Source organism: Capra hircus, chromosome 17, assembly GCF_001704415.2.
Source record: "Capra hircus breed San Clemente chromosome 17, ASM170441v1, whole genome shotgun sequence".
In the NCBI taxonomy this organism is placed as follows: domain Eukaryota; kingdom Metazoa; phylum Chordata; class Mammalia; order Artiodactyla; family Bovidae; genus Capra; species Capra hircus.
The window spans coordinates 2,784,951-2,855,885 of NC_030824.1; the positions used below are offsets into that span (position 1 = coordinate 2,784,951).

General features: G+C 47.6%; 3 protein-coding genes and 1 long non-coding RNA gene across 4 annotated transcripts in view; 2 read left to right on the plus strand and 2 right to left on the minus strand.

Annotated features, from left to right (window-relative positions):
- LOC102189423 lies at positions 915–5,944 on the plus strand. The gene is made up of 2 exons (XR_001919356.1): positions 915–2,972; positions 3,574–5,944. It is a non-coding gene; the product is annotated as an uncharacterized LOC102189423 (long non-coding RNA).
- Positions 4,523–58,881, minus strand: KREMEN1 (kringle containing transmembrane protein 1). Its single transcript, XM_018061042.1, has 9 exons — positions 58,761–58,881; positions 41,041–41,203; positions 36,623–36,714; positions 20,635–20,759; positions 14,184–14,337; positions 12,327–12,659; positions 11,391–11,549; positions 10,186–10,270; positions 4,523–8,334 (listed from the first exon to the last, which is right to left on the minus strand). Exons 1-9 carry the CDS (start codon positions 58,855–58,857, stop codon positions 8,166–8,168), a joined length of 1,377 nt encoding a protein of 458 aa, XP_017916531.1. The 5' UTR covers positions 58,858–58,881; the 3' UTR covers positions 4,523–8,165.
- C17H22orf31 (chromosome 17 C22orf31 homolog) lies at positions 63,374–69,854 on the plus strand. Its single transcript, XM_018061197.1, has 4 exons — positions 63,374–63,419; positions 65,930–65,967; positions 67,595–68,044; positions 69,338–69,854. The coding sequence occupies exons 1-4, from the start codon at positions 63,374–63,376 to the stop codon at positions 69,764–69,766; spliced, it is 963 nt and encodes a 320-aa protein (XP_017916686.1). The 3' UTR covers positions 69,767–69,854.
- ZNRF3 (zinc and ring finger 3) overlaps positions 70,708–70,935 on the minus strand; it is a 145,266-nt gene continuing 145,038 nt past the window's right edge. Inside the window, exon 9 of the mRNA XM_018061043.1 lies at positions 70,708–70,935. This exon is cut by the window's right edge and continues 2,960 nt beyond it. The gene's annotated coding sequence lies outside the window, so the exon portion shown is untranslated.

Sequence of the window (70,935 nt, forward strand, 5' to 3'; positions counted from 1 at the left end):
CTTTCGTCTAGTTGCAGAGTGGGGGCTTCTCACTGTGGCGGCGTCTCTTGTTGCAGGGCATGGGGTCTAGCGTGAGCGGGATTCAGTAGCTGTGGCTCCCCAGTTCTAGAGCACAGACACAGAAGCTGTGGCTCATGGCCTTAGCTGCCCTGCGGCATGTGGGATCTTTCCGACCCAGGGATGGAACCCGTGTCTCCTGCATTGGCAGGCGAATTCTTTACCACTGAGCCACCAGGGAAGCTCAAGAAGACATTTTTTTATCTTACAGGACAGTACCTTGAAAATTGTAGTAGTATAAGTACCATAGTTGGCATACAGGGGCTGGCATGTACATTTGCATCTTTGAAAGCTTGCAACTTGAAGGTTTGTGTGTAGGGGACTTTCTGTTTATTGTCTGTGGCTGTGAGGGGTGGGCCTTGGTGCCCGCCTCCCACTGCCAATTCCCCACCCCCTCACGGAGTCACCCAAGGCTTGAAGACTTGCAGTGCTGGGGGTCCTTGGGGTTCCCTGGGGATGGGCCGTGGTCCCAGCCCGTGGGGGATGCTGCCCCCAACCACTGCAGGTAGAGGTGAGATGTGACAGAGATCAGAGACTGTAGGAGCCAGGAAAGGTAAAATAGTTACTATTTAGCCATGCGGGAGACCTGGTTTGATCTCTGGGTTGAGACGATCCCCTGGAGAAGGGAATGCCTACCCACTCCAGTATTCTTGCCTGGAGAACTTCACAGACAGAGGAGCCTGGCAGGCCCCAGTCATGAGGTCGCAAAGAATCAGACATGACTAAGCGACTTTCATTTAGCCCTTTGCAGAAAAACTTGGTCAACTCCTGGCATGAGCACCCAACACTGGATGTGTGATCAGTAAGATGTATCCATATTATTCTCCTGGTCTAGTTTTAACTTTCAGGTACCCCTTGCTTTTGGCTTCACAGACAGACTATGAACCTGAAGTCCTTGGAAGGGTTTTGGGGGTGTCTCTGAATCTCCAGAGAATCTCTATTTTTCTGTAGGTGAGGTCTTTTGGGGAGGGGCTTCATGACATTCATCTGATTCCTGAAGGAGTCTGTGTTCTCAAACAGGTAAAGAAGCATAGGTTTGATGCCTTCCTTATTGCAGGCACTGATCTGTATTCTCTGGGCTGTTTGGAGGCAACATGGATGATATTTGGGGGAGATTTTGGAAGGCCGCAGGGCCTCCCTCACATACCCATGCCCCTGCCCAGGTGGGAGGGGCTTGCAGAGCACCAGGAACCAAAAGCCTTGGCTTTGCAGCCAGCAGACAGGGGTTCAATCCTGGCCTTGCCCTCCACTGGCCCGTCTGTCTCTCCGAGCCTCGGTTCCCAGGCTGGGTTGGCCCCAGGAGGACTTGGAGGGCTGACCACAGTGTCTGGTGCACAGGGTACCACGAAAAGGGTACCTGCTCTTACTGTTATCACCATCAGCATCCCTGGACATTCAGAAGCTTCCCTCAGCTCACCTGGAGCCCAAGAAAAGCTGCCCCATGTCTGGCTAACAGGAGGTTTGAATTCCCTCTGCTCTTGATTTGACTTTATCTTTGGTACCAGCAACTAAAGTGAGTTCATGAGACATATTCATACGGTCAGTCTGCTAAACAGCAGGCCCCCAATTCTGCTTTTTTAGAAGTTCAGTGGCTTCATTTGAACAGGGACAATAATAGACATTTCCTGAGAGTGAAATAAGAGATTGGAAGTGTCTCTGTTGCTTGGCTGTTTCAAATCCTCCTGTTTTTGTTTTTTTTCCCACCTGAGGAGTTACTCTGGACCTCGAGCTTGGATCTGTTTTCCCTCTAAAATGCTTCTCTCTGCAGCCTGGTTCCCTGGCCCAGTCATCCACAGCAGGCAGGTTCATTCCAGGGCCCGGTGACCACCTCTGAGAAGGCTGAGGGAATCTTCGGCGACAGGCCTGTCCTGGAGACAGGCCTCCGCACACAGGCTGGTCCACAGCCAGGCCGGCCCGGTGCAGTCTGCGGCCAGTTGCCGGGCGTGGTCCCATTCAGCAGGGGCCCAGTGGCTCCAGACAACAGCTGGAGACCAGGAAGGGAGACTTCCAGCTACAAGCAAATGTTGCTGCTTCTTGAGGTTGAAATGTTCTATCCCCAAAGTGCCCCTTTCAGCCAAGCAAAAACAATTCCCCACAGGGACCCGACCCTGCCACAGAGGAACAAAGGCGCCCCAGTTCTCTGTGTTCCAGAGACTGTCTGCAGTTTCAGGCACGCACAGCCCAGTTGGGGAGAGGGGATGGTCATGTGATCTTCAAGCTTGAAGACAAGGTCGTCCTTGTCCAGGCCTTTTGTCTCTGGAGGAAGGCCCTTGGTTGCCTGACAGAGGATGAGGCTGACGCTGCCCTGGTGCCAGCTCCCGGGCGGGCAGGTTTTAGTGTCCCATCCTGCAGGTTCAGAACAAGGAGACGAGGTCAAGGTCAGGGGTCCCCGGAGTCCACCCGGACTGGCCGGGAGGAGGGCGCCTCCTGGCCCTGCTTCAGGCCAGGTACCTGCCTTCTGGCTGCATGTGTTCACTTTTCTGTTGCAGGCGGATCCATCTCTAAGAAGTTCACCAGCAAGGCCGCTCCATCTGTTCTCCAACAGCCATTAAAAATATTAGTATTTTCTTCAGGGGCAGGCGAGAGCTTCTGGGGAAGAGAGAAGGAGAACTCAGAGAAGACCAATGCTCAAGTGACACCGGCCTCTGAGGTGCCAGCTGAGGTTGGGGCGGGGGTGGTGGTGGTGAAACCACCACGTCAAGGCAGCACCTTCCGGAGAAGCGTCTGGAATGACTGCTGTGCCCTGCCCTCTCTGTCCCTCGATGAATCTCTGGAGCAATATGGCCTTCTAAGTCGAGGAACCGGTACTCTGTGGACGGTGGAAGAAGTGGCCAGTGGAACTTAAGGCCGTTGTCTGTGAGTGGACAATTCATTTCAGAGGAGAAGGTGACTACTGACCAAGCTTCTCAAATGAGGTAAAAGGGTATTCAGATTCCAGTGAGCGCCAGCATCAGTCAGGGGCTTCCCGGGGATTCTAGGGGGGGTCTGTGGTGGGGCCCAGGAACCTGCATTTTGAACAAGCACATGAGGGGTCCTCAGGCCAGTGGTCCAGGCGGCAGTCCGAGAAGCACATCTGCATCTAAGGCGGCGGTGCCGGTGGCCTTGCCCGGCCAATCGCTTCCAGAGAATTTGGACCTGGGGGCTTACAGAGAGCCAGCGGCAGCCTGATCCAGGTGGGTCAGAAGCCTGGCTTCTGGGGCTGCCTGCTCTCCTGCCCGCTGGCCAGCCCCACTCCCAGCCCTGCCCCGGCTCCCCTCCACCTGCCTGAGTGTGTCCGTGACACTGTCCTCAGCTGCTCCTGCCCAGACACACCCTGGGATATCCGCTGTGCCTCTGCTTCCAAGGGCCGAAGCCCCCAGGCCTGACCCTCCCTGGGCCTCAGGCTGCCTGTCCAGGGTCTAACAGTGTGGCCTCCACGTTCCATGGGGACCTCCCTTGACTCAGCCCGACAGAGCTCAGCACGTTTCCTCTTTTCATGTCCTTTACCGCAAAGACGGGCCTCTCTCTCCTCGGCAGCCAGGTCAGGACACTTGGGCAGCACCATGTTCTTCACCTACCAGCTGGATTCCAGAACAACAAGGAGCAGCTACCGCTTATTGAAAACATACCACAGGTAACAACTCACCACAGCCAGGTGGCCTGAGTACTGTAACTGCCCTCACCTGGCAGGTGAGGAAATAGGCACCAGAGGAGCCACTCACCCAAGGTCATGTGGCAAGTGCGGGGACGGGGTGAGCGGGGCCCTGTGGAGGTGGTGGCTCTCTCAGCCCTCCCCTCCCACCACAGCACCGCTCTGGGGGCCCGGATAGGCTCTTGGCCTCTCTGACTGCACCCTTGGTTTAACCTCACTCCGACCTATTTCCCGAATGCAAGTGGGAAATGCTTCTCAACTGGGAACCTGACACCGCTCCTCCACGGAAATCCTTCACAGGCTCCCTGCTATATACCCCCAGCCTTGCAGCTGGGTCCCACAGGCTGACGCTCGGCTCCCTCAGGACCCGCTGAAAGGGGCTTTGGGGCGCACAGCCCTCACAGGAGAGGGCAACTCACACCCACGCTTCTTCCCTGTTATTAAAAAGGAAGGGGTGGGTGGGGGGAAGGGAAGAGGAAGTGCCGGCTGCTCAGAATGGCAGGGGGACCCATGTGGATGAGAGTCATGCAGCTCGCCAGCCTCCTCCACCTCCTGAGCCGGGGGAGCTGTGCATCTTACGGGAGCAGACACTGGACTGACCAGCCTGAGGCCACCTCAGACCCGGGGTCTGGTGCCCTCGCCCGTGGCCGCCCTGTGGGTGTGGGATCCCAACTCTTCAGAGCTGTCGGAGATCGGCTGCGGGTCAGAGGCACAGACGAGAGCTGAGCAACTGGGAGGCAGTGACCAGGGATGAGCCCACGGTCCCCTAGCACAGCAACGTCCCAGCCCATGGGCTTGGGAGCCTCCCATAAACACAACAACCCTGGGCCTGTCGCAGTTTCTACAACAATGAGAATATTTATTTTCTCCAGAGGGTAAAAATAACATTTTTCTCTCTTTTGTAAAAGTTAAGTACCATTACATTCCATTTTCTTAAATAACAAAATCCTAAAAATATATATTAAATTGTATACAGTGCATCACACTTCATCTTATATTTTAAAATACATGATGTTTCTATTTTATTCTCAAAGTTGCATATTAAGAGCATATTTACAGGTAAAGCCTTGTCATCCAGAGTCAGGAGCCCCTTGGGAAGGTGAGTCTGGGTGTGGGCGGTCCTGACGCCGTGAGGACCCCGTGGCAGCAGCCCCCACCCCCACCTGTGCTCCTGGCGACACGTCCTTTCCAAAGCAGCGGACTGACCTGGACTTTCCCCTACACCCCACTGCTGCCTCACTGAGTGTGTTCAACTCGGCAAGACGGGAACCTAGGAGATGGGCCCCCGGGGTCTGCAGGCTGAGAGTGAGGCCCCGTCCCCCTGAGCTGGCCAGCCTGAGGGGAGGCAGCTGCTGCGGCTGGAAGAGAAACACCCCACACCGGGGCGGCTAAGCTGAGAGCCCCAGCCAGGAGGTAGAACAGTGAGGAAGGTAAACGAGACACCAGAGAAACAATCAGAAGGTTAAACATTCCCAAGACGGCAGCAAAAGCAGACGTCAAACAGCAAGGGAGACTGGGAGCCAAGAGGCTGCGGGCCGGCCCGGCTCTACGGGAGGCCGGGTGCGGCCAGACCAGGGACCGACCTCAGAGGCCGCCCACCGGCAAGTGGGCAAGTGCTCGGGAAGATGAAGTGCCAGGACTCATAGGGGTGTGGCGACACTGGGGTCAGGACGACCTGGCTGGATACGGAGCAGGTCCGACCACTCCTGCCAGGGGCTGACAATGGGCAGGGCGGCGGGGGGCTGGGGGGGGGCGCCCCCTCCCCCCTGGGTTTGGCAGAAGGGCCAGGACAGCTGCGCCTGCAAGTGCTCTGATCTCTGTGGGTTTCTGGCTGACTGGAGTCTTGAGCCAGAGCCCACACTTCAGAAGTTACAGCAACCTGGTTACCTCACTCACGCCCAGAAAGGGGGGGCCTCAACCCTGTTCTGATGTGTGGGCACCTGGGTTCATTCCTCTTTCCTTCTCTGTTCTGTGTGCCCCTGGCCACTTGGGGAAGAACACGAGCCCCGTGAGCCTTCTCCAGGGGCCAAGAGGCCAGGCTCCCCAGCTGGCTGGAGTGGGGTGTGGGCTGAGGGGGGGCCTGGGTCCCGGCAGCACCCCATCACCCCAGGGCAGGGATGCTTTGCTCCACCGGGGTCCTCGGAGCCTCTACGCTTCCTCTTACCTAAGCCCGTGTGCTCTGTCGTGTGCTCTGCTCAGGGTCACCCTTTCCAGTCCCCTCCAACCCCGACTTTCTCGCCTCTGAAGTGGTTTCTTAGCAGATCAAGTGCTGCCCCTTGGGTGTTCCTAGATGTAGACGCCTCCCCTCTTCTGGGACAACTTGTGTCTCAAGTGTTTACTTAGGTGCAGGGGGCCCCTCTGGGCAGGTGGCTGACAGGTTCCAGCCAAGGTCATGGCCAGGTCAGGCTTAGAGACTTTGGCCTGGGACAATTTATGGCCCTCTCCCCCTGTGCCACCCTAAGGCTGGTGTGGGTTTTCAGGGCTGCTCCTGCGATGGTAAGTGGATCCTGGGTCACTGGGCTGCACCTGGGGTGGCAGGATGGATAGCACTGGGCTTCCAGCACCTTGGGGATCTCTGAGAAAGGGCTTCTCCGGCTGCTCAGATACACAGTGACCTGAAGTCACCAAGTGTGACGACAGCAGGTGGGGCCACGGGACGCACCAGGGCCAGTGATCAGAGGGAGCCCGCAGCTTTGAGCAACTGCTCCTGGTCGGGCAGAGCCCTCCCGGCCATGATCCCACATTCCCTCTGCGTTGCTCAGGGACCTAGTGACCACACACACCTGACACTTGTGTTTGAGAGGAGATTCCACAAAGGCCGGGAATAGCTTGGAGGGGAGACTGCACATGCCATACATCCCAGTGGTCCCTGCACGTGGCAGGCCTGTCTCCAGATCCCGGGGGCCGGCAGACAGCTGCTCCAGGGGAGCTGCCTTTCCAGATCAAAGCCTCCCCCAGGGCCTGGGGCAGTGCCCCCGCCCTCCTGTGAGCTTGCTGCGTCTCCCACTCTGACTCTCCCCCCATGCCAGCTCCCAGCGTCTCTCTGGCCACTGGGGTCACCTCCCTGCAGCCCCACGTGGCCTTCTGTCTTTCTGGGAGCCGGGTGCAGATGGCTGCCAGCATGGCAGACCCCCAGGGAAGGCCAAACAAGGAGTAGCCCAGGGGCTGGGGGAGGGGGGCAAAGTGCCCAAACAGGGAGCGGTGAGGCCCAAGGCCTATGTGCCCATAGGACAGCCTCACTCTGAGAAAAGCCAGGCCTGCCCACGGGGGCTGGGCCCTCCTCCCAGCTGCTGTGAGGGATGGCACCAACTCTACCACCCACGGCCACTGCAGCTGCAGCTCTCCATCTCCGGAGGCCTCTCCTGGAGGGGCTCCGGTTCCCACGCCCTCCCTCCTCACTCTGCACACCACTCTCTGCGGCTCCCCTCTGGGTCGGGGCAGGGGGGTGGTGGGACCAGAGACAAGAGCCCTCTCCTTCCCCGCCAAGCCATTCCAAAGCCCACCCTGTCCCCATAAGAAGGGGCATGGAGACCACCGAATGCCTAGGCCATGGGGAATTTTCATCCTCTTTAAAAAGGAGGGATAATTAAAGGAGGGACTGCTGGTGCCCGGGGTCACAAGACGCTGCCTGGATGCTCCGCCATATACACTGTTCTGAACAGAGAGGCAGCTTAGGAGTCACCAGACGGGGCTTGGCTTGGGCTCCACGGGACCTCAAGCTGCTCAGGGACGAGGCCAGCAAACCCAGTGAGGAGTTACTGAGCACCTAGAAAAGCTTTCGGTGAAGTCTGCTGCGTGAATAGACGGCTGGACATTTCTTATGACCATCCCTCAAACCTATCTGCTGGTCACCAAGCTGCACAAAGAAGCCATAGAAAGTAGCCGCGGGTGAAGGTGTCAGGTTTGACCTGACGGCCTTCCAGGCTGGAGGAGAACCATCCTTGCCCAGAGCCCAGAGCTAGCACAGAGCATGGGCCTACATCATGGGCAGGGCAGCTAACGCCCAGGAGTACCGGACCAGGCCACCCCTCGGAAGAGCCTCAGAACTCTCTCTGCCTGGCCTGTTCTAAAGCAGCAAGACCAGGAGAAAGCCATCTGTGCATGGACAAAACTGGGAAGAAGCACTACCTACCCACTACCTGACAGTCGTCTAGAATGTACCTGAGCCCCACGCCTGACGCAATCATCCCGTCACCTCAGGCCCCATTGTTCCAATCCCCCACTCCTAGATCAGAGTGAGATGCAGGGGGCACAGACCGGGGACCTTGAGTCTCTCTCCTGAGTGTGGTGATGAAGTAGGTTGAATCCAGGCCAAGCAGCCCACGTGTCAGGTGCCCGCCCAGTCGGAAGACTGCTGCCCCGGAGGAGGCCAAAGGTGAGGCAGGGAAGAGTCGGTGGAAGGAAACCATGGGAGAGGCAGTCCCCAGGGGCGTCGAGTACAGAGGGATGTTGTGTCCTGGGCATGGAGGGGGAGCTTTTAGTCACTCACAAGAGGATTACGGTCATCTGGTTGACTCTGACACTTGAGCTTCTTCTTAAAGATGGAAATTGAAGTAGAAGGCTCGTAAAAAATGCTCCAAATTTCCCCCGACGTCCCTGGTTGATGACAATCCCTAAGGTCGCCCGAGGCAGGAACGCGATGGGATCTGTCCAACAAAAATATCTTAATTTTTCAAGTAGAACAGAACTAAGCATCCAAAGCAACCTACCATTTCATGAGATACCTGCACCTATAAAATGGGATACTCGGTGAGGAGGCCTGGGGAAACCTAATAGTGCCTTTAGAGACTAGAGGGATCACCAGGCTGATCCAAATCCCATGGCATGGCAGTGCAGTGGGGCAGGTCCCAGCTCAGAGTAACGAAGAACCTTCTAGCTGGTAGGATTATTCCAATCTGGAAAGGGCTGGCCTGAGAGATCATGAGTTTTCAAAAATCTCTTTTTAAGCAGATGAACTTTTTTCGAATGACACTTATTCACAAGCTCACCTACCTAAACAGGATGAAGGCAAACCTGCTCTGCTGGGAGTGGGCCCTGCCTTTCTCCCCACCTGCCCTCCCTATGTCAGCCCCTCGGGCTGCTGGGTGGGGAAAGTGCAGAGGGACTGGGTGTCAGATGGGAGATGCACACGAGCTTTGGGGTCTCAGTGCATGGTGAGGTGCTGGGCCCCAGAGAGCACCCCATCCCCTCCCTGCCGTCGGGGACACACAGATGGGACTACGCCTGAGAGGCTTCCCTGGAGTATGTGAACTGTGACTCAAAAAAAAGAAAGAAAAACATATATGTATATGCATCCAAAGCAACCTACCATTTCATGAGATACCTGCACCTATAAAATGGGATACTCGGTGAGGAGGCCTGGGGAAACCTAATAGAGCCTTTAGAGACTGGAGGGATCAGTAAACAATAATAAGGACATTGTTTTCCCTGAAAAATGTACAGTGCAGGGTGGCAAGGCCTATGAGTAGTGCCAAAGTGGCCAAGGGCAGCCTTTACAGGGCAATAGAGGAGCCAGCATTTAATGTATAAAAGTCTGTGGCAGCCTCAGGGCAACTAAGCCCACGCATCATAACCACCGAGCCTGTGGGCTGGAGCCCTCGAGCTGCAGAGCTGAGCCCACGTGCCACAGGTACTGAAGCCCGCACACCTAGACCCTGTGCTCCGCAACGAGAGAAGCCACCGCAGTGAGAAGCCTGCGCACTGCAGCAAAGAGTAGCCCCCACTCAAAAACGCAGGACAACTGAGTCAGAGCACAAGCCAGAAAGTTGGGGAAAAGGTAGCTTTTACACCAACGCTCCTCCTTGAAATGGAGGAAACTTTATGTCAATTATCTCAATAAAACTGGGGGGAAAAGAGAAACGGAGAGAGCCTGGACTGGGAACCACAGGAAAGACAGAGCAGAGGTCCCGGAAGACGAGCAAGCCCTTCTGTAGGTGCACAGGCTCCTGTGCAGAACAACCGCCCCTTTCCTGAAAGGCAGAGCAGTTAAACCTGAAAAAGTGGAAGCAAGAGAAGGAATTTTTTCCCCAAATTGGTCGGAATTGAAGGGTGAAGCTATTATAAGCTTCCTAAATAACTGCTTTAAAATAATTATTAAACAATAGTTAATAAAACTTCTCTTCCTAAGACTGTCTCACAGATTCTAGACGGCATCAGGAAATATACCTGGTATTATCCTAGGAATCTTTGCTGTTACGTAAATCACAAATCAGCACAAACCAGAACAATGGAAATTGTCCTGTTTTATGCCCGGACTATTTTAGTCCTCGTGAAATGATATCCTCTAGACTGGGGAGCAAACACAATCCCTCAAACCTTAGTGAGATTTGTTCAGGTGGACAATTCACTCTACAGAGAATGAGGGATGTCTACGGCTGTTCACTGCCCCGTGTTGAGCACTTTGGAATTGTGTTCTGATGTTACAAGTGTTTTCAGACAACTGAAACGAAGTAGGAAATTATCTTCCCTTCCTGGGGCCGGGCAGCTCCCGTACTCACCTGAACGTGATGTGCAGAAGTATCTTTGCTACAATGGCTGTGACCGTGAGGATGAGGAGTGTTGCCAGGCCATACACTGTCCATCCTGCAAGTGTAAAACACAGGGGTGAGTTTGCACAAGGGGTGAATTTCGGACTGGGTGTGAGTTCAGTTTTCAGGAGGAGGTCTGTGTGGAGCCCTGAGGGAGCCCTGGCAGCTCGGGGTCGGGGGGCAGGCTGGCTGAGGGGTTCCTGGCAGGTGGGCATGGCCACAGGATGCAGCTGGAGCAGGGCTGGCATGGAGACCCAGTCCTCTGAGCACCTCGCCTGGTTCCTGACTCCCCTGTGGAGAGAGGCAGGCAGTGTGGTTCAAAGCACACTCAACTCAGAGTCAACAGGGGTGGTACACATTCCATCTCCACCGCTGGGACCACTGTGTGACTGCAGATGAGTTACATAACCTCTCTAGGCCTCGGTTTCCTCACCTGAGGAATGGGATGAGTCAACTGTGGAATGCTACAGATACGCAAAGGACAGGACACACAGGGAGGGGCTCTCCTGCCTGACTCCCTGATGCAAGTCCTGCAGGGGAAAACCTTTAGAGCGGGGAATCACTAATGGTATCTGCAGCTCTACCAGCTCCTAAAGACTGCAATTTCCTCGGCAGAAGAGGGAGCGACAGTCTGTGTCCAATCAAGTCACCAAGCTTAGACCACAAGACTACTGCTCCCTCTCTACCCTACTCCTGTGGGGGCTGCCTTCACAGCTCAGGTCACTATCTGACTTCTCATTTTGCTTCTTGTCTTTCTCCTCCCACTTACAAGTGGCAGGAGGGCAGGGATTTTGTGTGGTTCTCTGTACAGTCCAGCACCTACAACAGAGCCTAGCATCATTAAAGCATTTACAGATCTGTCCAATGACTGAGGAAAGAGCTCTGGCAACTGCCAATGCATTTAGCGAACTATAAGTTGGGGCTATGGAAAACACTGTATAAGCTTATTACATATCGTGTCCTAAAGGAGGTGAGCACTTTGCCTAAGGACTAAGGAATCAAGCCAGAGAGAAGATGTCCCTCCAAGGCCAGGACAAAGAGAGTCATGGAGCCAGGACCCCCAAGCCGCCTTGGAAAGGGAAACACCCAAGAGCACCCTGTTTCTGTAACTGCCTAGGGTGCTGCTGCCAAGCTCTGTGGCTCCCACCCCTTTGATGGTGTCTGGGAACGGCTACCTGGCACAGTCTGGCGTGGGTGGCTGGGGCTGGTGGTGATGACGTAGAGGACTTTGGAGGACCGGGCAGCGCTCACACTGAAGTTGGCCTGCTCCGTGATCACCTCGGCCAGCATCTGGTTGTCAGTGGGCTTTTCCTGTGGTGGGTCTTCCTTGATGGCTGGAAGATCAAAAGGAATTAGCTGGGGGAAAGCAGGTGGAGATGCCAAAAAGGAGCTGGCACTGGTTACAAAGAGGGGGCCATTTTCTCTGGTTCAGTCCTGGGGGCAATTCTCTTCCCTGGCCCCAAAGCAGAACCTGCCAGGCTCTGGCTCTGAAGGAGCCATCTGATGTCTCTGCGTGGACTCCCGGACATGCTTTAGGGTGGTCCTTCCCTTGTGCCTCTGCAGCTACGGTCCCTCAGCGTGAAAGGCCCTCTTGTTTCCTATCTGTCTGCCCCAATCCTACATGTCCTTCCAGCCTGTCCCACCTGTACACGGGAGCCACACACTGACTGAACTCTTCTCTAGGCTCCTGACATCCAGGGCAGAGACTAGGTCACGGATGCCTTCTGTGTACCCAGCACACGTATCCACAGTACAGGAGCATAGCTCCATGTTAGGATGGTCTGAGGACAGTGAACCAGGCTTTGGTGATTGGCAAGGGTATTCAGAGACAGGAGGATGAACCAAATGACCTCTTTGGAACCTTCTGATTCTACCAATCTCAGCTCTTTTAGTTATTTTAGCCTTTCCATAAAAACTGTCACGAGAATGACTAAAACAGCAAAACTCACAGGTGGCATCTCTTCCCTGTATCATGCAGCATGTACAAGTTATAAAACAGGAAGTGGGAAAACCTGCAGGCTGATTGGGCAGCTCCTGACATGCAAGAACCACCTGAAGTCCGCACATCATAACGAGGTGCAATGGGGGACCCGAGGAGGCCGGGGCCTTACCTTGGTATAAGACAGCAAATCCCTGGGCTTGATTGATGCGATCAGAGAAGAAATACAAAATGATGAAATCCAGAGAGATGTTAAAGGACGAAGGCGGGCGGTTTCTCCCATTGAAACGGACCAGGACGCGGTGGGTGTAGCCATCCAGCAGCTCCACCATGTCTGCGGAATCCCGGATGTCAAACAAAGTGAAGTTGAAGTGGATGTGCGCGGCTCCTGGGACCCGGATGGTCCAGTAGCAGACCCTCCCCGCGGCGTAGGCATCAGGAAAGTCAGGGGAATACACCACAGAGGTCATGGCCGAGTAATTCCCACCACAGGCGCCAACCAGAGCTGCAGGAGACAAAAGGACACCAGCCCTCAATCGGGGGCTTGGCCATGGGGTTTGCTTTCCAAAGTGTTACAAACCAAACTTCTGAGCTGATGGGATCCAGTCTAGTATGTTGCTTTTTGTCTGCAAAACCAGACCATCTTATGTTTCAGGATCGAATCACAGAATGAGTAGCTTAAACCCTGAACAAATGACTGGAAGCTTTTTTTTCTCCCAGGAGACCTCAGAGTGAGCACACAGCGTGGCAGTACAGCCAGGCGGGGGCCGGGCTGGAGTCAGAGAGTCTGGGTTCGGGACCAGCTGGGCCGTGTGATCCCAGGGGCTCACTTCACATCCAGACCTCTCACTTCTCTCGGCTTTGAGGGTGGAGAGACCACCACCTGCTCCTGTATTATATGAATGTGTGAGGACAGATGAGACAAAGCACATGAAAACACAGGCCTCTCTGCAGGGGGCACTCAGTGAAGTGAGGGCCTCCCGGGTACCTTAGGGGTGCAAGGCTCATGGGAGGGGCCACACTTGTTTTTGAAGTGGGACACTGTGGCACAAGAAATGACCTTCTGAAAACAGGAAGTTCCCTCATTACTCTGCACCAGCACATCTAATGTCTGGACCCCTGGTTCTGAGCAGCAGGTTCAGGGAAGGGGACACACCACTTCACAGTCTTATGTGGTGAGGTGAAGACAAGAGCCTAGAAATCAAAGTCCTCAAGAGGAAGGGCAGGCCCAGGATTTACAAAGCAGGCCAGGTTGTGGGGGCACCCACTTCCCTTTAGGATGTAGAAAGCTGCTTCCATCCTAACACTGAGAAGAAGCTCAGAACTTTTTCTTCAACCCATCAGAAAGCTGAGGTCTCAAGACAACCAAGGGATTTTAATTCTAAAAAGAAGCTCCTCTGAGGAGAGTCAGGCCACACAAAATGCTTCATCCTTGACAGAGCACAAGAAGGAGAGTGGGCCACCATGAAAGCAAGGAAGAAGAAAGCAGCTAAAATTTTAACTAATGTCTAAAGGCTGAATGTGGACCAGCCTCTCAGTCCAGGATGCCCGGAAGCCCCGGACACAACAGTCTGCACTCACTTGTACGCACTTCTGTGCAGGCCTCCATCCAGTGCCCATGAGAAGGACTGGGGTGGGGCAGGAGACCAAAGGGTCCCCATTGGTGGGACCAGTGGGCAGGAGGTGATGAGCTGCTGCTGGGGGACTGATACCCTGCTCTCTTCCAGAACCCTCCTGGAGCAAAAGCCTGAAGTTGAGAGGAAGGGGCCACACACCCTTCTGCTCCCAGGCCCCTGTCTGTCCCTGGGAGCTGCTGTTGCTCTTGTCAGAGTAACCAGGAGAAGATTCATTGCCTTTGGAGGAATAGCAGAGGCAAAAGGCACCTGCCCTTGGCCTGCAGCAGATGCTTAGTAAGTACTGCAGGTGAATGACTGCACAGCAGGGAGGCGAGGGCAGACAATGGGCGGGCTGGCTTCCCTGGCCCAGGGTCCCCAAGCCTTGGACAGCGCGGGGCCCGGGGCATACTCACTGTCGAAGATGATGACCCTGCCATCACCCCCACAGGGCTGGGTGTGGTCCCCAAAGCAGACGCTGCTGCACTCTGTACTGGCTGCCTCCCCGTCCTTCCAGTAATCAGGGTCGTTTCCACAGAAGCAAGCGTAGCCCGACTCTATCCCGGCAAACTGCCATGACAGAGAAGCAGCACTTGGTAAGCGTCAGTCAGGGTGCCAGGTGGCCTGGCCGGGTCAGCCCCTCGGCAAGCAAGCACCTTGTCCTCCCAGCCCACCTTCCCTGGATCCTCTACCTTGGTCCTGCCCCACTCTCACCGCACTTCACTACATGCTGGCTTGTAACTGCGTAATTGTCCACCACGGGTGCTTCCCCTCCTGAGCATTTCTTACTTATGTTTGCAATTCTACTGTATTTAACTCAGTTAAAGGCAGGGATCCCATTAACTTGAAACATTAATAACAGCTAAACATTTTATTGAATGTTTACTATGTGACAGGTGGTAAATGCTTTGAAGTTAGTGCTTATTGCAAACTTATTGTAGGCCTTATGAAATACATTTTTAAATTAACTGATTTATTTATGGCTACCCCAGATCTTTGTTCCTGTGCACAGGTCTCTCTAGTTGCGGTAAGCAGACTTCTCATTGCAGTGGCTTTGGAACGCAGCCTCTAAAGCGCACGGGCTCAGTTGCCCTGTGGCATGTGTAACCTTCCCGGACTAGAGATCAAACCTCTGTTCCCTGCATTGGCAGGTGGATTTTTTCTTTTGTTTTTCTTTGTTTGTTTGTTTTTTACTTTTCTTTTGGCAGGTAGATTTTTAAACCACTGGACCACCAGGGAAATCCCCTATTTAACATTTTTATTTTTATATTACCATACAATACAACTATTTGTATGGTGTACAGGCCTAAGGATTTTAACCCATGAATAAATTTGTACAACCACCACTACAAGCAGGACACGGAGCATGAGCAGTAACCTTTCTCGTACTGTTGCTCTATAGTTCCCCTCTGTGAGCCCTCAGTTCAGTCGCTCATTCGTGTCTGACTCCTTGTGACCCATGGACTGCAGCACACCAGGCTTCCCTGTCCATCACCAACTCCCAGAACTTGCTTATTAAACTCATGTACATTGAGTCAGTGATGCCATCAAACCATCTTATCCCCTGTCATCCCCTTCTCCTTCTGCCTTCAATCTTTCCCAGCATCAGGGTCTTTTCCAATGAGTCAGTTCTTCCCATCAGGTGGCCAAAGTCCTGGAGTTTCAGCTTCAGCATCAGTCCTTCCAATAAATATTTAGGGCTGATTTCCTTTAGGATTGACTAGTTTGATATTCCTGCTGTCCAAGGGACTCTCAAGAGTCTTCTCCAATACCATAGTTCAAAAGCATCAATTCCTCGGTGCTCAGCTTTCTTTATGGTCCAACTCTCACATCTATACAGGACTACTGGAAAAAACCATAGCTTTAACTAGATGGACATTTGTCAGCAAAGTAATGTCTCTGCTTTTTAATATGCTGTCTAGGTTGGTCATAGTTTTTCTTCCAAGGAGCAAGCGTCTTTTAATTTCATGGCTGCAGTCACCATCTGCAGTGATTTTGGAGCCCAAGAAAATAAAGTCTCTTACTGTTTCGATTTTTTTCCCCATCTATTTGCCATGAAGTGATGGGAATGGATGCCATGATCTTCATTTTTTGAATGTTGAGTTTTAAGACAGCTTTTTCACTCTCCTCTTTCATTTTCATCAAGAGGTTCTTCAGTTCTTCTTCACTTTCTGCCATAAGGGTGGTGTCATCTGCATATCTGAGGCTGTTGCTATTTCTCCCGGCAATCTTGATTCCAGGTTGTGCTTTATCCAGCCCTGCATTTCGCATGATGTACTCTGCACATAAGTTAAATAAACAGGGTGACAATATACAGCCTTGACTTACTCCTTTCCCAATGTGGAAGCAGTCCGTTGCTCCATGTACAGTTCTAACTGTTGCTTCTTGACCTGCATACAGATTTCTCAGGGGACAGGTAAGGTGGTCTGGTATTCCCATCTCTTTAAGAATTTTCCACAGTTTGTTGTGATCAACACAGTTTAAAGGCTTTGGCATAGTCAATAAAGCACAAGTAGATGTTTTTCTGGAACTCTCTTACTTTCTCTAGGATCCAATGATATTGGCAATTTGATCTCTGCTTCCTCTGCCTTTTCTAAATCCACCTTGAACATCTGAAAGTTCTTGGTTCCCATACTGTTGAAGGCTGGCTTGGAGAATTTTGAGCATTACTTTACTAGTGTGTGAGATGAGTGCAATTGTGCAGTAGTTTGAATTCTTCGGCATTGCCTTTCTTTGGGATTGGAATGAACACTGACCTTTTCCAGTCCTGTGGCCACTGCTGAGGTTTTCAAATTTGCTGGCATATTGAGTGCAGCACTTTCACAGCATCATCTTTCAGGATTTGAAATAGCTCTACTGGAATTCCATCACCTCCACTGGCTTTGTTCATAGTGATGCTTCCTAAGGCCCACTAGACTTTGCACTCCAGGATGTCTGGCTCTAGGTGAGTGATCACGCCATCACGGGTATCCGGGTCATTAAGATCTTTTTGTATAGCTCTTCTGTGTATTCTTGGTGCCTCTTGTTAACACCTCTGCTTCTGTTAGGGCCATACTGTCTCTGTCCTTTATTGTGCCCATCTTTGCATGACATGTTTCCTTGGCATCTCCAATTTTCTGGATGAGGTCTCTAGTCTTTCCCATTCTATTGTTCTCTGCTATTTCTTTGCACTGATCACTTAGGAAGGCTATCTTCTCTCTCCTTGGTGTTCTTTGGAACTCTGCATTCAGATGGGTATATCTTTTCTTTTCTCCTTTGCTTTTCACTTGTCTTCTTTCCTCAGCTACTTGTAAGCCTCCTCAGATAACCATTTTGCCATTTTGCATTTCTTTTTCTTGGGGATGATTTTGATCATAGCGTCCTGTACAATGTTACAAACCTCCATCCATAGTTCTTCAGGCACTCTGTCAGATCAAATCCCTTGAATCTATTTGTCACTTCCACTGTATAATCGTAAGGGATCTGATTGAGGTCATACACTAATTAGTTTTCATACTATAGTTTTAACTTTTTAAGACTGTCATATGCTAGAGACCAAATGTCCATGTCTGCCCTTCCCCTGCAAATTTATATGTTGAAAGCTAATTCCCAATGTGATGGTACCTAGTGGTGGAATCTTTGGGAAGTGATTCATGAGGGCTTGTGCTCATGAATGGGATTAGAGCCTTTATAAAAGAGACCCCCTTTCCCCTTCTGCCATGTGAGGACACAGTGAGGAGACAGCCATCTATGAAGCAGGAAACAAGCCATCACCAGACACCAAATCTGCCAAAGCCTTGATCTTGGACTTCACAGCCTTCAGGACTTTGAGAAATGAATTCTTGTTGTCTTTTATTTAATTGGAATAAAGTTGGTTTACAATGTTGCGTTAGTGAATGCTTGGTTTAGACCAAGTACTTTGCACACCAGTCAGAATAGACTCAGACACACTATACGCAGAATGGTATTCTGAGGCTGGCTCCTTTCCCTCAGCATAGTCTCTCTGAGGCTCCTCTGAACTGACCTAGAGTTTGCTGAGTGGCAGTTTATTGCATGAGTGTACCGCAGGTTGCTAATCCATTGAGTTGTTTTGTTTTTCATGATTATAAAACAGAGCTGCTATAAACATTTGTGTTTATTTCTGTGTGAACATAGGCTTTCCTTTCTCTAGGGTAAATATCTAGAAATGGGATTTCTGGGTTGTAATTTCTCTACCTTATTAATATTTGCTTTTGTCCTTAAAAAAAAAATCACAGCCATCCTAGATTAATTATTGTATGAAATGGTATCTCATTGATTTTGATTTGCATTTCCCTAAGACTAGTAATACTGAGCATCTTTACTGCACGAAGTGTAAAAAAATTTTTTTGATTGACCAACCTAGATAGAATATTGAAAAGCAGACATTTACTTTGCCAACAAAAGTCCGTCTAGTCAAGGCTATGGTTTTTCCAGTGGTCAGGTATGGATGTAGAGCTGGACTGTGAAGAAAGCTGAGTGCCGAAGAATTGATGCTTTTGAACTGTGGTGCTGGAGAAGACTCTTGAGAGTCCCTTGGACTGCAAGGAGATCCAACCAGTCCATCCTAAAGGAGATCAGACCTGGGTGTTCATTGGAAGAACTGATGTTGAAGCTGAAAGCCCAATACTTTGGCCACCTGATGCGAAGAGCTGACTCATTGGAAAAGACTCTGATGCTGGGAGGGATTGGGGGCAGGAGGAGAAGGGGACGACCGAGGATGAGATGGCTGGATGGCATCACGGACTTGATGGACATGAGTCTGAGTGAACTCCGGGAGTTGGTGATCAACAGGGAGGCCTGGCATGCTGCGATTCATGGGGTCGCAAAGAGTCGGATACGACTGAGCGACTGAACTGACTGAACTGAACATAGGGAGAATGTTGAGCACATTGTCATGTGCTTATTGGCCATTTGTACATCTTCTGTGAAGAAACATGTATTCAATCCTTTGCTCATTTTTTAATTGGGCTGTTTATCTTTCTATTGTCACACTGTTAGAGTTCTTTATATATTTTGGGCATTAGATCTTTATTCAGATATATGTTTTGCAAATATTTGCTCTGTGAGTTGCTGTTTCATTTTCTTAATAATGTCCTTGATACATAGAGATTTTAAATTCTGATGAAGTCCAATTTATTTTTTCTTTGATTGTCTGTGCTTTTGGTATCCTAACTGAAAAAATCATTGCCTCATCCAAGGTCATGTATATCTGTACCCATATTTCTTCCTAAACCTTTATAGTTTTAGCTGCTACATGTAGGTCTGTGATCCATTTTAAATTAATTTGCATATATGAGGTAGGGGTCCAGCTTCATTTTTTTCCATGTGGATATCCAGTTTTCCCAGCATTGTTTGCTGAAAACACTGTTTTTTTCCCATTGAATGATATGGCGCCCTTGACAAATATCAATCAGCCATAAATAATACTATCAGTCAAGCGAGTGGTTGCTTGCAAAAGATTGAGCATGTAAGTACATCTATGGAGGATAATGGGAACCAGGTTTATCACTATTAGAGAAGGGGCCCAGAGAAAACGGGAATGAAGCCTGCAGCGCTGGGCAGGGATTGACATTACTAGTACAGTGCATGGTTTCTGACATGTATAATAAATAACACATATTTATTATATACTATGTATACTACTACTATATCTTTATATATAAAGATATATAAATTATTATTGATTAATATAAATAATAATATGGCCATAAATAATGATGTCTGGACTCTAAATTCTATTTCCTTCAGCTTCTATGTCCATCTTTATGCCAGTACTGTAGCTCTTTTTTCAGTATGTCACTGCTCCCAGGCCCTCTTAGTGGAAAGAGCTGGGAAATACATATGTATATACAAACACACATACACACACTTTCATATTTATGTTTCTTTCCTTTTTGTTTTCTTTCGCCGCATCATGTGGCATGTGGGATATTATGTCCCCAACCAGGGATGAAACCTGTGCCTCCTGCAGCGGAGGTGTGGAATCTTAATTACTGGCAACTACCACAAGGCCTATATATTATTTCTGTATCTCTCTCTCTACATATATGTCAGGAACCACGCACTGTACTAATAACGTCAATCCCTGCCCAACTCTGCAGGCTTCACTCCAGTTTTCTCTGGGCCCCTTCTCTAATAGTGAGAAACCTGGTTCCCATTATCCTCCACAGATTTACCTAACATGCCCAATCTTTTGCAAGCAACCAATCACTTGATCATGTTGGGCCAACTGCCTTGCTCAGCCTCTGCCTCAGACAGGCCTTGAGCACTGCCAGTCTATTCTCCTTGCTTGGGCCTGATTAATGGCCTTTTGATGAAATTATTAAGGAAGGAATGAAGGATGGAAGCAAAGGAGGGAGGAAAAGACTTCTTTTTTTGATAAAACAAACAAAAGCATTATTGAACCTTAATGACTGACGAATGACTTTAAGATAGAAGAATGGACAGAATGGAAAGAAAATATTTTGGACTGGTATCCAGGCAAGGGCCCCTTAATGTATCCAAGTAGTAACCACTACCTTGGCTTATTCTCAGATCCACTCCCCTGGAGCCAGAGATGTCTCTGCTCATAACACACAGGGGCTGGAGGAAACACATGACTCTGCTGGAGGTCAAGCTGGATGCAGGTACTGGGGCGTTTCCTTTTTGCTCTCAGTCTTTGGACAGAGCGCTGCCTCACGCCGCAGAATCCCAAGCTCCACTCTTCCCCCAACTTCTCTTTGGCAGAAAAGTACAATTGTAATGGCTTCACAGGTTGTTGTTGTGTTTAACAATTTAAATAATTTAAATACATTTTAAATGATATCTCAGCAGAATGCATTTAGACCTTCATCTTTTTCCATAGATATAAAGCCACAGAGCCATTACCTTGAACCTTTGACTCCGACAAAAACTGATGCAGTTTTGTATGGTGAGTTTGTTAGACGTTTTACTGGTGCCAGTTAGAGGAGGTGGGTTTCCATGATCCTTGTAGCAGCCAAGGTTTCCAGGCACTGGAGAAAAAAGAAAAACAAAAGAATTTCACAACATCTGGCTGTGAAACACCAAGAAGGAAAAGCGTGTTGTGCCAGGTACTTTCATCTCAGCCCATATTTCCATTCCTAAAGTGCAAATAAATAGCAAGCAGCAAGTGTTAAAAATGGAAGTCTTGGTGCCCTCTGCTAACTGCTACATCTTTGTTTTATTTTGACAAGTATGTGAAGCCCATAAAACCGACCCTAAGATTTTTTTTACTTGTTGATAAATATTGATAGAATTTAGTATTGACAAGAACTAGGCATAGATTCTTAAAAACAGAGAAACTATAATATATAAATTATGTCTCAGAGTCACTGGAGGACAAAAAAAAAAGCTCTTGGAAGCTACCATCCTATGCCTTGTATCTCCCTAGTCCCCTCAAAAAGCCCCAGAAGTTGGTTTTACCAGGTCATTTCGTGAATTTAATAGTTTCCTATTGCTGCTGCAATAAATGACCACAAACCTAGTGGCTTAAAGTAGCATAAATTCATCATCTTACAGTTGCGGAGGTCAGAAGTACTAAATGGGTCTAAGGGGACTAAAATCAAGGTGTCAGCAGAACTCTGGCTCCTCCTGAGGCTCCAGGGCACAGCCTGCCCCTTGCTGTCTCCTGAAGAAGCTGCGCCCATTCCTCAGCTGTGGCTGCACCACTCCAGCCTCTGCCTTCCCCCTCTGCTTCTGTCATCACAGCACCTTCTCTGCCTCTCATCCCCCTGCCTCTCTGTTACACGCCCTGTGTGATGACACTGGCGCACCAGGTACTTCAGGAAAATCTCCCCATGTCAAAATTCTCATCTGCATCACGTGTGCCACTTAAGGTAACATGTCTGAAGATTCTGGGGGTGAGAACGTAGACTTTTGGGGAGGGGGATTATTCTGTTTACCACAGTGGACGTATTAGCGTTTCACAACTACAAAAGTCAGATGGTCTAGTCTAGTAGACAAAGCTGCAACTGAGAATAAAGAAACCTAAATATATGTGACCCCACCTCCTGGTGTTTGTGCCCCTGTGTGATTCCCTCCCCTGGAGTGTGGGCTGGACAAGGGATTTGTTTTTGCCCAACAGAATGTGGTAGAGTTGAGGGGAGTTACTTCTGCGACTGGACTACAAGAGCTCTGACTTTGGTCTTGCCAGTCGACTCTCTCTACTGCCTTCTTGGCTTATATATTCTAATAGAGCAATGTATCACATCAGAGGTCATAAGAATGGCCTTCAGCCAATAGCCAGCAAGAAGCTGAGACTTCCAGTTTCTGCAGACACTGAATCCCACCAAAAGCTATGCGTGCCTGAAGGAGATCCTCCCCAGCAGAACCTTCAGATGAGATCCCGGCCCTGGCAGATGCCTCACCGGAGACCTTGAGGCAGAGGACCTGGTCAACCATGTCCAGATCTCCTGACCTACAGAAAGTGTGAGTGACAAATGTGTGTGCTCACTGAATTTTAGAGTGATCTGTTACAGCAGTAGATGACTAACACACCTATATAACATGCATCTAAATATATGCTCACTGAGTAAAGGAATGTATTTTGAGCCACAGACAAATTATGGCTTCCTAGGTGGCTCAGCTAGGCTCACTAAAGAATCTGCCTGCCAAAGCAGGACACACAGTGTTGATCCCTGGGTCGGGAAGATCCCCTGGAGAAGGAAATGGCAATCCACTCCAGTATTCTCTCCTGGGAAATCCCATGGAGAGAGAAGCCTGGTGGGCTACAGTCCATGGGGTAACAAAGGGTTGGACACGACTTAGCGACTAAACGACAATGGACAAACGGACCTGTCTGCCCCTTTGTTTTTCATCTGTGTTATTAATTTATGGAATCACTCCACCATCAGATGAAGCCCTTTCCCTATAGTCTCTATCTGGCTCCTTACAGTTCACATCACTCAAGATAAAAGACACGAATGAGGTCTGGTCCTAGAAGCACTTCTAAGCCAGTCAGAGTTACATATTATCCAATTCCAAAGTGAGACATATAGATTCTTAGAAAGCACTTTTTGTTTAAGACTGGAAAGCAGCATGGTCCAATTGAGTAAACTTTACACCCATACTAGTTTTTGGCACATAAGAATACACACACGTGCACACACACACATACACTTTTCAATTTCTGCCACCATCTACATCTAACCAGCTCATTTTAAACTGGCAGGAAGCTAACCCAAAGAGTCACCCTCCCCCCGTCTAAGCAAAGTGGTTACCCTTCTCCCTTGCGTCACACATGGGTCAAATATAACAAATGTGGCTCACCACACAAATGTTAAAATGCATCTTTCGGAAACAAACCAAATCTCTATAGTAGCAAATGTAAACAGAAAAGATCTAGGCAGTAGGAGTTCAGCATTCAGTGGGGGCCTGGCTTGGGAAAGGCTGGGCTTTAGAGTTTAAACAAATGCAGTGAGCTAAGCATCTCTAGTTAGGGGTGTATCGTATAAGCTTGTTAAAGGGGCCTTACACATGGAAACCTGAAGCATGCGTTTAATGGTTTTTAATAAGAGCTACTTGATTGTGATCATCTTGGTCATTTACTCTGATTTCTGTCTCATTTATTCCATTCCATGCTCACAAATAGGCATGTTATTATGTATTTATTTATAGACAGCCCAAGGCACAGAATCATAAATGTTAACATTAGACATAAACAAGGTCATGGTTTGCGTGGATGCAGCTGGAACCTATCAGGTTTATTCACAACAATTCGGTAAGCAAATTCAGGGAGCTCATGTTCAGTTCCAGGAGGGCAGTGAGGCTCCAGAACACCCCAGGGAGACAGAACCTGGAAACCAGCCCACACCATGCTGCTGCTCCCTCCGTCTGGACAACAGTGGCCTTAGTATCATCCTTGACAACATGTCAACTGCCTGCCAGACACTGTCCTTTCTATCTCCTAAAATACTTCAGACACCTGTCCACCTCTCTATCCAGGCTGCTATTTCCCTGGTTTAGGCCACTGTCCCCTCCCATCCGGGGCTTCCCAGGTGGTGCTAGTGGTAAAGAATCTGCCTGCCAATACAGGAGACACAAGAGATGTGGGTTCAATCCTAGGGCCAGGAAGATTCCCTAAATAGGAAGTAGCAACCTACTCCAGTATTCTTGCCTGGAAAATTCAATGGACAGAGGAACCTGGTGGGCTACAATCCTTGGGGTTGCAAAGAGTCAGACATGACTGAGAACACACACCTCTCCCACTCAGACTATTCTATCAGCCTCCTGTTCCATCTCCCTGTTTCTAGGCTCACCCTACTCTAATCTAGTTAGTACACTGCAACCAGAATAACCTTTACAGTACATTCCAGGCAGAAAGAAGGCCAAGGGCAAAGGCCTAAGGCAAGAATGACCCTGGTTTTTTTAGGAACACAAGGAAGTGAGTGTGACCAGTGAAAGAGAGACGGGAAGGCACCAGGAGCTACAGAGGTATGCAGGGGCCCTGCCTGAAACCCTCAGAGCTCCTGGGTCATCCTCTAGGATCAAGTCCAAACTCACACATGGGACCCAAGGCCCTACCTGATCCATGCTGCTCCTCTATCCCACCCCCTCAGCATGACCCCTCTCTCTGTCCCTCGGCTCACATTCTATATGAAACCCAAGATACATTATAGTGTATCTGCAAGTTGCCCACATGCACATGGCTCTCTGGCCTCTGGCCTTTCTTACAAGCTGTTCCTTCTGCTTAGAACACTCTTCTCTGCCTAGGATGGCAGCCTGAGCATCATTCCCCTCGGGAAGCCCCACAGGCCTCCCGTCATCCTCCTATTCCACAGAGAACGTTGCACGCCCCTGTGGTGTGCTCCTGTAGCAGCCTGCGCGAAACCTGATTCTAAACACCTGTTTACGTCTCATTCGTCGATTAACCATGAACTTAAGGGCCAGACTGTATCTTCTGCACACCATTGTATTCCCAGGGCCTGGTATGGTCCCAGCCATACAGTGGGTGCCCTGAAACTGGGTGCTCAATGAACAGATGTGTCCCACGTTGCCAGCTAAACTTGTGGAGAGTGTGGGTTAAGGTACCTGTCAGGCAGCAGGGAGTCAAGAGTGCAGAGCAGAGACAGGAGAGCTGACCTGCATCTTGACGTCCACTTAGGTTTTGACTTCTGTCTTCTTTGGCTAGCTAGAAACACCACTCCAGATAACCAGGTTCTCCACTAGAGGTTAACTTTAAAAGGTAAAATTCTATCTTCATCATTTTGGATGAAACTTCTAAAATGCATTAGATAGTTAAAAAAAAACACAAACAACTTAGTTTAACCTACGTCCTTTGTTTCTGGGTGGCTTGAGGTCACCAGATGTATGTCACCAAATGGCCCCAGACTGTGTGCTTTCCTGTGTTCTTGTGTCTGACTCTAACAGTTAATCAGTCTCCATGGTTACAGCTGGGGCTGCTGAACCTTCAGAATATTAGCACTGGAAGGAGTCTTAGTGCTTACTTGCTACTGTCAGTGCCTGTGGTCTTGACTTAGCTTCTTAATTTGCTGCTTCTTAGGCTTAGGCTTATGAACTTCACTGGTGGCTCAGAAGGCAAAGGATCTGCCTGCAGTGCAGGAGACCCAGGTTTGATCCTGGGGTTCGATCCTCGGGAAGATCCCCTGGAGAAGGAAATGGTAACCCATTCCAGTATTCTTGTCTGGAGAGTTCTATGGACAGCAGAGCCTGGCAGGCTACAGTCCATGGGGTCGCAAAGAGTTGGACACAACTGAGCAATTAACACTAAAAACTAAGTAGGCTTACAACAAAACTATCGAGCTTATTAGAACTGTGTGGAAAAAAAGAACAGTTTCTGAAAGAGGGGAGGCCTCTACGTTTCCTTCTCGATTTCGGCTGTCCATACAGTAGCTCAGAGCTTTTGTTTGTTTGCCTACTTCCCAGTTCTTGGCAATGTTCTGAAGGGCGCTGGTGCTACCATCACCCATCCAGAAGCAACCAGCGTTTTGCAACAATCACAAATGTGGGCTTTTGACAGACAGACCCCAGGGTGAACTTGGGTCCCTCTGCCATGGCCCTTCTAAGCTCGGGTTCATCCACAGTGGATGGTACGGGCCTCAAACGGTTCTTGTGAGAATTAAAATTAGATAATGTAAATAAAGTATACACCACAAGGCCTGGCAATATAGTATGTGCTGAATAAACACTGTTTGCTATCATTACATACAAAAAGGCTTTCACCATTTCCCACACAAACCAGAATAACCTGCTGGGTTGATAGAAGAGTAAAGCAGCACTGAATTAAAAGATAAGATCAAAGGCAGTTATCTTGGAAAACTGGATTTGATTCCAGATATTAAAATGTTCACCTCTACATCTAGGTAGATCCAGTGCACTGCCATGCAAGCCTTTCCCATGAAACCCAGAGCCCTTTCAGTAAGGCAGACAGGAGATGAGTTTCCTAGGTGACCGAGAAGAAGCCACAGTTCGGCCAGGCTAAGGGCCCTGAGTGGGGGATACACGAGAGGCTGTTCTCCCTGGAGAGCAGAGGTCAGCTCCAGAGTGCTCACGCCACAGCTTTTCCCTTGGCGTCCCTCTCCTGATAAGGCCAGTCTGGGAGCTAAACGAAAGTGACTCCTTAAGATGAAGGGCTAAGTCTGCAGACACGTTAGTCCCTCGGCGCTCTGTGTACCGCAAGGCCAGCCTTTGAGGGCTGTCGCTGCTGCTGACTATCACTGGAAAGTGTGGCTCCAAGTCTCGCCAGAGAAGACACGTCATTGTCGTCTTCAAAAGCATGACTGGTCAGCTGAGTGGATTTCCAGACCATGTCCCACCCTGAGTTCTTCCCAGAAGCAGGGAGGGAAAGTCAATTTGTAAAAGGATATTTGTTCTCAAATTCCTTTTTTACTTTCAAGACCACTTTAAAGTCCTGTGGCTTGGTCATGCATTTTTTTTCTCTTACCAAAGAGGCTTCCACATTTTCAATTTTTAAAGATCATCTGAAAATATAAATGGACCCCTTGTTTACCACATTTGGTGCTTTAAAATGTGACAGTTAATTACCAACAACCTTTTCAGAGATTCAGGGTTCTTGACAGAGGTAAAAGTTTTAGAGGTAGCTGAGGGAAGATGGTTCTCTCTTCAGATTAACCCAGGAACTACTGTCTTCTCACTGCCATAAGCATGTTGGGAACCAACCATGCAGACTTGCTAAACAGCCTTTACAACTGGATATAACTGTGGTCTCACTTTGAAGGTGCACCTCACACCTCCACAGGGCCTCCATGGCCAACAGCCCTTCTCTGAGAACCATCGTCTTGGAGGACCTGCTGTTGGCTGGGGGCAGGCCTGCGAGCCCCATCCTTGGCCACTGCTGATCCCCACTGGGGTCATCAGACTCCCTCTCCCAGGAAGTTGGAATTAGGATTCTAGGTATTAAACTGCAGGCACAGGACTTGTGGGATTCGGTCAAGCCTGTATTAAGGCAACAAGCCACGTCTGGGCCACGTGACTGGATAAGTGAGCTGATTCTGTTGGTCCACAAAGAGGAAGAAGAATGGACTCTATACTGAGAGAGAGGCGCTGAGAGTGAGACCGTGCGGCCCCACAGACAGATGGTAAGTGTGGGCACCTCCTTCCCAGGTTCTAGGACACAGGGATTGGATTCTGTGATATTCTCCCAACACCCTTCCAATAAATCTCTTGCGCTCAAGTTAGCTTGAGTGAGTTCTATTCCTTGCAGACAATTCTTGACAAAGAAGAAAGCCTGCCCTTTATTGTAAAAGTTCAATCTGAATAAAATCTTCAGCTGGTAATTTGCATAAGAAGTCCTGATCCATCATTGTGTTGTCTACTGCCAAATCTGAGAGATCTGTTTAAGAAACCGGAAGCAAAGTTTCTCTCTTGCATTTTAGAAAACTCTGCCCTGGCTCTGGGGAACATCTTTTACATTATCTTACAAATAAAATCTGGCCCTTAGGAAACTATGCAGCGATTGCTTGTTTTACTTTTTTATACTAAAAAATAAAGATTTTTTATTAAGCACTGTAAGTTGCATTCAATAGCCTTCAGATACACCACACCACAACCCATCTACAATCAATCGAACCCAACAGCAGTTCATTCTCTCACAATCCATGAGTTAGGGTGAATCTTCCTTCAACTCACAGTCAGGTCCTACTCAGGTCTTGTGGGCAGGGACTGGGAAATTACATATCATTTCTGATCACTAATGTGTGATGAAATGCATCGGGAGAATTTTATGAAAATGAATAAATGATTCTGTTTACAATGTACACTGTTTGAAAGTATTAACAAAACACCAAAATGATATATGTATACTGGCTTCTACTAACTCCTCGACGGGAAAGTTCCAAGAACAAGCAAGTTTCCTGCTACAGAAGGCGGGGTGGGGCGGGGCGGGGGGTGGGGCAGGTGAAGCTGATTATTATAAACATCATAATGTCATTCACTACCTTCTGCCTTCACACTGGTGCCTCAGGAGCTGAATTCTCTCTTCTGGAGGAGAAGGGAATAAGGAACTAAGCATACATGAGATGATGCCATTGATAGTCCTATCAGATGACCAGTCATTTCAAAAACTTCCCTCAGAGCATCAATAGGTTAGGTGTGGATTATTCCATACTCTCAGCCCATGACCATGAGCACCCTGTATTCCATCCTGTCCAACTACAACTTCCTTTAAAAACCTGAGAGTTGCCAGCTTGGTCCAAGTCCTACCATAACATGGCCCCATTCTAACTCTGCAACTTTTCTTTTTTGGCCATGCCATGCAACCTGCAGGATCTTAGTTCTCTGACCAGGGATCCAAACCAAGCCCCATGCAAGTGACAGCACGGGGTCATAACCACTGGAGCTCAAGGGAAGTCCCTCTACCTCCGTAACTTTATTTCTAAATATCAGTTCTCATTTTCAGTCACTCTGATTCTTCTACTCATGTCTGAGTCTCATAGCGACTCACCCAAATAAGTAAGTAAACAAGGCCTTGTCTTCCCCTATGAAATTTTACCCTTGGGGAAGGCAGGAAAAGTTCCTAAGGGTTCTGACCCCCATAACGACCCTGATGTATCACAGAGACAGTTCTCCTCTGGCAGGAGTTCCTTCTTTGAAAGTGAATTTCTGGGGATAGAACATGGTAAACCGTCTCCAAAGGAGGCTCTAATAATTTCCTCCCTTCTCATACATGTGTGCGACTCCCCACTTTCAACTTGGAACCAATTTCCTCTCCTCTTGAATCAGTACTGACCTTGTGACTTCCTTTGATTAATAGAATATGGTGGACTTCTGAGTTCATCTTCCTGAATGAGGAGGGCTTTCCCTGTATGTGAGCCTCAATCTAATCAGCCCTGGTTTTCAAGGTTCCCACTCAGTTCCTCTCTGTCCACTCCTTTCCTTGGGCAGCGTAACTCCCACCGACATGCAAAGCAGTCCCGTGTCCCTCCTCTAAGTCTCTGTCTGTCTGTTTGTTCCCTGACCTGTGAGGCCCTGACCCCTCCAGCCCCTCTGGCCTTTCTCCCTAATGATGCCTCCAGCTCCCCAACCCTCACCGAGCCCTCTCAACTTCAAAAACTCACAGCTCTCTACCACATAACTCAATCTTATTTATATAATTGGTGGCTGGTCTCCAATTTTCTCCTGTGTTTATAGCTCAGATTCCTAATTACATCATAAGATTGAGGGTGGGACTATTCCTTATGTTCATGTGTATTTTTTACAGGCCAGTGCTGGTATAAAGATTATCAGTAAAATTGTCCTTACTGATCTGAATGATTTTCCCTTTTTAACCTACTAATATGCTTTAGAACATTTTTTAAATGCAACATATATAACTGTCGCTGAGGAAAATGTCCACTTGGTTCAGAAAGTCTCAATTTTTTAATGAGAAATTAAATAACATCCACTGCCAAAAACAATGAGTAATCAAGATATGCTTGTTCTGAAACCATAAAACTGTACTGTCAGAGGAATGCAGGGCATCCGGTGTTCCCTGAGCACAGGGTCACACTAGGCCCCAGGGGAACAGCCTCCAGGCAAGCAGTTGAGGCACACTCCAGGGCCCTGGGGCCAATCAGATAATACAGGACTGGACAGCAATAAAACAAAGGTTGGGAAGAACCTGTTTAGGAATTGGATATTAGGAACATGCCAGTGGTAGTCCACACCTTGGAGGCAGCACAGGCCACCACAGTCCCTGCCCATACTTTTCTGCCTACCTTCTGCTAGGTCCCTGGACTCAGAGACATGTGTATTTTACTCATTTAATCTTCAAAATGACCCTGGAAGGTAGAGATGAGGAGACCAAGGCTAACAGAGGAGTCATTTTGCCGCGAGCTATAAGCAAGTGATGATTCCAACCTGAGGTGAAGGACTTTGGAGGCCGAGTTCTTTCCACTGGATTGTGTTGTCTCTTCCTGGGAGAGATACGACAGTCACATCAGCAAGCATATTTGGTGAGCATCTATTACAGCCTGCATCCAGTCCCATCACTTCATGGCAAACAGATGGGGAAACAATGGAAACAGTAATAGACTTTATTTTGGGGGGCTCCAAAATCACTGTAGATGGTGACTGCAGCCATGAAATTAAAAGACGCTTGCTCCTTAGAAGAAAAGCTATGACCAACCTAGAGAGCATATTCAAAAGCAGAGACATTACTTTGCCAACAGAGGTCTGCCTAAAGCTATGGTTTTTCCAGTAGTTATGTATGGATGTGAGAGTTGGACTACAAGGAAAGCTGAGCACCGAAGAACGGATGCTTTTGAACTGTGATATTACAGAAGACTCTTGAGTGTCCCTTGGTCAATCTTAAAGGAAATCAGTCCTGAATATTCATTGGAAGGACTGATACTTTGGCCACCTGATGTGAAGAACTGACTCATTGGAAAAGACCCTGATGCTAGGAAAGATTGAAGGCAGGAGGAGAAGGCAACAACAGAGGATGAGACGGTTGGATGGCATCACCAATTTGATGGACATGAGTTTGAGCAAGCTCCAGGAATTGGTGCTGGACAGAGAAGCCTGGTGTGCTGCAGTCTGTGGGGTCACAAAGAGTTGGATACGACTGAGCGACTGAACTATTAAAGCCTGCACTGTGCAAGGGGCTGTAGAAGACTGTTAAAATATATGGTTTGAGGGGGGAAAGCCCCCATAAATTCTATTAGCACCCCTCCGTAAACAGACATACAGTCCAAATAAAATGAGAGCCCCACTGAGCAAATACAGGTTTCAAAGAAACCTCGGGTCCCCACCACTTCAAGGTCTGTCCCTCACAGAGATTCTAGAACCTGTGCCTGTATTTGAACAGTTTAGTCCGGTTGGGAAAACAAACATAAAAAATAAATCATCAAAAAAGGATTCTGACCGCTAATTCTGGTAACCTAAAAGGGTTCATTCACTTAAAAGGTGAAAAATGAGACTGCATAAAGTACAGTATTAATGTTCATTTCAATTTCAATATTGCTTTGGCTATGGGCTATAGTTTGAGGTTTCATTATTTAGCTGTAAAGTGTTAGTGACGTGCAGAGATGTGTCTTTTTCAAGGTGAAGTTCAGAGCAACAGGAACACGGTGTTGGGAGAGACCCTGAGGCTGGGACAAGGCCGCTGATGAATGGTTTCATGCCAAGGGTCCACCTGTGGGGAGCCCCTTCCCAGCTGAGAACAGCTGGGCCGAGAACACCCGTGGAGACGGGCCCAACGTGTCCAGAATGGCTCTGCCTGCAGTGAATGCTTCCTGGATACTAACGCAGCCTGCTTACTCCTGGGGCCTGGGATTTCCCAAACTCAGAGGAGAAAGGAGATGGTTTGGGGCTAACAGCTTGAACTGCAGACCCTCTGTCGCCACTGAGTTAATCCTTTGGTTTTCCCAGTGTTGAAAAGCAATCCTAATAATTCAGCATACTATCAGAATTTCAAACACAAATTCCCAAACAATCCCCAAAGAAAAACTCTTAAGAATGACCTCAACTCTAGCCTGATTCCATCCCAAGCCCCCCACTTTTAAGGAAATAAAGGAAATGGGGCTGTTCACAAGTCCTGGGAGGGAAAGGGCACTGGTTGGTCTTGCCATGAAGAGTCCTAGACTCAAATCCTATTTGGCTCAGAGGGTAATCCTCATCAAATCACTTAACCACTCCAGCTTCATTTTCTCATCTGACCAAGGAGGACAGGAGGGAGGGAACATACCACCTGCTTCACAGAATTGTTGAAAAGGTAATGTGAATATAAGTGCTTTACATATGAGGTACTCAATAATAATTGAAAAAAGCTAAAACATTAAAAAATTACTTCTGACATTAAAATGCAAAACGTGCTGACAGAAGCAAAACATTTTCTGTAGTTGAGGGCCTGCCTTGACCATCACTGCCAAAGTGCCCTTGGCTTTTTACTCAAAGTCTGAAGTTTAGAAACTCTAGTGCTCGCTTTGGCAGCACATACACTAATATTGAACTTTAAAAACTCTTATTAGGGATCACAATTAGAAGCTTTCAAACCCTGCTCTTTTGGGTTGCATTTCTATAAGGAACAACAAATCTGTTTGAACAAAGTCAGGGTGTCATTTAATTAAAAGTAACTTAAGCCAGTGAGGTCACTGACCAAAGGTCCCAAGTGGCAGAGGTGCTGTTGCTGGCGTCCTCCTAGGGCAAGTCTGGGAGAATGATGCCACCAGGAGAGAACTTCTCCTGGATTAGGAGGGAGGAACAATGCCCCGAATCCCTGACACAGAGGCTTAGGAAGTAATGGAGAAGGGCTTCCTTCTGACCCTGGCACTCCCCCAGGCCTCATCACTGTCTTTCTGGGTCAGGTTTTGTACCCAGACCATGATCTGGCCCCGTCTAATTTTTCTCAGACCTCATTTCCTGACCTTTTTTTCTTAAAACCGATGTCTTAGCAACACTGATGTGCATGAGAATTCCAGTGTGTGTGTGTGCACGCATGCAAACTTTTCCCTCTGCCCCACCCTACCCTGGCTGCTTAAAGTGCAGTTCTGCAGTGCCATTATCCCAGGGGCCTGTTAGAAACACAGAATCCCAGGTCTGTCCCAGAGCTACTGAATGAGAACCTGCACGTTAATAAGCAATAGTGATGGTAGGTACCGTAAAGTGGGAGAAGCCCTGCACTAAGGCCCTATTTCTTCCAGAAGCCCTCTGGCAAAGCAGCCCTGCCACCCGCCTGTGCAGAGCAGACCCCCCTCTTCCGTGCTCCCGTCCTTCTGTTCATCTCACGTAGGCAGAGCATCTCACATATGCTCATCTATTTATGTACTGCCTTCAGTTCTAAACTAGGGGTTCCCCACTGGCTGCAGACCATGCCACCCCTGTGTCCCCTACTATATGGTTAGAGCTTAAATAATGTCGTTTGACACAGCTAATCACTTCTAAGGTCCTTGTGATTTTAAACTTTAATAACTAATTTTAAATAAATTTAATAACTAACAGTATTAAACTTATTAAAAGTTTAATAACTAACCCAAATACCTATGAACTATGTTTAAAAAGTACAGTTTAGGTGAGTCATGTTATACACTTGAATCTGGATACTTTGAATGTGTTTACACATTCAGTTTAAAATTCTTTAAACATTACAAATTTTTTCAGTATTACAAAAACTATTTTTTGTAATTGAAACTTTCAAGCATACACAAAATGTAGGAAAGAATATGAGCCCTTACCCAGCATCAACAAATAGCTGCTTTAGAAAAAATATTCTTATTTCATCTGTTTCCCCTGCACCCGTCCCACCCACTCACTCTTTGGAAGGCTAGATCACTTAAAACAAATCTCAGATATACTATAACTTCAGTGTGTATCTGTAATTTAAAAGGGCTCTCTCTATATGCATGCCATCACTGTAGCTATTACAGTTAACAGTGATTCCTTAATATAATCTAACACTGTCAGGATTCAAATTTCCCTAATTCAAAGGGGAATTTTTATAGTTGAGTGTGTAGAAATCAGGTGAAAATTTTATTGCAAACCAAAAATAGCTCTTGGAGCCGACATGATAAATTTCTCATGCCTGTGGCCTCAGGCTCTAATCAGGGATGTGAAGAAAATCGTATTTGTCTTTAAATACCATTTGCAGGTTCTGTTCTCCCCCAACTAGACTACTTAGTTTCAAAAACTGTATGAAACTTTTATAAAGAATTTGTAGATAAAAGAGAACAAAACAAAAGCCATGCAGGGTATTACAGTGCCTGTCCCTCAAAAGCAATGAAATAAACAGGAATAGGACTGGTGAGGCTGACTATTTAACAAGAGACAGACACGCAAAGGCTGGACATTAAGCCAAATGATTTCCTGTTCAGTAGTCAACAGGACTTAAAGAGATTCAGGAGGCGGGACAAACAGGGATGGTAAACTTGATGTTGGGATTTCCTTTTAAAAATCTGTATTTCTTCTCTCTGTGATAAGAATGGGTTTTCTGAGAAACATATTGGCAGAAGCAGTTAGAAGAGCAAATCCAATTTCCTGGGGGTTGTTCTCCTTTTAACAGTAAGTTCTGATCCAGGCTCCATAGGTCAAGAGCGTAGTTCAGATCTCTCTTTGCTCCCTTTTGAATCAGACTTGGTCTCTGCCTGCCTACTCGTTTTAGCTCTTTGCGTAACAGAGATTCCGGTCTCCACACAATGGCCCACCATTCAACCACACTCGGCTTTGTCCCTAAACATTCATTCCCCCTGGCTCCTGCTGGGTCTGTTATATTCAGATATGAACTTTCCAGGAATCTGATCATGTCACAGGCCTTTTCCTGTATGACAAGTTCAATGCTGATCATGAATAGCAGGCTTCACACAGAGGGTTAGTATTATTCATGAAAATTATGACTCCACATCCAGAAATAGGGCAAAACTGGCCTAAAATAGGCAGGCTGGATCTCAGTTGAGTCTGTCAGGCAATTACCAAGGTCTCCTGCTGCAAACAGCTTAGGAGGTTTTCTCAACTCTGTTAATCTGACAAATTAGAAGCACAATGTCCTTGCAGACTCAAGGTCTGAGGCCCAGCTCGTGGGGACCCTGGTGAACAGAAGGGTTTTCCAAAGGACCAAAGCCAGATACGGCTCCCTCTTCCCACTGCCCTAAACCAAGGGCTCCCAGTTCTCATTCCCAACTTCTGTGAGTCTTCCCACCTTGACCATTTTAAGGCCAGCTTTAGAAGCTCTGAGAGGGTTATGAAAGCGCCTTTAAGAAAAATAATATTTAGTTTTTCTTTTCTGGAACAGTGAGACGCATCTGACAAATTAGAGGGGACCTAGGTGGTTCGTACTATTTTGCTGGAATTCTCTACTCTGGAACTTGGTCTCAGTGACCACGTGAGTCTGCTTCCATTGGCCCAAATTATATTTTATAAATGAGAGCTGAGGATTATCTTTCCAAATAAAAGCACTCGGACTGAAACCCCCTCTTTGCCATTCCTAAGAGAATGACATAGGCTGGTACTAAAAGACCATCATTGTGCAAAACAAATGGACCGAGGAAAATCTGCTTTCCTCTCCCCCTGCCCCTTCCTTCTTCACAAAACTAGAGCCAAAAGAGATGTTTTTCATTTTAAAAATTTGATTAAGCAGCCTGGGCAAAAGCCTATTCTTCTGGTCTTTACAGTTTTCTCAATTTGGTGGAGCTGAATCAAGGTATACCAGGCTGGAAGGACAGGGAAGTGAGGGCCTAACTGCTGGGCAGTAGTGAGACATGCGAAAGTTTAGCTCATGAAAGTGAGCACTGGTCCCCCTGAGGCAGCAGAATTCAGACTGCTGAGGTGGGCATGGGGAGAGAGGCCTGGGTCCCACTTGGACCTCCATACCCCTTCCTGACCTGAGGAGTGGGAGAGAAGGCAGGACAAAGGGTAGATTTAAATCATGAGAGAAAAAGTCTGGGTGGGATTATTATGAAAGAGCAGTCCTTTCCTTCAGCTCTAAGAACTGAGAAACTCTATTCCTCTGGCATATTTAACAAGATATTATAAACACAGATTAGTAAACGCCTTATGGCTACCATGTTTAGTTTTGATTTCCATATGTTAAATCTTCCCACAACATTTTCAACCTTATTTTCAAGTATATTTCTAAGTTCCCCTGACATATCACGTATGCCCTGAGGATCAAGATACCTTTCTGCCTTTACATACATATAATAAACACTGAACAGGGAATGAAGGAATGAACAGATTAGAAGACAGATCTTGTACTAAAAGGCTGAAGAAAGTGGGTTTTCCTGTAGTAGGGAGTGACAAATTGTGAGCTATTGTAATATAATAATAGAACATCTTTATGCTAATGTGAGGAAAGGAGCTATCACATCGGTTTTGGAGGTATCTAATAAGACATTTACTGAACACCAGCTTTCAGGGGACACAGTACATCAAATCTAAACAGTAAGTAGAGTCACAACTTAGTTTTACTGTTGATAAAAGGCTCTTCGCTCATTCTTAAAAAAAAAAAAAAATTGGCCACACCCTGTGGGATCTTAGTTTCCCACCTAGGGACTGAACTCAGGCCCCAGCAGTGAGAGTGCCGAGTCCTAACCACTGGACTACCAGGGAATTCCCTCATTTTTGAGAATTAACTCCCCGAAGTGCAAGGCACTGTTTCTTTTTCTGGACTGCTGCCAAGCTGGTGCATCTCTGCCCATGAAAAAATCAGTGTGAGGAAGGCTGGTGGAAGGTGAAGTTCTGGGCTTATCCATGGAGGGAAGGGGGTCCTGAGAGAACCTGAAGGTCTCCTTCCCAAAAAGCCTCCATGAGAGAAGTGAAAATCTTCAGCCCAGGTGGCTTTTCCTCCCATCTGCTCCAGGAAGCCCACCTGCCTGCCTGCACTATCTGCCCTCCTCCTGACCCCACGCTGGGGTACTGGCCTCCACTCGAAAGCCTAGTGCTCGGGGCCAAGGGGGAGTCAGGGCCTTACTCTGGCAGGTGGGGATCTCGCAGTACTTCCAGTAGACACCGTCCTCGTGCTCTGCCACGTAGCACCAGGGGCTCACGTCACCGTCTGGGTTTCTGGGGAGGGAAAAGGACACACCCGGTAACATTCCCTTTGTTTTAAGTCAACTGGCTCATTGCTTTTCAGTTTTACCAACCCCCACCCCCGACCAAAACCAAACCAAACAGACAAAAAATCTTCAGCTTCTGTGTTGTTTCTAAGAATTCATATGTATCTTAATGGCACCTCTCATAAAGAAGAAAAAAGTGGTAACTACTACAAGAACAATGCAGTCCACTGCCACAGAAACTTCAGAGCTTGAGGGGGGAGTGGGGTGAGCACAGGTGAAGTGTGTCTACACAAATTCACTGCAGTGTGACCGGGACAACTGACCACTGAATAGATGATTCCAAACAGCCCTGGCACCTTAACTGTGAACATGCGGATGCCATGACTGGGCCAGCACAGGTGCACAGAGAACTGTGCATAAACAACAAATGGAGCAAACGGCCAAGATGGAGACTTGGAGGCTCAAGAGTCAAAGGTTCTGCTGCTGCTGCTAAGTCGCTTCAGACGTGTTCGACTCTGTGCAACCCCATAGACGGCAGCCCAAGATACGCAAAACCCTCTTTACTGCACAATTTCTCTTTCGATGTTATATTTTAGGGAAATCTTTACTTGCAAAGATGTTCATCACAGCATTTTCACAATGCAAAAAAGTTAGAAACAACAATTAAAGGTTGGTTAAATAAATATGTCCATATAAGGGAAAGCTAGACAGCTGGTAAAAATGTGGTATAGAGACACATTTATTAACATGGAAAGATAGTCACAAGTCTTGTTAGGTTTTTTTTTTTAAAGGCAGTTCTAAAACACAATGTATGACTGCTGCTGCTGCTAAGTTGCTTCAGTCGTGTCCGACTCTGTGCGACCCCATAGACGGGCAGCCCACGAGGCTCCCCCGTCCCTGGGATTCTCCAGGCAAGAACACTGGAGTGGGTTGCCATTTCCTTCTCCAATGCATGAAAGTGAAAAGTGAAAGTGAAGTCGCTCAGTCGTGTCCGACTCTTAGCAACCCCATGCACTGCGGCCCACCAGGCTCCTCCATCCATGGGATTTTTCCAGGCAAGAGTGCTGGAGTGGGACAATGTAAGACAACAATCCCATTTTTGAAAAGATATATTTAGGGACGGATATACACCAGATCCTTGAAAGTTTATCTCTAGATGATGGAACTATAGGTATTAATAATTCTAATATTTTTCTTTTCTGATTCCCTTTATTTTCTTATGTCTTCTAGAGTGAACACTGTGTGATTTTTAAACAATAAAATAAAATTCACATGTTCCAGACTCCACTGACAAGTTTTCAACAGGATCAGGCCAGTCAACTCACATGTGATAGAAATGGGTCCTATTTTCACATCAAAATACTAACTTCTCAGAAACTTCTAAAGAAAACTACACCAAAGAGTTTCAGTCAGAACATAGAGTCCTGTTACCCTGGTACCAACTTCTGACATGGCAGTAATAATCGCAAAAGACTTATTTCACATTTCTAAACAAGTAGCTTGGAATAAATGCCTTTAAGGTCTTTTCAATTCTGAGATGCCACGACAATAATGGGCAGTGCTGCTGAAACACAGCAAAAGATGGCCGGGGTTACTGGACACAGAAAAGCCTTGCCTCTCTCCGCTGCTTTTCAAGCTCCCTTTACTGGACTCAGAAGGCTGGAAACCTGACACTCCGGTTAGGCCAGAAATGGGCATAAAGACCCTGCGGCCTAAGCTTTTGGAGCAGCCCCTATCAGGCCTGGGAGGGATCAGCCTATTGTGCGGCCCAGAAGATAAGCCACCCTGAAGCACAAAGGGTCCTTTTATTTTTTGCGCCCAAAGGCAGGTGCCAGCACCAGCCCTGCTGTCCTGGCCTCTCTGTCCTCCCACCCCCAACCCAGATACGCAGAGCCCAGAGAAGGCCATTCCCATCACTCGCCATCTCTCAGACATTGAGACTGGGATGGCATTGGAAACATCACGTAAGACAAACATGGTGTCGGGTGTCAGCTGAGAAATCAAAGTTGGAGAACTTGTACAAAGCCCTTCTTTAGACAGTATTTCACTGTCATTTTCCTCCCTCTATTCAGGGTTTGGCTTTGATGTAGGATTTGGTAAAGTCTTTTGAAAACAATTGTCTGTTATCAAAGTCAAAACCATTCTGAAAAGCATCAGAATAGGTTAAGAAAAAACAAGTAAATTCATCTTTGACTCTGCTTCAGTGCTAAAACAAAAGGTCCCGGGGCTCTCTAATGTGATAATAATCGACAATTTCAGTGTCCCTTTTTTGAAGCATAAACTGTTAGGTCAGGTCTGGTACATTTCACCAAATCAAAGGAGAGGCCTGCTGCCAGCCAAGGCTCGGGAGGAAGGTGGTGCTCCTGGCGCTTAGTGTTTCCTTAATGGATATTTACTGGTGCGTGTGGTGGCTCAGAGGGTAAAGCGTCTGTCTACAATGCAGGAGACCCGGGTTTGATCCCTGGGTCAGGAAGATCCCCTGGAGAAGGAAATAGCAATCCACTCCAGTACTATTGCCTGAAAAATCCCATGGACAGAGGAGCCTGGTAGGCTACAGTCCATGGGGTCGCAGAGAGTCGGACACAACTGACATATGGAGTCTTTGGTGTGAGAGCCTAGTGGTGGAACTGAGTGCTAATCTATAAGAAAAACAATTTTTTTTCATGTAAATTAAACCTCATGGGAAATTTAAAATCGGATTTAAAAACAGGAGCACATCTGAGAAGACTTGCTTGATAAAAGGCAACAGAAGAGAATAAACCAACAGCCTAATACCAAGAGATAGTTTAGAACAAGAAGATAAAACGAAAAATAAACACTGGTTTCTCTTTCTAAGTACTCTTCTTAACCCAAGCCAACTATTCCCAATTGAAAAGCTAGGGGAAGGAAATAGCCAGAAGTAGAGTGGGGTTCATTTCTTTTAAATATGAAAGGAAAAAATTAATGATCATGTACAACTTTGAAAATAAAACGTAAAAGGGTTATTTAATAAGCATGTGTAACATTAATGCTAAAATGCCAAAGACAGCAAACTGTGAAGTAATAGATGAACAAGCTGTTACCTCTGGGAAGAAGGCCTTGCTGGAGAGGATTTGGGAGGGAAGAGGTAAAATGAGGACTTTATTTAAACTATATATATATATATATATATATATGGTATTTGAGAAATTTTTTAATAAACTTTTAATACTTCTATTACAAACAAAAAATAAAATGTAACATATGAAAAACAGCAATCAAATAGCAAACTAAAAACAGTGCCCTAGTGGCTCTGAGGGAGTGGCCAGTTGGCGTCCATTAGAATAGAGGTGAAGTAAAGAGATGAAGACAACATGGACTACAGGCCTGGAGACTCCAGACAAGCCCAAGGGTCCTAGATGTGGGCAAAGGCACCTGGGCGGGGGGGGGGGCGGGGGAGGGGGCGGGGGGCGGGCAGCAGGTAAACACTGGGGCCTGTGCAGTATAGCTATATGTTGTCTCAGCTGGGTCAACAGTGCAAAGATCCCAACATTCTGCTAGAACTGGGGCCAGAGTGTGTGGCTCAGAGAGTAGCTCAGTGATTGTTTTTCCCTGCCCCAGTGGCTCAAGAGGCTGCCTTTGTACCTGTCCTAATAATAATTAAATTCAGCTCATGGCTGAACTATGAGTCACGTAACCAGGACCCTGGGTATAAATACCTAAGACGTAGCTATAACCAAAGGTGCTCTGGTCCCTACTGACCAATGTTTCTCAACCTGATTTGGATCACTGACAACTTTGAGAATCTGATCAAAGCCATAGATCATCTCCCCTGACAATCACAAGTACACACCTGAAGCACCATGGAGTTCAGCCCCTATGAGGGTCAGACAGCAGGTGAAAGAGCAAAGAAACACCCGAGAATACTGAAAGGCAAGAAACGGCACAAATCTGCTGGCTACAGCTGCTCCCAGAGCAAGGTGTTCCTGGGCTGGCAGGATGTGGGACAACACAGGGCATCTTCCTTAGCTCAGAAGCAGAGGGAGGTTCAGGCTGCAGACAGTGCTCCGCTTGCCCATGACATCCACGGGCAAGAAGCCGAGTCTTCTGGTGGCAGCGCCAACAAAGGAAACCCTCCCAAAGAGACGTGGAAGTGATCAGACAGGAAAGCAGAGCTCTGAAAACCAACATCAAAGAGCCCCGAGTTGAAAAGAGATTATGTGTTTGTGTGTGTGTTTGTGTGCACATGTACACACAGTTTTGCGAGAAACGTTTCTAAAATAGTAGCAAGAAAGGCTTTCTGAGTTGGCCAAAAGGAAGACAAAGCTTTGCCTAGTTGTGAGCAAGGCGGGAAGAGACTGGAGGAGGGTCTTACCTGCAGTAGTTATGCTCGCCCACGCCCCCCTCCCCGTTGGGGTACTTCAGAGTGTTGTAAGGATGCTGGAAAGTCTCGTTCCAGAACAGACATGGCTTCCCACCTTGCAGTGCCGTCCAGTTCTGTGTTCCCCTGTAATCTGCACCGTTGGCTGTGAAACATTCTAGGAAAAAGAAGACAGAGCAAACTAAATTTCTGGCAACGTCTACAGCTTCCTCCCTCTGAGCTTGATGTCTTGTTTTGTTTGGATGGAGCTGGAAATGGGTAGCGTCTTGCTGGATCCGAGACACAGTGGGCTGAACATTGGTAGGGCTGGGTACCCTCCAAAGGCCAGGTTCCTCTTGGCGCTTGCTTGTCTGCAGACACGAGGACATTTTCCCCGAAAGTATACAGATCCCAGCAAGGATATAAACAGGGAGCTGAAATGTATAGAAGCCCATGAAGTGAACCGGGAAAACCCCCAAATCTGGGAGCCGTCCGTGAGGAACTCTGGGTGCTCAGAGGGGGTCACTGCGCCACCAGCGTCTCTGCGTGGTAACTGGAACCAGGGCACCAGCTCTAACTGAGCTCTCCTCTACGGTCTGAAAGGCTGCACTGACACTTGGATTTAATAAGACCATCGGATACAGCAACGCTTTGGAATCCCAATCACACGGGTCTGGGAATGACTCACATTCCCTGGTAATGAAGAACAGTCCTCCCCATGCTGCTTGAGACGGAGGTGCCACAAAACAGACAGTCAACAGGAGGGAGCGGGTGCTGAGCTGGCATTTTCTTTCACCTCCTTCTGAAATTCCTTCCTACAGGACACGTTCAACATGGTCTGAGGTCCCTTTAATAAGAAGACAAAACCCTTGCAGGTGCAACAGTTGTGCTTCTAAAATCTGCCTTTCAGACTTTGTGGGGGGAGGGGGAGGGGGGTTGGATGGGAACCTCGGCTGAGAGGATTTTCCCCCCACATATTGCATGCATTACATTCGCAGAGGTTCACGAGAAAGGCACAGTACAAAGAGCGATTTCCAAAAATTAGCTTAGTTGAAACTGACAGATAGAAGCACTTCAAACACTTCTTTAAGATGTATCCCTAGGAACCTGACAATCTGGGGGAGTTACGGTAACATTCTTGGCTCGCTTCCTTTCCCTCTGCTGGCATGTGCCGACCCACGACTTCCGGCATGAAGGACTCACACCTCCGGCTCCCAACATGGGGCATGCTCCTCCTCCAGCCTCAGCATGTGCGTAACACGGGCAGGTCTATACTCTGAAACGTATCTAAAATCTACCCGCAGATCATCTCTCTTCTGTACCCGCTTCCTCTCCCAATCTGGGCCCTGTGTTTTGCCCAGAATGGCACAGTTTTATGGACATCCAAAATAACCAGGAACCCCAGGCTGCACAGGACACCTCGCACTTCACCTACACGTTGTGAGAAGGGTGACTCGTCATGTTCTGAGTCAACCGAACCCTCCACCAAGAGTGTGCACGAATTTAAAAAGTTCAAAGGTAACTGAAGGAGGCAGCTCAGTATAGCCGAAAATCCACTGGTCCCAGACCTGATGCCAAACAGCTGTGTGACCTTGGATAAATCACTGCCATCCACATCACTGCTGACATTTACACGGGGTTCTACTGAGTGCCAGGCTCTGCTCTAAGTGCTTTACATCAGCTCATCACCAGCCCACACTCCCACTGTACAGATGAGGCAACTGAGGCACGTGCTCACACCCTATGCTGCCTCTGACAGATCCCCTTGGCCTCGTCCACGCTTTCCCACGCGCTCCCTCACCCTGTTCCTCTCACAGGTGGGTTCTGTTGCCTTCTGTCAAACGAGTTCCCTGAAACTACCCTCTCCTCTCCGTCGGGTGCCGCCACTCTTGTCCCGTTCACCATGGGAGGACAATATGGTCTGATTCGGGTCCCACAGCATCCACTTTCGTGCTCCCAACAACCCATTCTCCACACAGGGCTCAAAACTCCCAGAGAGATGTGAGCACTGGGAACAAAACCCAGAGCCTTCATCCCTGTCTGCGAAGCCCACGAGACATGGCCCCAGGCCCTCTCTCCACCGACCGAGCTCTCCTCTCGTCATTTGCTGTGCTCCAGCCACATTCTTCTGCTTTTAACTCTATAAACACACCACGCTATTTCCTGCCTGAAAAGTTCTTCCCCTAATACTTCCCATCACAGACTAAACATTATCTCCTCAGAAAGCCCTTCCCCACCATCTCCACTCCTGTTTCTCTGCCCTTCATTTGTTTGCTTCGTAGCACTTACCATCACTAGGAATATATATGATCTGCTGGAGAGAGAGAGAGAGAGACTGTGTGAGTGTGCGTGCGTGTGCGTGTGGGCTCATCACACCAGAGCCCTACCCAGTCTCAGGGTTAGAGCAGGACCTGGGAACCTATATTCCTAAAAATCTGCCCAGGTGATGATTCTAAGAACATCATGCCAATCTCTGCCAGTTACTAGAATCTTATTTCTATGTGTTAATACATCTTTTTCCCCTATCGAAAGTGACTGAGGAGGGGCTTGGGAGCCACAAATGTGGGCTGACCAACGGAAAGCCTTAGCAGTAGACAGCAATCTGCAGGGCAGTGGGTCAGCGTTCCCTGATGACTTGATCTGAAGAAGAACGTGGTGGCCATCCATAGAAGGGCCAGCCCTCTGGAATGGGATGAAGTGGCATCTGAGAGATGGGATGGGTACGAGCAAGCCTGTTGGCTTTAGTCTGCTCCTCCCAGACCTAGTCTTGTTCTTAATTACACTAGGGAAACTGAGGCAGCATTACCAGATTTGACAATTATTTTTTGAGCAGACTTGCCCAGTGCATGTCAACTGTGTGTGCGTGTTGGGGGCGGGGGATTAAGTTATGTGTGCATCTTGATTTCATCAGAGTACCAGGGTGGGCACTAGGCAATGGGGACCCTGGCAACCTTGTTTCTTACCGCTGGGAAACTGACCCAAGCCTTGGCTAGACAAGCAAGGAGAGGCTTAAACCAATAAAAAATAAACTATCACATGGCTGGTTGTAATATTTATGCATTCGGTGAAAGAGAATGAGCAAAAGCAATAAATCTAATGTCCAGGATATTATTCATTAATTCATTCAACAAATATTTATTCAACACTTACTATGTGTCTGGCACTATTCACAGCTCTGGGACCGTGTGGTGAACACTCCGCATTCACATGCTAACAGGGCTTCACGCTCATAATACACCAATCAAAGTCAACGCCAGTCAGTGCAGTGTGCAAGAGAAAATGGAGTAAGGAGATGAAGGTGGAATGGTGGGAGTTCTCTTTTAGGAAGGGCCTGGAAAGGAGATGTTTGTACAAAGATGTGGACAAGAAGAGGAAGCAAACAGTAAATGACACAAGAAGGACTTTCTGGGTAGAGGGCATGGCAGGCACAAACCCGGAAAACTGCATAGACTCTTCAGGAAAGTGCGAGGCCGCTCCTCTGACCCAGCCAGAGTAGGGTGATTATGCTGGGAAGGGTGGGTGGGACACGAAGAGGAGGGGCCAGGCAAGACCAGGATGTGTCAGGTCTTGAAGGCTATATAAGTTAGATTTTGGCTTTTGTTCTAAGAATGAGAGGAAGTCATTGGAGGGCTTTGAGCAGAGAAGTGATGTGATCAGATTTATCCTTTAGCGGAACTGTAGCCGCCGGGAGGAGGAGGCGCTGTGAAGAGCGTGCCAAGCACGTGGCAAGGGGACCCTAGGTGGCTGGTGCAGATGATGGGCTGGAAAGAAGGGTGGCCTGGGCCAGGCTGGCAGCTGAAGGGTAGGAAGAAGTGGCTGGACTCTGGATGTATTTTGAAGGTAGAACCAAAGTATTTGCTGGGGAGCAGGGGTTTGATGAATACAGGGTCCCAAAGAAAGAGCATTTGGTGACAACACCGAGGAGGTAGGCCTGGGCAGCTGGGTGAATGGTGCTGCCATGTACTGCGATGGAGCGGACCCAAGAGGCACAGTATCTTGTGGGTGGAATCAAGGCTTTGGTTTTGGACCGAAAACTGGATGGAGAGAAGAGAGTAAGTAGATGGGCTAGATGAGCCCAGGGTTGAGGAAAGAAGCCAAGGCCAGATCCAGAAGTGTGGAGGTAACGGCGCCTGTGTGGAGAGAGAGGACATCTGGGCCATGCCCTGGGGCCCTGCTGCATTTCAGGCCTGGAAGAAGGGCCCAGCCGTGATGGCTGACAGAGCGCAGTCTGGGAGGTGGGATCTTGGAGGGAGAAGGAGTTTTGAGAAGGAAGGGATCGTAAGCTGTGAAAAGCACTGCTTTATTTCCTGCTTGTCTTCTCTAGCTGGAGCCCACTCCATTCATCTCTGTTGGACCTTTCCTCTCTATCAGAGAACCCCAAGTCTTTTGTTTTGGGGGACTGAGGAAAACAGCCCTTAAATCAGACACAAGCCTGAAGCACTTGGGATTAATTCTGCCTTTCTAAGTTGGCGATGCCTTATCTTTTTCTCCATCACCAAAATCCTTCAAAGTATGGCTTGCGGCATTTATTTTTTAAAAACTGGAGATGCACTTGTGGTCAGAGGAGGATGCTGACGGGCGCGGGCCCGTCCTGCTCTGGCTCTGACCTGGTGGCTCTACCGCCTTCACAGCACATCCCCTCTGCAACTCAAGTTTCTTTATCTCTGAAACGAGGGCAGTCAGCGAGATCAGGAGTCCTAATCCTTTTACATACACAGAGACCTCTTGGAGAACAGGCTGAAAGACAGGGATCTGATTCCCCAGACAACGATCACATACACAACAGTTTACAGTTTCAGCAGTGCTCGTGGAGCCCCTGAAGCCCTTCTAGGCAGCCCTGGCCATCTGAGCAAGTGACACCTACAGAACAGACACGCACGCACAGGTAAGCTTCCAGGACTGAATGTTTAGTCTCCAGGGTTATGGAACAGTTTAAGTCAAATACTTTTCTCACTTACTTTCTAGCAAGAAAAACTTCTAGCACGGAAAGAGCATGGTACCGGCTGGAGTTAGAGCTCAGCTCTGTGGTTTACAAGCTGCAGGCATGCAGCTGAACTCTGAGCCTCAGTTTCTTCACTGGTACAAAGGGGGATTCGATTATTAACAGCTTGGGACAACTGGAAGAATCAGAGGAGCTGCAAGTAAAGTGCCTAGTACACAATAGGTGCCCCATAAATCATTATTATGCAAATAAAGTGTATTGCTATGTAACTAAACAGTGTAAAAAAATTAAACGTTATTATAACTTTGAAAGTACTGTAACAATCACGATCATGTAGTTTACCCCATAAAAATACATAGCTATAAAAGGCAATATGCCACGGATGGACAGGCACACCATTCTGCTATTCGCAATTCTGTTGACAGTTGCCAGGCTACCATGCAGAGAGAAAAAAATATGTAACGTTGGAAAAGGAGGGGATATATGCACACGTATAGCTGATTCACTTTGCTGTAGAGCAGAAACTTTTCAACACTGTAAAGCAACTATACTCCAATAAAAATTAATTAAAAATAGATAAATAAAAGGAAAAAAACATATATGATTTGAACCCTATATTGAATCCCAGCATTCAGTGGATAAAAGGTAAGGCAAAAAACATATATGCTTTTCTTAAAATTCCAACTGTGTGATGAAACATGTCTGTCTATATATGCTACTGAAATCACATAATTCAATATTTGTACTTATTATAAGTGAGGAAAATGCCAAGTTAAGAGTCTCAGGCAATTTAACCCTTGATGGGTTGTATATACACTGAATTTTTAAAGTTCATGTTTAAAACTGTAATGAGGTATTCTGTTAAAATAATTAAAACTTGACATATATGAGATAGTGGTGGGAAAGCAAAAGACATTCTACTCCTCAACAATATTTAATAAAGTTGAAGAGTAAGCTCTCAATGAAGCTCCAAGTCATTCCTAACGACACTATTTCCCTGAACCATTCCTAACCACACTATTGAGAAACAGAAATTTTTCTCATACTGAGTCTTGAATTTTCCTAGTTTTCTGGTAGCTAATTACTAGTTAGATCTCTGTTTATGTGGTGTTTGTGAGAGTCACTGTTTTTAATCCATCAAAGTCGAGTTTCTGTTCCACATAGAACCATTCAGCATCTCTATCAATCCTATGTTGGAAGAATCTGGCTGGTTTTAGCCTAGTTTGAAATCAACGAAATCAACAAGCATTAAATTGAATTACGGCATCTTAAAATAAGGCAGAAAATATTTTTCAGCAGGAATATCTTCTGTTCTTTTAAAAGATATCTATTAAGTTTGGCAGACAGGTAGATTATAGAAATACAAGGCTGAAGTGGAAAAAGCTCCTTTTAATACTTAGATGGTGACATAAGAGTGTCGTCAGATGTTTGCACAACACACCTGGTGCGTTTCCAATACAGACTGGTGTCTCGTGGGAACTTGTGTGTAGGTCCTCAATGCCTGCAGTCCCTGACAAAATCATCTTTTGCCCTCAGACACTCAAAGGCACTTCAGGAATGCTTATTTCAGTTACATGGAACCTGGCGGTCAAGAAGTGTGTGGCCCTGGGAAGGCAGGGGTTCTCAGCTTTTCTCACCCTGATGGGGCTTTAACACCGATGGCTCCCCAAGGGCAGGGATTCCCATGATTACAAGGAGGCAAGTGATCGTGATCTAGAGCTAGATCCCCAGAGAGAGGCTAGTCTGTGGGGAAGGAGGAGGCCTTCTATACACATGGTGCATAAAGAATCACTTGCAGAAAGAGGAAGTGATGCTAGGTAAGCAGCTGACTCTGTGAGGTTTAAAGAAATCACCTGGATTTGGGTCTCCACTTCCTCACTTGTGAAATGAGGGGACTGGAGCCAACGTCCCCTCACTCTAAACCCTAATCTCAGGATTCTAACAAAATAGGACAGAGATGCAAAAGTCTGAGGTAATGTGACAGGAAAGGCTTAATGACTAAAAATCTCTTCCAAGCTTACAATGCTCTAATTCTGTTTCTCTAATGGAAGCGACGATTCTTCAGGAAAAAAAAAAAAAACTCGCCTCCCATGTGGGCCCTGCCTCTGGAGAGGCTCTTAAGCACTCTTTTTTGCTTAGAAGAAGCTACATCTTCAACATATATATATGTCAAAGAAAAAAGAAAAAAAGGGGAAACTTCTAGGTGAATAGAGACTTAGGTTAAGAGAGTCAGATCACCTAAATGCACCTTGTCCAGATCCTTGTTTGAACTATAAAAAACACCCATGAGAGAATCAGGAATATTTAAACACTGATTAATGGACTGGATATTTGATGATACTAAGAAATTATTGTTAAATTTTTTAGCTGTGACAATGGTAGTGGTATTATGTTTTTGAAAAGGGTTCTTATCCTTTACAGATACATACTGAAATATTTACAGATGAAATGATATGATATCTGAGATTTGTTACAAAATAATCCAGTTGTAGGAATCAAAGGGATACAAATGAAATAATACTGGCCTTGGTGGATAATCATGGAAGCTGGGAGATAGATACATAATGACTTCCTTACACTCTTCTGTTTTTGTATATGTTCTAAATTTCCCATATTAAATTTTTTTGAAAGGACACCTTGAAAATACTAACATGTTGTTTTACAATTAATCTACCTTAGTTTCTTTTTCAAGAACTATGATCAAACTCAATCAACCATAAATTCACTCATCTAAAATCAAGACAGACATTCATGTACCATGTTCTTGGACTATGTATTCACAGTTCAAATGACCACAGGAAAAAGGAGTTCTGTACTTTGCCCAAAGTAGAATTGCCACAAAATAATCACTGTAATTATTTAACTTATCAGTAGCGTTTCTATTAAAATATCTTTCAGATGTTCCTTTTCATTCATAAGAACAGTGTGCTTAAAAACAGCATCCTGTACCTCTCAAAGTTATTTTAACTAAAGAATGCATACTTTTAGAAGAGGACCTGAGGTCTTCTATTTGAATCTCCAGCTTATTCATAACAGATGAATAAGTTGCTCAGTTGCTCAGTCTTTGCAACCCTGTGGACTCTAGCCCACTAGGCTCCTCTGTCCATGAAAAATTTCCAGGCAAGAATACTGGAGCAGGTTGCCATTTCCCACTCCAGGGGATCTTCCCAACTCATTAACAGATAAAATACTTAATTAAAAGACTGTTCTAAGAAACACTGAACCTATACTAAGCAATGGACCACAGATTTAAATTCAAAAGACCCATGAAAAAACTTATATACTTGTTATATAATAATCTGAAAAAACAGATAACTATCAAAGCAGAGCAGGCCCTGAATGCGGGGCTGCTCGGGCTCCAGCCCCCAGTCTGGGTCTCATCTAGAACATGCTCTCCTCTTACCCAGGGAGGACCCACTGGACAGCGTGCGCGTCTGTCACGGTGAAGCATGTGTTTCTGCCGGGAAGAGTCACCATGAACATGCGGCAGCGCTTGAGGAACTGACAGTCATTCTGAAGGATATTATAAACAAGTACGCTCACCAAATTGAAGACCAGGGGATGGCTTTTCAGAAAGAATGAGGGACTTCCCTGGTGGTCCACTGGTTAAGAATCTGCCTTGAAATACATGGAACTGGGATTTGGTCTCTGGTCAGGGAAGTAAGATCCCATATGCCTCTGGGCAATGTAACTCGCGTGCCACAACTAAGACCTGATGCAGCCAAAATAAATAAATAAATAAAGAATGATCATTCACCCACCAACATATACAGAAAGATTAGGCCAAGCTTCAGTGAAAGCATGAACTCTCTCAGAAGTCACTAGCTCAGCAGAACTCTAAGGAAAACTTTTCATTAATTAACTGTGGACTTTTCTGCCAGTACCAGCAGGACATATTCTATCACAACATGGTGATGGCACCCTCTCAGTAATGCTTGAGCATCAGTGGGTCTACTTAAATATTTGCTTTTGAATATCCTCTTCAATCTTGAAATAAAATTTCACACTAGAGTTTTCACGTAAGGAAATGGGAAGCATAATACGATCTTTTCAAGTTCAAAGTCCACTTCTCTGATGGACAATAACTTAGTGCATCATAAGTCAACTCTAAAGAACATAAGACAAATGCTGGAGAACTATTTGAAAGCTCAGGGTCCAGAGACAGCACTACACTCCTATGGAAACCATAGGCTCTAAAACAAGTCCCACAGCGCCTGTTGTCCCAACTCTTCTAAGACTTGATCATCTTGAACTGTAATTGCTCCAGAAGCACCTGGCCCTGCTTCCACTAGCCCGTAAGCTTCCTGAGTGGTTCACTCATCTCTACTCTCAGCAACTACAGACCACACAGAACGTGCCTGGCAAACATCTGTTGAGTGAGGGAAGCAGGTGTATGGAGGGCTAGGGGGGGAACCCAAGATGGACATATTGAGAGAGCCCAGGTTTCCTTACCAGTTTGGGCCTCCACCCTGGCTGTCAGTGCCATACTGTGAAATGACCCGGGAGAAGTTCCAGGAAAGTTTATGTAAATCAAAGTATTTGAAAATCAAATGCTTGCTATTTAAACCCAGGGAATCTGCTATTTAAATGGAATCCATGGTAGAATTGTTTGTAACAGGGAATGAGCAGCCCTCTTTGCAATGAATACATCTGTTTCTATTCTGAGTTTGCTTGCAACAGGAGATACCTGGGAATCTACACCTCGGCTAACCATCACATGAGCAACACGTTCACACCTTCTCGATCAGACTAAAAAGGAGAACTGATACAATCCAGCTTCTGGACAAGTTTCGTGAGTATTGCCTGTGCCCGATTTTTAATTTCAGACAGTGAGAAAGTTCCCCAATAATGGAATCCTGGAGGGCAGCCAATGCTCCATGGAAGCCAGGCTCTGGGCTATTCAGCTTCCCTTGGTTGATATGGGGTGGGCAAATAAATACAACAGCCCTTGAATGAGGAGCTAGCTGACTGCCGGGTAGACAGTGTATTTTAGGGGAGTGCGTGATCAGTCGTGTCCGACTCTTTGCGACCCCATGGAGTGCAGCCGGCCAGGCTCAGTATTCCAGGCAAGAACACTGGAGTGGGTTGCCATTTCCTGCTCCAGGGGATCTTTCTGACCCAGGATCGAACCCGCATCTCTTGAGTGTCCTGCACTGGCAGGCAGATTCTTTTGCCGCTCAGCCTCCTGGGAAGCCCCAGTGTATTTTTAGAGCACATCTTTAAATTAAACCCAAAGCAACAAAGTTATCCTTTATGATTTGGCACAGGGACAAGTCCTAGTCAGAGATGCGGGGCATACAGTAGACATTTGATAACATTTGTTAGTCAGTTCCAAGATAAAGATATGACTCAAGAGACAAGTTTCAGAAATCCTGGCCATGGAGACAGCTTGAGGCAGAAGGAGAGTCTCAGTTCAGCGCTGACTGCAAACGAGAACAGGCATCGTTGTCACCTCCAGTCGCTCAGAACAACGAGGACAGATGGTGGCCAACAGACTGATTTGTTGGTCAAAGGTTTAAAGTTTCAGGCAATGTTTCATGGATCAAGAATTTGGTCGCCAGATTTAGCAAATGGAAGTACAGAATGCCCAGTTAAACTGGAATTTCAGATAAACAACTAATGATTTTTTAAGATAAGTATTCCCAAATATTGCATGAGACAAACACATAAAAAATTACTGTTTATCTGAAATTCAAATTTAATTGAGTGTCCTGTATTTAATCTGGCACTCTTAGAGAAACTGGAAACATACGGTGACCCACAGACCTCCTTACTCCACTGAGATTTCTGAAGCCCTGTTCACAGAAATGCTTAAGGAGTTTAGATATGGATGAAGAATCTATTTTCTTAAGAGTGAAAAAAGATATTGATCAGAGTCGCCTACTCTGAGGCCACAGAGAAGGGCAAAAGAATTACATGATTAGGACAGAGTTTCTCAATCTCAGCACGAATGACATTTCAGGTTGGATAATCCTGTAGAGGGGCGCTGTCCTGTGCATTCCAGGATTGTCAGCAGCATCCCTGGCCTTTACCTGCTAGATGCCAGTAGCGAACCCCTCCCCACCGCAAAAGTGTCTCCAGATATTGTCAAATGTCCCTTGGGGGCACAAATCTCCAGTTGAAACCACTGAATTAGAAGAAATGGTCAGATAAACAGAGAGTGTCATACCCATTAACCAGTGGTCACAGAACAAAAGATTCTTCTCAAGGGAGAAATTTTCAGCTCAGCCCGGGGGCCCTCTCAGGCCCGTAAGACGGATGAGAGGACTAGTTATTTCAGCTAAGACAATCAGAAACCCTTCATTGGCCAGAAGCTTGGTGAGCCAAGCCGATGAAGTTGTGCATGGCAGTGCACACATCACAAAGCAGGGAGACGCACCCAGCCTTTGAAGACGCTCCTTTTAAGTTAACCTCCCTTCCAACTAAACTTTTTCCAAATCTCTTCCTGCCATTTGGAAGTTGAGTGATTCTCAGCTGAAAAGGCCTGTATATACGAGGTGCAGATGGCAGCAGTTATGGCCCTCACCAGATGCTGCAGTCTCTAATTTGATTGAAAGGATATAATTAGACAACAGAAACACTTTAATGAAAGAGCAAAACATGGAGGGAGGGAAGGATTGAAGGCCCTTAACTGATGCCAAAACACCCACCAGTAATAGAGGCTTTGAGTCTGGGGAAAAGGAAGGGGAAAGCCCCTTAAAAGGACAGTCCCCATCCTGTTTATTTCCCCATAGACATACGAATAGGGATTTTATTACTGTAGATTTCCACTGTATTTTATGTGGGAACAATCTGATTAAAACCAGAAGTCGTCTTCGGAAGAACATCAAAGAAAAACAAATATGGCTTCTGTGGTCATTATTAAAAATATTTTTACCAGTCCAATAATTTTCTTTGAAGATGAATTTTTATAGATTGAACAGCAGCAAGTAATTTACATACTATGATGACACTGGTTAACAATCCCTACTGTTCTAGAATAGAACTACTTGGCCGCCATATTTTCATCCAATGTCAGGACACCAAAGAACATGGACAGCCACTTAACATTTGTTTGGAAGATATCAAGAAACTGGGGAGAGTTAGTCCTGTAAGTCAACGCCACAATTGTTCTGAATCATCTTTAAAAGTTGCCTCTGCTGTTTTTATTATTTCCTAGCTTTCAAACTTTGAGTGAGTACACTGCTCTGGTTCTAACCAAGAATCTAACCAAACTGAAAGAAGTCCAGCCCTCAAAGTCTGAAGTTGCTAATGCGGTGTGACACTCTGGTTTGGAAGCCTCCTCAGCCCACTAGAAGTGGGACCCCGCCCTCGTGGAAAACTGAACAATAAAAGTTTAATGCTCTGGCTACTTGCCAGGGATTAAATCAGTGGTGAGAGAAACTAGAAGCTGGGCCCAGCAAAGGGGCAGCTCCGAGAGGGTACTGTTATAAGTAGGAGGGAGACGCAGCCTTGTGTAGGAGGTGGCCTGAAATCTTTTGTCTATAAAGTTCTTCCTAGTCCCCAACCTCATTCCTCTTCAAACTGGTGCAAGTCCAGGTGAGGGAGGTGTTTACCTAGAAAGTGGTTTAAAGGCAGGTGGGGAGTGGGAAGATTTCCAAAGAGAAGGAAAAGGCAGGTTTCTGTGGAGTGGCCATTTCTGAAGAGGGACAACCTTCTGACATTTCTACAAGGGCTTCTTTGCTTTCTCTGTTCAATCTCAATCCAGGATAAGGTCCCAGAGGTGAGGTCTGGGGAAGAAGCGCTGCTATCTTGAGAGGAAGACACTGAAGACAACAGAGAAAGGGGTAAAAATACAGAGTGACCGTGGGCTCCTCTCCTAGACTCACGCTTCTGGGTTCCAGCTGGATTCTCAAGATCAAAATAACATGGGAGAATGTCAGTCAGAGTTCTCACCCATTCACCAGGAGTCAGCCAGCAGCTAACCTGCCAGGTGACGACAGGGGGCTTGAGGAGACCTCACCTCAAACCCTGCACAGGTAGCTTGCTAAGAAACACCATTCACTTCCTCCTCTGTTGTCCTTATTCAGGAGGCAAAAACCCAGACAAAAGCTGCAGATCCAAACTTCCGGCCTCTCACAAGTGTTTTGCATTAACTGTTCCACAGTACAAATACAATCAACTTGGTATGTTTGTTTCATTTTGTTTTTTTCAAAAATGTTTTAAAATAATCAGTCATGCTAAACACATTGTTGTTTTTCTAAAGGCCACTTTATAAAAATGACGACAGAACCATGGAAATAAAACTCAACTGTTAGGAAAATGCTAGAAGTTTGTTTTCTCTTTTTTTTTTTCCTGGCTTTTTTTTTTTTTTATATCTCAGGGCTGGTGCCACCTGCTGCCTGGGCTTTCCTCTGAGAAACAGATCTCTCAACAGTTTGATCCAAGCAACATCTGCATAGCTGAACAAACCCTGGACTGGTTCTGAGGCAGGCTCTATTTTCTTTATGTACTGCACACTGAACCACACTGAATTTCTTTTTAAAGCTTTTTTTTTTTTTTTTAAGTCTTGGTAAAGATCCAAATGTATGTTCCCTCCTGGACACATTATTTTTAATCATGGTAAAATATACATAAAATTTACCTTTTCAACCATTTCTCAAAAGTCTTTTAAAGTCAGCTACCAGTAAAAGGTAAAAGGTTCATTCATTCACCAAAATCATTGCCTCCTTGTCACCTGTTCAGACCAGTGAACAGTGGGAAAAAAAACATCAATACATATGGACCTAGAGCAGGACTTGGTCAAGTACAGCCTGTAAGCCAACTCTGGCCCACTGCCTGTTTTTGTATGTCCTATGAGCTAAAATATGCTTTTTAAACTTTTAAATGGTTGAAAAAACTGAAACTTGTGACACATAAAAATTACACAAAATTCGAATGTGGGTGTCCATGTGAGTTTTATTGGAAGACAGCCACTCTCATTCATTCGCATTTTGTCTATGGCCTCTTTTGCCCTACAAAGCCAGAGTTGAGTAATTGCAGCAGACAGTACATGGCCCACAAAACCCCAATTATTTACTGTCTAGCCCTTTATAAAAAATGATTGCCGACACCTGATCTAGACCTCAGATGGCATTACAGGCTTGAAAATTCTACACTAAAGACAATATATTGCCCATCACACCAAATTCCTAATCTGTACACTGTGAAGCAATTGAAAGCAATATATTTTACCTTCATCACTGATTGCCTTTGATCCTAATAACCTAAATCATAAGTAAGCGTATCAAGAATATCTCTATAAAATGTACCGACTTGCTGTTTCTTAGCAGTGAGCTTAAACTGACCTTCTTTTTGCTGTAAGATTTATAAAAGGTCTCATTACATATCTCAAACACTTAAATAGCTTTGTTGGGGAGTGAGAAGTTTTCACAAAAAGATAAGAGTTCTTTGATGCCCGGTCAGTTTTGACTGTTTCCCTGTCTCTTAAAATACTAAAAGCATAAAAGAAACTGGCATGCACATTGGTCCCCTTCATTCCTCTCAGCCCTTCTGTTCATTCATGCTAAGTCCCTTCAATCATGTTCAATTCTTTGCCGTCCCATGTAGCCCGCCAAGTCCCTCTGTCCATGGGATTCTCCAGGCAAGAATACTGCAGTGGGGTGCCATCTCCTCTTCCAGGGGATCTTCCCAACCCAGGGACTGAACTCCTGTCTCTGGAATTGGGAGGCAGGTTTTTTGCAGGTAATCCTATTAACATTAATGGAGTCCCCACAAGGGGCAAAGAAAGCTCTGTACAGTATGAAGTTCTTACTGTTAACTGAACTCACAGGTTTTAGGGCAAGACACATTACTGTCTAATGGGACAAATTCTAGATGAGGAGCTGGAGGAGAATGAGTATGAACTATAAAATTATGTTCACAGCAAATGTTACCAGAGTTGAGACACTGCTGACGCACACCCAGCAGGCCCTAAATGTGGAGAAACACTGATGGTGAAGGTGAAACACTGAAGGTATTTGCCTTCAGCGGAAAACTCAGAGCTAAAGTCCACCCAGCCTTCTCTTCCTACCTCTGGCGGTCCCCTGCAGGTTAGTAAATTCCAGATGGGAGTCCACGTCGGGAGAGTCCATGGCCCTGGCTGCCTTTCTCCTTGAAGAGGGAGTCTAGATTCCACCACTAACTTCTACATCCTTCCTTATCAGTTATGAGGGAAAGGAGAGGATCTCAAAGGATGAAGAGAAGGGAGATTATTTGGGGTTGGCTATACATTGTAATTAGAAGTATCACTGATAGGGAATGAGCTAACTGTTTTCATAAAGTCAGCATTCAAAAATGCAAACCACCAGTAATTTAAATATTACAAAATTATGCAGAATGTAAGTACTGAAATAATTTTTTCCATCCACAAAATTTTAGAGAAAATTACAGTATCAAAAATATGAAATGGCAAGCCTGACATATCTTCAGAGTAAAACATGTTTTTTATTGGAAAGGATTTTTAAAAACTAGTGGGTAGGCTCTAGACAGGATGTGATGGTGAAGAAAGACCATGTGGTATCTCCCCCAAATTGCACTGGAACTAAAGAGGAAAAGTCACAAAGGCACTGATGTATTATATCAAGATGGTAGAGAGAAAAGCTGATGAGGCTCACTGAATTGGGAAGATGGGCGTTATCAGAAATCATTTCATAATGGTTATTTATTTGTCCCTACCCCAGACCCACTCTTCCCAGGTGGCTCAATGTAAAGAATCCACCTGCCAATGCTGGAGACTTAGGAGATTTGAGTTTGATCCCTGGGTCAGGAAGATCCCCTGGAGGAGGAAATGGCAACCCACTCCAGTATTCTTGTCTGAAAAATCCCTTGGACAGAGAAGCCTGGTGGGCTATAGTCCATAGGGTTGCAGGACTTAAGGACTAAGCGAGCACACAGACACACACAAACCCCATACCCTCCAATAAAAGCATGCCGAGGTTCACGTGACATAAGGGCTGCTGCACTTGATCCTTTCTACTGAAGCAAAGGTGCCTGAGAAGGGTGCCACCTTCCAACGAGCATAAGCACGCAGCAGGCTCCCTGAACACTTTTCAGAGCTATTACTTTGCCCTTTCCAGGAGAGGAACCAGTTTATTTCCACCCGTACCTCTCTCCATAGAGGACATTAAATCCTGACCACAGAGATGGCAAAGTGGAGCTAAGGGGTTACTAGGTTACAGTTATGTTGACATATCCTGGCTCTCAGAAAGTTCCTCCGTCATTCCTCACATATGGTAAACAGTAAAAGTGATCAAACTTTTGCAGAAGTTTTTGTAGACGTCCCCTTAAGAGGCCACTGATCACTCAGAAACCCCTTCCTGAGCTTAAGCTTTACAGCACTTGGAGAGCCCCATTCTACCTCTCTCTCTAAAGCCAAGCTTTGCCTTTTACGGGGTTTAATCAGATTGGAAGCTCAGAGCACTCCCAGCGCAAAGGAGGTGTCCAGCACTTGGCAAACTGTGAAGCACTATAAAAAGAATTCTTAAATGTGTTCAGTGACTGCCTGCTGTATGTGGGTGTGTTACCTGCAGTATATCCTTTAATCTTCACACACCCAGCAAGGGAATTACCATCATCCCTCCTTTACAGATGAGGAAACTGAGGCTCAGAGAGGCACAGCCCAAAGTCACCCAGTAAGTGACAACATTAAACTTGATCTTTATCAGGAAACCAAGCTGGCAAGTAAACAAAGCAACCCAGAGTTTTCTTTCAGCAGCAAAATCCTGTCTCTCAAACATCACAGTCTGTGACTTTGGGTGGAGAACCCAGAGGCTTGAGTTTTCCCACTCAGGCAAATCTGTAATGGACTTTTCCCACCCCTTTCCCTCATGTCCAATTCTCCACACTTGAACAACCTGCTGAGGAAGGTCCCTGGGCCAGACAACGCCCTCTTGCCTGCTCTTCAACTTGGGAGAGTTCTGCTGCAAGGAAGGGTGTGAGGACAAGCTAAGCAAGTTCCAGCTTCCATCCCGGTCTAGGGCGCTATGTGGGGAAAACCTGGCCTTGACCTTGGCCTGGGGAGCGGGTGACCCTGTTTAAAGTGCGGAGATACCCACGGGAAACGGGGGCTCTGCGTTGCACTCGCACGACGAGCACACTAAACTCTGTAAGGGAGACGTTTGCCATCACCCCCTTCCTTTCTTCCTCTCCCCACGCTGGACCTGCACCTGAGTCCCCGGGAAGTTCAAAGCGGGCCCCGGGGGGCGAGGGGCAGGGGACGTGCAGGCAGGGCAGAGCCGGTCGTCTCGGGACCCAGATCCGCCTCTACTAGTAGGACAGGCAGCTCAACTCCTCACGAGGCGCAGATCAGAGCTGGGCTAGCGGGGCGCAGACCCGGGCAGAGGGGCCAGGCGCCCGCTCTCGTCGCCTCTCGGCACCCGCTCAGGAGCCGGGAGGCGCTGGGCCCGCGGACGTGGGAGGGAAAGGGACCGGGGGGCGTCGTTGCGGGGCTTGCGGAGGGCGTCCTGGCCCGGGGTGTCGCTGAGGGGCTTGGGGTGGGGGTGGGGCAGCGTCCCCAAGCGGGGCGAGTCGCCCCAAGGGACTTGAACTGGGCTGGGGGTGCGAGGCCCTGAGAGGGGAGACCTCCCGGCCGGGGGGGGCGTCGCTGAGGAGCCTGAGGAAAGGGTCTGAGGTACTGAGGTACAGAGGGCGCCGGCCAGGGGCGTCGCGGAGGGGCCTGAGGAGAAGGGCCGCCTAGTCCGAGGGGCGTCGCTGAGGGGCTGGAAAAGGAGCCCCACTAAGCACGGGCGAGGAAGTTGGGCCCCTGGGCGGGCTCCGCGAGGGACAGGCGGCGGCGGGGGGCTCGCTCACTCACCGGGTCCGGGGCCAAGGCCGGGGCCGGGCGCGGGCCGGGCGGCCAGCGTGAGCGCGGCGGCGGAGAGCAAGGCGAGGCGGGCGGCGGGCGGCGCCATGGGCCGTCAGTGCGGGGCCCCGGGGCGCGGCCCGGGGGAGAGGGGGCAGCGCAGGGAGCCGGGGGCGGCCATGGGAGCGGGACGCTGGGCTTGAGCGTGGCCCCGCCCCGGCCGCCCGGCCGCCCCGCCCCGGCCCGCCCTCCCCAGCGCCGCCGCCGCCCCGGCCGCCCGGGGACCGCCCGGCTCAGCCGCGAGGCCCGAGGGGCGGAGCCGACAGCGCCCGCTCGAGCCTGCCACTCACGCGCCAGGACCCGCCCACATCCCCCCGACTGCACCTGGCCCCGCCCACCGGCGGAGCACTCAGTTGGAAGATTCGAGGGGCGGGACCTACAGGTAAGGGGCGGGGCCTGAGGCACCGCCTCCGAGTCCCCGAGTGGAGGTTTGACCTGGCTGGACCGGGCCGGGCGCCCAATGACCCCTGCTCCACCCTCGCTCGGGTCGCGACCCACACGCGGGCTCAACCGCAGCCGTAAAAATCAAAACAGCACTTTGCAAACCAATTTTCTCTGCTTGGCTCATCGTAGCGGTTTTAAAAAGGTTGCTCTGGAGTCAGCCTGACCGGATTCATATCCCACTTGATCACCTGTAAGATCTTGAGAGTGAAAGTCTCAGTCGTGTCCGACTCTTTGCAACCCCATAGACTATACAGTCCATGGTATTCTCCAGGCCAGAATACTGGAAGTGGGTAGCCATTCCCTTCTCCAGGGGATCTTCCCAACGCAAGGGATCGAACCCAGGTCTCCCGCATTGCAGGCGGATTCTTTACCAGCTGAGCTACCCGGGACAGGAAAAACAGCTCTCTTATTTCAACTTCTTCATCGGTTAAACGGGGGCGTTGATTACAATTACTCCCAAAGCGGTGGTACTAACGAGAAAATGCGTGGAAACTTTTACACACATAGTAGGAGGTTAGAAAATGTTGAGTTCCTTTCACCATGCCGATTCTTGCAGGCACAAAAGAGGCAGCATACTGAGCCCTGGTTCCGAATCCTAAAACACATCTTTTGTCAACTAGGGCAAGTTCCCTGCTCTTAGTCATCTGCAAAATAGAAATAATAAAAGGCCCTCACAAAATTAGGTTAGATTACATAGAAACAAGTGAAGCTCCTGACCCAGAAGTGGGTGGGGCGACGGTGCTTTCTCAGACACTTGGATCCGCGGGCGCAGAGAGAGCGTGGCGGCTCTCGGCCCCCGTGTGGCCGGCCCATTGCTCCTCACTCCCCAGCAAGGTCTTCCGCGCTCGCCCCAGGGTCTGTGGTAGGCCCTTCTCCTACCCCGCACTCCCCTAGGCAGAAATTTTCCTCCGGCTCCCGCCGAAAGCGCCGCGGCAACGCCCCGAAGGGCAGGTCCGGGCGATGCGCCGGGAGTTTTTAAGTCCCTGGTACCAGACTTGCAAGTGCAGGCCTGCGCCCGGCGCGGCGGCGGAAACCTCCGCCCTCTCATGCAGATTCGCAGCGCCCTGAGCGGAGCTGGGCTCTCGCCGGCCCGCAGGCTCCCCGGCCGGCTTTAGGGACACCGTGCCCTGCGCCCCCTAACCCCCCGGGGGCCGTCCCCTCGCCTGCCACTTCGCCCCCAACCATCCCCCCCACCCCGTCCCAGTTGCTTCCAGAGGCGCACCTACCTCCCACGAGGCCTCTGGGCTCCCTCCTTCTCCACCCACACGACCCAGCGCCCCGGCAAGAGTCATCTTGTTCAGTCATTGTTTTCCCTGTGTCATTCCCGAGGTGGAGACTCCTCTGGGCTCCTTGGAGCAGGGGGCCGCCCCTCTCCCAGGTTCCCGGAGACACTCCCTCCACATCCCACCTGGTGTCTTGCACTTAACTTACCCTCTGCCTTCTGCACCATTTCCAGTCCTTCCCCACCTGCAAAATTGCCTCCTGTAACACAGCCTGGGAATTCTTCACCTCTGAATGTGCACCCTCCCAAGCAGGAGCCGCTTGAAGGAGAATAAAATGGGGGAGATTCAGGTAGAATGATCAGCACAAAGTGAGTACTTAGAGAAGGGGATCCTTCCTCCCTTCAACAAATGCTAAGTGAGGAGTCTGTCAAAAGCACCAAGATAAGAACTTACAGTCTGAACTGACACTCATACAGAGGGGAGAGGCTGGGAGAGAACCAACAGGAAAATAATGTGATTTTCAGAGAGCACCAAGTAGGACAAAGACAAGAAAATGATGATATTGACAGAGGATGCTCTGTGGACTGTTTTAAACAGTCCGCTAGGGAACGGTTTAGCAAAGCAGGACACAGCTCTCTATAGTTTATGAGGTCCTTTCAAATCTCATCTAGTTTCAGAAGAGGAAATAAGAAGGGCAGACAGGGGTTTCAAAATCAGGTTTATTTGGCCAAATCTGGGGATTTGTGCCTCATGGTAGTAGCTCCCATCTGTCTTACTGTCCTGCAGAAAGGCACCCCTGCTGACTGGGTGTGCCAGTCTGCTCTCTTGGCCTTGTGTAACCAGAATGGGCTACAGTGAGAGATGAAAATGTGGGGTCCCTTTCTTCAAAATGAAGAACTTCCAGACAGCAACAATAGAACTTTAAACCAAGCCTGGGGTCCTCCTAAGCTTGAAGGCCCGGTGTCATCAGCTACACACAGCCCTGGAACGTCACCAGCCCCAGAACGCTGGCTGGTACAACAGAACTGAGAAATAACGTGCGAGCCCCTGCCCCCACTGGCTGCCATGAGAAACGTCCCTCTAGCTGTCCCCAGGCCTCCCTCCCCTCCTTTCCAGCGTAAAGCCCAGCACAGGTGATGGAAACAGCACACAGAGACTAAAAATACAGCCAAGCAGGTCTAGGTCAGGTCACGTAAGGGCTCAAGGTCTTTGCTCAGTTATGTGGTCCGGGACCTGGCAAGGAGCTGCCTGAGATATTCATTCCAGTGCTTCACATGCCTCAGTCCTTAAGCAGCTTTATTTCATGGAAAGAGTGAGGACACTGATCGTAGCCCCTGGGCCTCCAGGAAGAGGCTGGTGTCTCTCTGTCTGCTGGCTCTGCAGTCAGGCCCTTGGATTCCTCCTGAGGGCAGCAGGATTTGCCAAAATCTGAGTGATCTCAGCTGGTGGAGTTTGGGGGATCCTGGTATCTTTGAAACTCCAGCTGGGATGATTTCTGCTCAAAGGGCAGTCATGCTGTGGAGAGAGCAGGAGATGAGAAGTCTGGTTGTAATAACAAGAATAGCAGGCATTCAGTGAGGATTTTACTGAGCTCTCGGCAGGGTGCAGGTTTTGTCATCATATTGCATGTATGGCAGTCACCCTACAAGGGAGGCACCCTTACCAGCCCCCTCATACACAGATGGCTAATGGCTAGCCCAAAGGTTGCCTAGTGGTGGAGCTGGGCTTTGACCCCAGTGGGGCTTCAAGACCACGTACCTCATCACCCACCATGGTGAACTGCCTTCTTGTCTTTGTGGGGTTCTAGCAACCAATGCTCCCTGAGTGGTCCAGGGCTAGGATTAGGGTGAGGTGAATGAGGCATTGGCTTTAAGCACAAGATTTAAGGGGGCCCCCAAACCCAGGTGGTGCTATTGGTGAAGAACCTGCCTGCCAGTGCAGGAGACGTAAGAGACGCGGGTTCAGTCCCCGGGTCAGGAAGATCCCCTGGAGAAGGGCATGGCAATCCACTCCAGTATTCTTGCCTGAAGAATCCAATGGACAGAGAAGCCTGGTGGGCTACAATCTACTGGGTCACAGACACAACTGAAGCGATTCAGCCCCAAACTCAGTAATCAAGATAAATATTTAATCAAGGTTAAAATATATTAAATATATTTAATGGACTGTGTTTTTGAAAATTATTTTATCTTTGGCCTTGCTGCGTCTTTGTTGCTGCATAGACTTTCCTCTAGCTACTCTAACGGCGGTGTGTGGGCTGCTCATCGCTGAGGCTCCTCTTCTTGTGGAGGACGGGCTCTCAGGCTCTTGGGCTTCAGCTGTTGCAGTTCCCAGGCTCTGTTGAGTCCCAAGGACTCAGTAGTTGCAGCACACAGGCTTTATTGCTCCTGGGCATGTGGGATCTTCCCAGATTAGGGAGTGAACACTTGTCTCCTGCTCTGGCAGGAGATTCTTTACCACTAAGCCACCAGGGAAGCCCTGGACTGTGTTTTTATGTACTTTTTAAATTTTTAAAAAAAATTTCTTGGCTGTGCCGTGTTGCATGTGGGATGCCCAACCAGGGATTGAACTTGTATCCCCTACATTGAAAGCACAGTCTTAACCAGTAGACTGCCAGGGAAGTCCCAGTGCATTACATTTAAATGCAATATTTTAAAAAACTCTAAATGAATGCCAAAAAACTCATGAACAGAATCTTAAATTTTTAAATAAAATCAGGATCTAGATTCTTGATTTTCCTTTAGTCTCGGGCTCATCTCAGCACAGTACTGTTACTGACCCTGTCTCCCAGGTTCTGAGTCAGGCGACTAGTGATGGAGAAGAGAAGCAGTAGTTTGTCTTTTCTGATGGAGGTAAAGGGAGAAAAAAAAAATTGGTTTTGAACATAAGGAGTTAGAGATGTCTGTGGAGCATCTGGTGGCCACGTCTGAGAACCCAGAGCCAGGTGAGAAGGGGTTGGCAGGACACTCTCATCTCACATACTTGGCCATGAAAGGTGTGTGTTCGCCACATGTGGTCTAAATCACTGGTCCTCTGAGTTTGCATCACGGCTCAGGAATCTACAAATTCTCTCATCCAGAGTTTCTCTCTTCTTTCCTAAAACTTCTGCATCATGAACCTCAGATGTGTTCCCATATGGGTATGGAAGTTTACTTGCTTGGGTGTTAAAAAACATCTTTTGCGGAAATTAAAAACAACTAAATTCCATTAGAATTTGAGGATGGGGCATGAAGGAGGAAGAGGAGAATTCATATGAACTGGCTCAATTTCCTCTTTATTCACCAACCCTCCAGAAAGAGAATAGGAGCTAAGAAAAACGACAGAGAAGAGGGGTAGTAAAGGAGAAAAAGAAAGAAGAAAGATTAATAGAGCTAAAAATACAGTGAGGAGAGCCTGGCTAAACATCAGAGAAGGGCAGATGTGTTTGCAAACAGAAGCGATGATTTAGATATGTCAGGAAGAGGAGCTCCAAAGGATGGGTGGAAAGTAAAAGCTATTTAGACTTAGCTCAGCACAGTAAAGAAGGTGCATTGGTCAATCAAACTGAGGGACAGATCTTTCCACAACACGGAAGCCCTACGGCCTCAACCCCAAGTTCTCTGGACCAAGTGTTGGCACCAACGATGGAAACTCTTGCCATGGTTTCAGGACCCTGGACCAAATGGAGTCTTTCCATCCTGATTTCATACTTCTGAACAACCTTCAAGGGAACAACCTCTGTTAAAGACTAGTTACTTTGTTTAATGTATCCTCATATACCCACTTCCCTGTCCACCTAACACAGCAGGGGACATTCGAGACAACTTCTAAAACCAGTGGGCGAGACTTCCCTGGTGGTCCAGTGGCTAAGACTCCCTGCTCCCAATGCAGGGGGCCTGGGTTCAATCCCTGGTCAGAGAACTAGATCCAACATGCCGCAACTAAAGACTGCATATGCCACAACGCAGACTGAAGATCCTGCATGCAGCAACGAAGACCTTGGGCAGCCAAATAAATAAGTTTGTTGTTGTTGTTTTTTTTAAAAGAAGACTGTTGGTAGCGTTTTGTGAGATGATGTTGGTAAAGAGTCTAGAACCATGCTTTGGCCTACAGTGAGCATTCAATCAACACAGGGTTTACAGAAATAGGAGCAATCAGTTCAGTTCAGCTCAGTTTAGTCGCTCAGTCGTGTCCAACTCTTTGTGACCCCATGAATCGCAGCACGCCAGGCCTCCCTGTCCATCACCATCTCCCAGAGTTCACCCAAACTCATGTCCATCAAGTCGGTGATGCCATCCAGCCATCTCATCCTCTGTCGTCCCCTTCTCCTCCTGCCCTCAATCCCTCCCAGCATCAGGGTCTTTTCCAATGAGTCAACTCTGCGTGAGGTGGCCAAAGTATTGGAGTTTCAGCTTCAACATCCGTCCTTCCAATGAACACCCAGGACTGATCTCCTTTAGAATGGACTGGTTGGATCTCCTTGCAGTCCAAGGGACTCTCAAGAGTCCTCTCCAACGCCACAGTTCAAAAGCATCAATTCTTCGGCACTCAGCTTTCTTCACAGTCCAACTCTCACATCCATACATGACCACTGGAAAAACCATAGCCTTGACTAGATGGACTTTTGTTGGCAAAGTAATGTCTCTGCTTTTCAATATGCTATCTAGGTTGGTCATAACTTTCCTTCCAAAGAGTAAGCATCTTTTAATTTCATGGCTGCAGTCACCATCTGCAGTGATTTTGGAGCCCCCAAAATAAAGTCTGCCACTGTTTCCATTGTTTCCCCATCTATTTCCCATGAAGTGATGGGAACAGATGCCATGATCTTAGTTTTCTGAATGTTGAGCTTTAAGCCAACTTTTTCAATCACTTCTTTCACTTTCATCAAAAGGCTTTTTAGTTCTATAGCACACGTCAAATTACTCTGAATTATTGGTAAAGAACATGAGGATTACTCCTGGGGCAGTGTCAACTGAAGAGAGTTACACGGAAGGGAGAGAAGACAGAATTTAATGGAGCTTGAAGAGTATGTATCAGCTGCCATCTGTGTGAAGAGCTCTGTGCTAGAGATTCTGACTGCTCCGAGAGGCAGAGCAGTGTTGCTCAGTGATTGAGTCAAAGGCCCAGGAAAGTAAACACATTTGAGTGTTTAGAACGAGGTGGTAAGGAAAAGTCAACCGCAAGACGGGGAAGGAGCAAAGGGAAACAGAGGCATGGTTCCCTGTGTCTTGCCCTTCTGTTCCCACAATGCGGAATAAAGGCAGACCGTAGCCCCAGAGCAAGGGCGCACTTCTCCGGGGCTCACCAACTTTGAAAGGATGCCTGCCTGACCAACCTCCAGACGTTTGCAAACGCTTCCCAGAGACAAATCCTTTCCGACGCCCTGCTCTAAAACTGACCCACCTCTCGGGAGGTGAGGCCAAGGCTCCGCCACTGAGTGGGCCCCATTGTCCTCCTGAGCGTCTGTGGGTCCAGATGCTGGCAGCCTGGAGGTGGTTCCACGGCGGCCTGCGGTGCGGTCTGCCTGCGACTTTGATTCACTCCAGGCACAAAAACAAAAACAAACAAACAAAAAAAATCAAACAGGCAACACATGTGATTCCAGGAACTCCTGCCAGACTCATGCTCTGTTTTTCCATCATTTCGCTCTCCTCCTCCTCTGGGGAGGGAGCCTCCTTTGGCATTCTGCACATGAAATGTCAAAACCACCAATGGGGCGAGCACCTGATAAGGAGCTCAGCATTGCCTAAGAGTTCCCAGGAAGAGGCGTCTTTGTTCTTGTTTCAAGCCCTTGACACTGCTAACAGCTCTAATTACTGCATTTGCCATGGGATGTAAAATAAAACCACATTCCAGAAACCATGTAGTCTCCCCGGGAGAGACACGCGGGCAGAGGTAGGTGCCCAGGACTGCAGGAACGTGTTCTTTCATTTCTGGTCCCTAACTTTGGCAGCTGTTCTGAGAACGTAACAATACCTTCTTTATGTGCACGGAAAAGGGCCCTTGTGCACAGGTAAAGATACATCTCGCTACCTGTACCCACAAACCTGGTCTGCATATTTGAGTATGCTGCGTGCAGAGGGTGCTTCTTAAGAATGTCAGGAACTTCAAAATTCACCCGAGCCATTTTTGGGAAGAAGAGGGCTAGAGAAGTTCCTGAGGCTGTAAGCAGAAGAAAATAGAACTTCTTCCAACATAAATCAACTATAAAAATCTGATGATGTAACACCCACCCACACCCACATCACAAACCAAAGTGACATCACAAATACTAGAGATAATGGTTCAAAACTGCCTGCATGACAGCCAAAATCTAAACAAACAGCAGTTTGCCCATGCATGACTGAGGCAGAGAAAGACAGGTGATAGAAATATTAAAACAAAGCAAAACAAAACAAAAAAGAAAAAGGGAAAAGAAAATACATATTTCTTCCCCCTACTAAGCTAGCTAAAATAAAGTTTAAGGCAACTGAAATATGGTAAGGTGATTTTATTTTATTATAGATGACATTTCTTAGAAAGCCAGGTCTCTTTTAAGTGTGTGATTCTAATCTCTCCAAATTGTTCTCTTGTTCTTGGCTGGTCCTGGGAAATGGGGGCCAGCATCATTTACCTTGTACTTTTGCTTTTATAGACCCCAGAGTATATTTCCCTGCTTAGCAGCTTTTCTTGGCTCATGGCAGTCTGGTTAGAAGCGATTTCAGGACTTGGCGAGATTTTTACCTGCTGTCATTTCTGGGTTGTAGCAGAGCTGAGAACTGGCTACAGCTCTGTAGGCAGCTCAAGTGATCCTGTCTCCCGTTCCTCTCCCACTGTGGTTTCCCTTAGCTTTCCAGGAGACAGAAATTGCTTTCAATTCCTTATAAATGCTCCCCAACCCTCCCTCCACTTCCAGTGCAAGCATGCTATGCTCTTTGAGAACCTGACCATCACTGTGACGTTGTGAAGTTACTATTGCTTTCCTACTTGGTACAAAAGGCTTTGGTGAGCAGGAGAGAGGATATGTAGAAAGGTTTCTAAGAGTTTTTGCGGAAGGAATGATCTTTAAAAAGATGTTAGTACATTACCTCCAAAATAGACCTTCTAGTCTCAGCTGGAGAATTGGTCTTTTTTATTCCTCTTTCCCCCTTATGATTCTAGCATCCAATCTATGTGAGACGAGAGCCCAGCATCCCTGCCTATGGACTCCGACAGTCTATCTTACTGAACACCAGGCTTCAGGGCTGCTATGTGGACACTCCAGCTCTCACCAACATCTGGACAACCAGAACGTGTACTGAGCCGAACACCACTGCCCCCACACCAGGTCCCACCTCTTCTTGGGAAGTTGTAAAGGACCCAGTCATTGCCAGTTCCTTCTCCCTGGTGAAACTGGTGCTCAGGCGACAGCTGAAGGAGAAATGCTGCCCAGTGCCACTCAAGTTTGGAGACGCAAAACCCTCCAAGAGATTAAAGCCCAGGGACGATGCAACAATGAAAACTACCCAGCGGGGCGGAACAAGAAACTCCATCAGTTCCAAGAGCAAGCAGCCAGCAGGGCAGCGGCCAGGCTCGCCCAGGCGCAGGGGGCCTGTAGGAGGCGTCAATGAGGTAGGAGAGGGCTGGTGGTGGAGGAAATGTGACAGAGGGGGAAGAGGGAAAGGTAAGCTAGGGATTCCCATGAAGAAGAGGAAATCCTGAAGCTAAAGATGGCATGAGGGGGTGGGAGGGAGTTAGGATGGGGGTGGGGGATGTGATATAGCAGAGAGAATACGAGATCCGGGGTCATGTCTATGTATCCTCTGCCCAGCTCAAGAGGAGGACAAAGTGGTTTTCAGAAGCAGAGACTAAAGGAGCTTGATGTGAAGGGAAAATGAAGATGAGAAAGGCTCAGAGACACACGCCTGAACCCCAGAGCTGAGCCTCAGATCTAGCTATAAATCTGAACATGGAGAGCGTGGCATCCAGAGGCCTGATCTGCGTCCAGCTCTGTTGCTCCTGGTGGCCAGCAGAGCTCAGGAGGCACCACGTGGGAACCTGCTGCACAGCACAGGGGGCTCAGCTTGGTGCTCCGTGATGACCTAGAGGGGTGGGACGGCAGCGGGGGGGCGGGGGGCTGTGAGGCGAGAGGGAGGTCCAAGAGGGAGGGGACAAATGCATGCATATGTATCTGATCGACTTCATTGTACAGCAGAGACCAATACAACATTGTAAAGCGATTATGAAGAAAGTGAAAGTGCAGTCACTCACTCATATCGGACCCTTTGCAACCCCTTGGACTGTAGCCCACCAGGCTCCCTGTCCTTGGGATTCTCCAGGCAAGAATACTGGAGTGGGTTGCCATTCCCTTCTCCAGGGTGTCTTCCTGACCCAGGGATCAAACCTGGGTCTCCTGCATTGCAGGCAGATTCTTTCCTGAGCCACCAGGAAAATGGGGTAATTATATTCCAATTAAAAAAAGGAAAAAAAGAATGCCTCCTGGAGCTAGTCACTCAGGGTTCTGATCCCAACTTTGTAATTGGCTTTTGTCATCTATAAAACGGGGAGTGACAGCCCTTCCCTCATAGGGTTTCATGAGAATGAAATGAGTTAGCACTCGCAAACGGTTTTCAAGCCGAGGCTGGCGCAGAGTCGATGCTTGGGGTCCTGTGTGGCGCTCTGTAGGTGTGGCCTTGGGCAAACCCATTCCCAGCTCCTTGCCTTTAGAGCTGTCTCCCGCTGACCTTCCAGTGTTGTGGCAAATCGCTCACAGAGGCGTCCCTAAAGGGATTCAGTAAACTAGAACATGCTAGACAAATGTTGGTGGTGGCTGTAACCAAGACTCGGGGACACAAATCCCAGATAATTATTCTGAGCTCCCTTCTCAAGTTTTAGCTTTGACTTCTCTGCTTTCTTCCTGGCTAGAGTAAAGAGAGTTCAAAGGAGAAAAAAGCAACGGTCTGCCAAGATCTTGAGAGCAGATATGCTGAACATGTGGCCGCCACCCAAGCGCTATCCCGGGACATGGGGACAGCGTCCTGGAAGGGCCGAGCCTCACTTCCTGAAATCAGGAAGAGGCAGCAGTTGTCCGAGGATGCGTTAGTCATCCACGGCCTCCCCACTGAGAGCTACCAGGCTCTGTACCACGCTGTGGTAGAGCCCATGCTGTGGAATCCTTCCGGGACCCCCAAGAGGTACAGCCTGGAGCTGGGCAAGGCCATCAAACAAAAGCTCTGGGAGGCTCTGTGCAGACAGGCTGCCGCCCCTGAAGACGCTCAGAAGGACCCGCGGCCAGGCAGGAAGCGGCTGGAAGTCCACAAGGAGCCTGTTGAGGAGGCTGTGCCCAAGAAATAGCTCAAGAGGGAGAAATAGGAACTGGAGTTCACAGGATTAGGATGTTCTCTGCTGGATGTCTGAAAAATAAACACTGCTTTGCACCTTCCATGCTATCTCAGAGCGCTTTACAAATCAGTGACTACCTTCCCCAGGGCAGGGGGGAAGCAAGCACGGATGGGTAGGAGATTCACTTAACATGCAGGGCCCCCTCTCCACCTTTGCAGGGTTTGGTCATTTCCAGGCTGGACACTTAAGCCTTTTCCCTACAAGTCCCTTTCCCTCAAAGAGGGGCTGGAGGCCCTCAGTCTTCCAAATAGGAAAAGGCCTGGCAGGTGAAATCGATGGTTACGTCCAGCCTATGGTCCCTATTTTTAAAAAGTAGGTTCCTGGGATTCCCCCCTCCCCTGCCACACATACACATAGGGCTGAGCAGAAAACTTGCCACCACCACCAGGGACATAATCACAAATGCTCACCCGGGACGTCACCCGGATCCCCAGTTACCTGAATGCTGTTTACACAGAAGCCACCGTGGGTGACAGGCACTGCTTCACGCACAGCTCTCCTCTGTGGCATCTGTAAGACCTTTACCAAACAGAGCAACGACAACATATAACACATACTTGATAAAATTGTATTTTTTTTTTTACAGTCATTTGTACAATTTGTTACAAAACCATAGAAGACTACAACTTGTTTTAAATCATTTTTGGTCGGCAAACATGTAAAATCTGTGTGCAATTATCATGTATTTACAGGGCTTCATGTTAGTCATTTTCAATGATTATTCCAACAATGTCACACTCTCAACATAAGACATGGCTTAAGATAAATATATTAGTAAATAAATATTCTGAGAACATATTTCCATAAATGAAATGTGCTGCTATACATATACAGAATATACATAAGTTGTTTTCTAGCCTTTAAAACATTTTTTAAAAATGGTAATGTTGGAGAAGGAGCCCTTAGACAACTTTATTACAAAATCTTTACAGCAAGTCTTTACAAAATATCTTTTAAGTGCTATGGGAGAAATATTTTTAAAAAAAAACATTTTAAAATAGTGCCTTGTTAGACCAATACAATAGAGTTTATATAAAGAATAGAAAAAGGCAGTTCTGTGTCAAAAATAATACTCTTGATTACTAATTATTTTTTAGACCTCATTTTAAAAGCATTAGTCC

Coding starts and splice junctions, on each gene's coding strand:
- KREMEN1 (XM_018061042.1), bottom strand. CDS start 58,857: ATGGCGCCGCCCGCCGCCCGCCTCGCCTTGCTCTCCGCCGCCGCGCTC. Junction 36,715..41,040: donor GGCGAGCATAACTACTGCAG/GTAAGACCCTCC, acceptor TTCCCTCCCCAG/AAACCCAGACGGTGACGTGA. Junction 14,338..20,634: donor GTCGGAGTCAAAGGTTCAAG/GTAATGGCTCTG, acceptor CTGTCATGGCAG/TTTGCCGGGATAGAGTCGGG.
- C17H22orf31 (XM_018061197.1), top strand. CDS start 63,374: ATGTCTGTGGAGCATCTGGTGGCCACGTCTGAGAACCCAGAGCCAG. Junction 65,968..67,594: donor TGGTTCCACGGCGGCCTGCG/GTGCGGTCTGCC, acceptor TTATGATTCTAG/CATCCAATCTATGTGAGACG. Junction 68,045..69,337: donor CTGTAGGAGGCGTCAATGAG/GTAGGAGAGGGC, acceptor CTTCCTGGCTAG/AGTAAAGAGAGTTCAAAGGA.